At 47.6% G+C, this 72,089-nt stretch overlaps 1 protein-coding gene and 1 non-coding gene across 2 annotated transcripts; both read left to right on the top strand.

Moving 5' to 3' along the window:
- The first annotated feature begins 31,485 nt into the window (after positions 1–31,485).
- On the top strand, positions 31,486–57,882 carry SNRNP70 (small nuclear ribonucleoprotein U1 subunit 70). Its single transcript, XM_063942444.1, has 10 exons — positions 31,486–31,622; positions 35,770–35,925; positions 36,020–36,082; positions 49,163–49,217; positions 49,352–49,416; positions 49,569–49,631; positions 49,853–49,934; positions 55,757–55,858; positions 56,053–56,140; positions 56,803–57,882. The coding sequence occupies exons 2-10, from the start codon at positions 35,779–35,781 to the stop codon at positions 57,536–57,538; spliced, it is 1,401 nt and encodes a 466-aa protein (XP_063798514.1). The 5' UTR covers positions 31,486–31,622; positions 35,770–35,778; the 3' UTR covers positions 57,539–57,882.
- Positions 57,883–62,500: 4,618 nt separating this feature from the next.
- On the top strand, positions 62,501–62,619 carry LOC134967037 (5S ribosomal RNA). Its single transcript, XR_010188771.1, has one exon. It is a non-coding gene; the product is annotated as a 5S ribosomal RNA (ribosomal RNA).
- The last annotated feature ends 9,470 nt before the right edge of the window (positions 62,620–72,089 follow it).

Below are 72,089 nucleotides of genomic sequence, written 5' to 3'. Positions count from 1 at the left end.
TCATGCCCTTCGGATTGAGCAACGCTCCAGCAGTCTTCCAGCACTTCGTGAATGAGATCTTCAGGGACATCTTGTACCGCCATGTCGTGGTTTATCTAGACGACATCCTCATCTTTGCTAATAATCTCGAAGATCGTTTCTGGGTAAAAGAGGTTCTTTCCCGTCTCCGTGTCAATCACCTCTATTGTAAATTGGAGAAGTGTGTGTTTGAAGTTAAAACCATTCCGTTTCTAGGTTACATTGTGTCCGGTTCCGGACTAGAGATGGATCCTGAGAAACTCCAAGCAATCCAGAATTGGCCTATACCCTTTAGCCTCAAAGGGGTCCAGAGGTTCTTAGGGTTCGCCAATTATTATAGAAAATTTATACGAGACTTTTCCACCATTGTGGCGCCTATCACTGCATTAACCAAGAAAGGTGCTAATCCGTCCAAGTGGTCCGTGGAAGCTACACAGGCCTTTCACCTTCTGAAGCAACGGTTCATCTCTGCACCAGTTCTGAAACAGCCTGACACCGACTCTCCTTTTATCTTAGAGGTAGATGCCTCCTCCGTTGGAGTAGGAGCAGTGTTATCCCAGAGGGCCAAAGATGGACATCTACATCCTTGCAGTTTCTTCTCCCGGAAGTTCTCCCCAGCTGAGCGCAACTATGCCATTGGCGATCAGGAGTTGCTAGCCATCAAGCTCGCTCTGGAGGAGTGGAGATACCTGTTGGAGGGAGCTTCCCACTCAATCACCATACTTACCGACCACAAAAATCTTTTATATCTCAAAGGCGCACAATGTCTCAACCCTCGTCAGGCCAGATGGGCACTTTTCTTTTCCAGATTTGACTTTAAACTCCAGTTCTGTCCGGGTTCTCAGAATCGTAAGGCCGATGCCCTTTCCCGCTCATGGGAGCAAGAAAATGAGTCCGAGTCTGCAGACAAGCATCCTATTATTAATCCGTTGGCATTCTCCACGGTAGGGATGGACTCTACGCCTCCACCAGGGAAAAGTTTTGTTAAGCCAGTTCTAAGGAAGAAGCTCATGCATTGGGCCCATGCTTCCCGTTTTGCTGGACATACAGGCATTCAGAAAACCCTTGAATTTATTTCTAGGTCCTACTGGTGGCCAACTCTGAAAAAGGACGTTATGGAATTTATTGCCTCCTGCCCAAAGTGTGCCCAACACAAAGTCTCCCGCCAGTCGCCTGCGGGGCAACTGGTTCCATTATCTGTTCCCCGTCGACCATGGACCCATTTGTCGATGGACTTTGTTTCCGATCTACCTATCTGCAACAAGTTTAATACCATCTGGGTGGTAGTTGACCGGTTCACCAAGATGGCACATTTCATCCCTCTCACCGGTCTTCCGTCAGCTTCCAAGTTGGCTCAAGTGTTTATACAAGAGATCTTCCGACTTCACGGTCTTCCTGAAGAGATCATCTCGGATCGTGGAGTACAATTTGTAGCCAAATTTTGGCGAAGTTTGTGTCAAGCCCTCCAAGTCAAGTTAAAGTTTTCCACGGCTTACCATCCTCAGACCAATGGTCAAACCGAGAGGGTGAATCAGGACTTGGAGGCCTTCCTCCGTATATATGTGTCTTCCTCTCAAGATGACTGGGTTCAACTCCTTCCTTGGGCCGAGTTCAGCCACAACAATCAATACCATTCCTCATCTTCTTCTACACCATTCTTCATTAATTATGGATTCCACCCTAAAGTCCCAGAATTCCAACCGCTTCCCGCAACTTCTGTTCCAGCAGTGGATGTCACCTTGCGTCAGTTTTCAAATAACTGGAAGAACGTCCGCGCAGCCCTGCTTAAAGCCTCATTCAGGTATAAAAAGTTTGCCGATAGGAAGCGTAGAGCGGTTCCTGCTCTCAAGGTGGGTGATCGTGTGTGGTTGTCCACGAAGAATTTGAGGTTGAGAGTTCCCAGCATGAAATTTGCACCTCGCTACATCGGACCCTTCAAGATTGAACAAGTCATTAATCCTGTTGCCTACAGGTTACAGTTACCATCCTTCTTGAAAATACCCAGGACATTTCATGTTTCTTTGTTGAAACCGCTGATCCTGAATCGGTTTCATTCCGCACTTCCTCCAGCTCCCAAAGTTCAGACTCAACGGGGAGTCGAGTACGAGGTGGCCAAGATTTTGGACTCACGTTTCCGTTACGGTCAGTTACAATACCTCATTGACTGGAAGGGCTATGGTCCTGAAGAACGCTCTTGGACCAATGCCTCAGACGTCCATGCTCCTGCCTTGGTCCGAAATTTCCACGCAAAGTTTCCTTTAAAGCCTAAGAAGTGTCCTGGGGCCACTCCTAAAGGGGGGGGTGCTGTCACGATCCGGGTATCTGGACGCCATTACTTACCCTTCAGATGCCTCCTAAGGCTGGCTCAGCATTCCAGGACCGGATCCCGCTGTTTCTGAGTTTCCACATGCAGAATGTCAGAGTGGTGATTTCATCAGCCGCGGCCTCCGCTGTGCCCGCGTGGTTAAATGTGCGCTTGTCAGTCTGGCGTCTCCTGTGGCCGGCGTCGCCATTACTGTTTCAATTCTCACATGGATTACAAACCAAACTTCCCTCCAAGTGTCTGCATGGGCGCAGCCATCTTGGTTTTTGTCATCTGATCATTTCCACCAATCTGCTGTCTGTATTGTTGATTTGCATAATTGCCTAGCCAACCCCTTCCTTGCTGCAGGTATAAGTAAGCTGTGCCTGAACAAGGAAGGCGTCAGTGCTTTGGTTGTCTAACCTAGTTCCAGTTTGTCTCTCTCCTGTGGTTGTCTTCCAGGTTCCAGCTCCTGTCTCCAGACTTCTGCTATAGAGACCCGCACCAGCATTCCATCTGCGGTGTAGCCTGACTCTCCGATCCATTCTGGACTCACCTGTTTCCAGCTACAGCAATCACCTGCTTCCAGCCGAGCTTCCAGCAGTGTACAACTTCTCTTAAAGGGCCGGTGTCCTTTCTGCAGTTTACCACTCTCCACCGGTATTATTATTTCATCGCTCTCAAGTCAATCACCTGCTTCCAGCCCAGCTTCCAGCAGTGTACAGCTTCCCTTAAAGGGCCGGTGTCCTTTCTGCAGTTTACCACTCTCCACCGGTATTATTATTTCATCGCTCTCAAGTTCGTTTATTATTTAACTGGTTCCAGCCAGTATCCACTCTGTACCAACAACAGTCTGGTTCCAGCCAGTATCCACAGCAGCCGTTTTACCTTCAGCAGCCCAGCCTTTCCTGGAACACCAGCTGGTACGATCCTGGGTTCTCTCCATTGCTACAGTCAGGCCTGGTAAGGACTTTCCAACTAGAAGATTATTAGAACTGTCTCACACTACCAGTGCCTGTGGCCCTTGCCACCCTGTAGTACCCAGGAACTGTATTATTGCCCTGCTGACTTTTATGTTTTCTTATTTTCTGCTGTGTTACGGAGTTTGTCATAATAAACATCATTGACTTTTATCCTGGTTGTCGTGGTCACGCCTTCGGGCAGTTATTCTACATGTTACTTACATGTCTAGGGGTCTGATACAACCTCCCAGGTTCCGTTACATCTCAGCCCCTACAACTGAGGTTGCCTCCCGTCAACTCAGGCCCTCAGTTGTGACAATACAATAGCGACCCCTCTAGACTTGGAAGAGTAAGAGGCCTGCATACAATCCAGGGAGCACGTAAAGTAGAGTCATCACCCAGTCTCCAATGAGTTTCCTGCAAAAGGCTATAGAGGGGCGTCTCCTGCGGAGGTGGGTGAGGATTTTTTTCCTTTTAATCGGGGTGTTCAGTCCCCCCATGTTCCAGGACAGTATGGAACAATGGGAGTTATCCCTCACACTAGGGATGTCATTGGAGTCATCCACCATCAGTAAAGGAAATAGGAGAGAAATAGTACCGACCCAACCCCCATCCCGTGGTCACAAGGAAGATCTTCCCCACTTCCAGGAAGGGTATCGGACGGGCCCTAAATAGAATGAGACTCGAGCCCCAGCCTCCTCCTCCCGCCACACATCTCTGTGTCCCTGTCACACAAACGAAGCAGGTCAGTTCAGTTTGAAATTGAAGCAATACATTAACATTTTGTATAGAAACAGTTGAATCCGGGCCAACCAACAGACCCAAAACAAATAACTGAGGATCCCCAACTTCATCGGAGGGGATGCTCCATTTTGTCAAAAACCATAACACAAATAACAAGAACCCTATCAATGCTTTGCACAACTGACAAAGTATCATCATATTAAGGTAAAGAAAAACAAAAGAAACCAAACAGAAAAAATAAACAGTCAAGGTCATGTATTGTGATTTAGCAGTATAAGAAGATTCATTAACAGGGGTCTGGTGGCACAGTCGGACACCTCCCCGGGACCCCTCTATTAAACACATCAGTATCATTGCTGGTGATAAAGGTGAGGGTGGGCCTCCCGGAGTAGGAGGTCAAAAGGCACCCAGACCCTTCACTTTGCAACATTTCCGTATGTCAAGGAAAACCCATGAAATTAATTTTCATCACTAGCGTTAGAGCGGGCTGGTGAAGGAGGGTTATTTCTTAAGAAATGTGATTTCGCCTGGCGAGGGTCAGTAAATAGCTGAGTACGGCCATTTTCAGTAACCCTCAATTTGGCCGGGTAAAGCAGCACAAATTTTATCTTTTTGTTTACCAAGAACTTACAGACCTCCGAAAAGGCCTTGCATTTTTGAGAGACCATAACTGAAAAGGCCTGGAACACCAAAATTTTTTGGCCCTCCACCCTAAGTTCGGGGGCAGCGCGATATGCCTGTAATAATTTCTCTTTGTCTCTATAATCGAGGAATTTGGCAACAGACGGCCTGGGTTGGGCACCTCTGTCTCTGCGTTGTGCACCTAACCTGTGTGCCCTCTCCACCGGCAGTGGGATATCGGTATCTGGGAATCCCAGTGCCACCGGAATAAGAGTGCTGATATAGGCCTGCAATTGTGTGTCCGAAACTGACTCAGGTATGCCTATAAAGCGCAAATTACATCTTCTATTTCTATTTTCTAAATCATCAAGTTTCTCCATCATGGCGTTGATGGTTTGAGACTTAGCTGCGAGTTCCTATTGCAAAACATGAACTGAGTCTTCGGCGTCACTGGTTCTCTGTTCCAAAGTGTCAAGTCTAGCTGTGTTTGATTCTATCTTAGCTAATGATGTATCCAGCCTAGCATGCAAGTCCTCAAACTTCTTGTCTATGATAGTCATTAACATATTAATGACTTCTTTGGCATTTTCAGCAGGTGACGGAAATGTTATATTGCGGGGATATGACTGGGAAGCAGACTCCTCCCCTCCAGATGTCGGAGACGGAGGGGTTAGGGGATGTGACGCATTCACCTTTTGAGCAGTTTGCCGTTTATAAGTTGATTTCGCATTAGAAGTAGGCATGTCTGCTGAGGAATTCTGATGTTTTTCCAAAAATCTGTCCATAACACTATGGACCAATATATAGAAGAGGGGTAGGACAAGCACACATGCGCCAACAATTAGGTGACCTCCTGAAAATGTTATAGTCTTACTAAAGTGCAGATTGGACCTTGAAGTTTATCTCAACCTCTACATTTCACATGAAATATCTGAGAGAAATAAAAGAGAAAAAAAAAAAAAGGTATACTTCAATCTGGAACACGTAGCCGCGTGCAGGTAGGAGGAGGAGCCTCATCTCTCAAGGCAAAGAGTAACTACGAGAAGAAATGCAGGACAAGTACACATATACAATTAACTGGATGACCCCCTGAAAATACGTCATAGTCTTGTTGAAGCGTGCACTAAGAAAGAAAATATAGTTGGAAAGCCAATATATATATATATATATATATATATATATATAAAAAACACGAAAAGAAAAAACAAACAAACACAGCTACACCGCCTCCTAGGGATTGTAAACCTCAGGGTCGGAATACTATCCAGCAATGCTTACAATAGGTATTTGTATCAAGAGGAGATCAGTCGGTAGCTAAATAAAATGCTAACAAAAAATGAGTACCAATCTGACCACAAGGTGGCAGTACCGTCACTGGAGACAATGGGGTAAATTTACTAAGATTCATAATTTTCCGTTTGTGGTCAAAGTACCATCACGAATGACATCGAAAGTGTAAAGGTGCAACTTTTTGAATTTAGTATGACTAATTTACTAAGCTGTCGTATTTGTATTTTTATTTTGTTCCGATGTCGATGTCATTCGTGGTTTTGTAAGGTAGAATGCGGCCGATTTTGTGGTTTGTCGGCTGTGTTCTGAGCTTTTTGTTACGACTGCGTCACATGTCGGTTACGGCAGTGTTTGTCCGTTCCCGGCAGCATTTTTTTCCTAAGTTTCGTTTTTGTCACTCGTTTGTGATTGGTTGTATTCGTGATGGAGGAGTGTCTGTGCACATTACTATAAAAACGCCCCAAACTGTCCGCACCTCGTGGGTTTAGCTAGTGGAGAGGAGAGAGGAAGGTGTATTAGGAGTTGGTGAGTTTGGTGGAGTTTTTGGTGGATTTTGTGCGGATTATTGCGATTGTTGAGTGCTGTACTGTGTGTGTAAGTAGTCTTGTCATACTTGTTGTGTAGTTTTTTCAAAGTTTGTATATTTTTTTGTCCTTGTTTTTTTTTTCAAAGTCTATTGTCATTGTTTGTGAGTGTGTGCGTGTGTGTGTGTGTGTGTGTGTGTGTGTGTGTGTGTGTGTGTGTGTGTGTGTGACTGTGTGTGTGTGTGTGTGTGTGTGTGTGTGTGTGTGTGTGCGTGCGTGTGTGTGTGTGTGTGTGTGTGTGTGTTGGGTGTGTGGTGTGTAGTGGTAGTGGAGGAGTGTGTTTTCTGTTTTTTTTTCTCTGTGTTATTTGTCGTTTGTTTGGATTATGTCTCAGTCAGAGGTCAGTGTTGTGGAGGAGGTGAGTGAGAGGGAGGAGGTGAGTGAGGTGGAGGAGGTTAGTGAGAGGGAGGAGGTGAGTGAGGTGGAGGGGGTTAGTGAGAGGGAGGAGGTGAGTGAGGTGGAGGAGGTTAGTGAGGAGGAGGGGCTGCCTGTTGCGTTTTTCAGTGATAGTGATGGTGTTGTGGCTCCGCAGCCACGCACCACTACCAAGACTGGGCGCAATGTGAAGTTCAGCTATGCTGAAAACATGGCTCTGGTGCGGGAGCTGATGAGGCATCATCGGCAATTGTTTGGGCAGGATGCTGCCAAGGTGTCCACACGTAGTAAGTCTGTGCTGTGGGATAAAGTGATTGCGGCAGTTAATAGTGAGGGTGTGGTGAGGCGGACTGAGGACACATGTCGCAAGCGCTTTTATGACATAAAGCGCTGTGTCAAGGCCAAGATGGCCAAGGAGGCCAAATCAGCCCGCCAAACCGGGGGTGGACACCCCTTCCGTGCTTCTTATCGGGATTGGGAGGAGCCTGTGCGTTCCCTTATTCCACCCGAAGTGGTTAGTGCCACTCATGTGCGGCATTCTGACCGGCCAAGGCAGGATGGTGAGTTTTTTTTTTACATTTTTTTTTTTGTTTTGTTATTTTAAATTACATTTAATCCTGCTAATTGTGATTGTCATTTTTTAAATTGTTACATTGTGTTGGTGATGTCGTGCAGGCCTGTGCAACCTGTAGCTCTAAAGGTGTTGCCAAACTACAAGTCCCATCATGCATTGCCTCAGTTTTGTAAATAGTGAATGCTACATCTGTTGCAGTGCATGCTGGTATGTGTAGTTCTAATACATAATCATACTTCCTGCTTGTCCATAACTGTATTTTTTGTGAATGTTTTTTTTTTTTTAAATGCTATTTTTTAAAACAAAATTAAAACACAATATTGTGCTGATTTTGGGTTTGAATATGGATTATTTAGTGCAATACAATCTTATTTTAATAATACACACCCAATTAAGTAATCCAGAATAACTTAAACATAAAATAGTTTACTTATCATTATGTTCCAGATGTTTACATCACAATAAGGATTTTCAGATAACAATGAGTATTCAAAGTATGTTCATTTGGTTTTGTCACATTTTTCAACAGTACGCCAGAGAAGCACCACAGCCAGGCCCCAGCCAACACTGCCAAGTGATGCAGATGCTGGCGAAGCAGGTAAGAAGTCACTGTAATCACATATTCAGCAAACACATAGAAGTTCCAAATATTAATGTTTCTCTTTTCACATAGGTTCTTCTTCTGCAAGCCGCCCTCCATTAAGGCGCCCATCACAGGGCTCGGTGAGTGTGCCTAGGAGGCCAAGCAAGACACGTCTCGTTGAGCCAGAGTCTGCGGCTCCATCCTCACCACCCCGGCGACGCATCTCCGCAGTGTTGCCCCAGCCACCACAGGCAATTTTGGCAAGTCCGCAAAGTGATGAGCCACAATCACCTCAGCTGTCTGGTGAGTATACAAAATGTAAAAAAAAAATATAAGTTTTACAGTGTGGTCTATGAATGAACCTGGATAAGGCATAATGATTTTGAAATACAATTATATGTGCAAGGTGTTATATGCATAAAATGAATAATATTAATCTTTAGAAATGTAAAACGTCTCTGTTTGTCTTGTGCCTTTATCACCTTGCACATATGATTGTCTTTTCAAAACCTTAGGTCTTCTCCTGGTTATTTCTGCTGCACCACTGTTTGTGTAGTGTCAATACAATTATATTTGAGTAATTTATTATTCCTGCCCATAATGTCAAACAACAAGCACATGTTTTTTTAAAAATAAATTTGGGAAACCATTTTCAGATGTGAAGTTGGCCATAGAAACCATTTTGTGCTTTAAAAATGAAATCCACAAGAAATAAAAAATATGTAATGTTTAATACAAATGTTTGCCATGGCCAACATCTCCATTTAGAAACATAGGCCACCTTAAGACATTTGCATGATTCTTGAAGATTACTAAATTAAAATATTGTTTACTAATATTTTATAAAAAACACTTACTGGCTTAATCAATTAATGAGTGTGTAACAAACCACATTTAATGCATTGTGTGTGTTTCTCAAAAGGAAGGGGCATACACAATCTTGAAATGCATTAATGTAAAATGGCGAAAGAAATTCGTGTTTCCCATATCATTATGGCTTAGAGTCTGTGAACAAACAAATTTTAAAAAAAAATCAGTTTTGAAATTTAGAAGGCACACACAGGCGTGCACAGAAACTGAATTGCGGGAACCGCACAGGACTTCCCCCCCCTCCATGGCATTATAGTGTTATCTCACCTCCCCTGTCCTGGATAAAGACTGCTCACCTGGTCCGCACCTCTGGCCCGTCCAGGTGAGCAGTCTATATCCAGGAAGGGGGAGGTGAGAGAACACTATAATGCTGTGGAGGGGGGGAAGTTCGGAGCGGAACCCGCCAGTCAGTCTCTGCGCACGCCTGTGAATGCACATATGTGTTTCTATTGGAAAGATTCCTAGTTAATTTGAACACACAAAATCGGACACATTTTCAACATGAGTATTATTAAGTAAGCCATGATTAGGACAAGCAAAAAACTGTTACTTATACTAAATAGTGGCTGCTCTCAACCCCATACAGAACCACCCATCATGGTCGAGGACGCCCAGCAGGAACCTGACCAACAGCCTACCTTCACACTACACCTGCAGCCCGTTGATCCTACCCAGCCAACCCTGCAGCAGGATATACCACAAGCATCCGTTAGCCCCCAATTAATACCAACTCCACCCCAGCAACAAATGTCCCCTGACTTTTGGAACAGTTGGGCCACACAACAAGTACAAAATTCTGCCTACCTGAACACACACACACAACACCTTGCCAGTCTGCCCCATCATCTTCCTCGCATTAGTCGGAACTCGGGCAGACTGATTGTTCAGGTTGGCCGAATAGCAACTTCAATGGAGCAGATCAGGGCGGACAACACTCAAATGCTTACAAATTTGACAAGAATAATCGATGTGCAACAGCGGCAGCAACAAACCCTAATACAAGTAATACAGCATAACCAAGTGGTGAACGAAAGTTTGTCGCGAATTATTGCCAGCCACACTGCCACAAATATCCAACTTAATGCGAGTATACACAACCTCAGCCAAAGTATTACTGTGATGTCAGCCCAACAAGTCAGCTCAAGCTCCGAAACGACTACCCCAAGCCAGACCCCAGTTACCTCCCCTGTTCGTCGCTCAAGCAGAACACGGGCCAACGACCCTGGTCAAACCTCTGCACCCAGCACACACAAAAAAAAATAAGGAAGGCTGCATGAAAAGTTTGGAACACAATAAATTTTAAGCAATTGTATTCCCAGAAATCCCTGTGTCCGTGCAAATCATTTTAAAAGACGCAATGTATGGTTTAATGGGGTAATGAGTGACACTGTAAGTAATTCAAATTACAGTATAAATGTGCAGACCAGTATAAAGAACAAACAGTAACGCAACAAAAAAAACATTCACAAATACAATACATTTAATAAAAGTGGTTAGTCAAGGTTAGTTATAAAAAAAAAAAAACTTACCGGAAAAATAACGCAAAATAACTTCTTGCCTTATTTGCCTCCCTACATCTGTACTCACACTGTCACCAGATGTTTCTAACTCCTCTGCTTGCTGGCTGTTTTCTTCAGCAACATGTGGAAGATGTTGGTTCAAACACAGATTATAAAGAAAACAGCAGCAGAACACAATCCTAGTCACCTTTGAGGGACTATACAACAAAAGCCCAGCAGATTTATCCAGACACCGAAACCTAGATTTCAGCACCCCAAAACATCTTTCTATCACATTCCGCGTAGACTTATGTGCATGATTGTAACTGTGTTCAGCAGGAGAATCAGGTTGGGACAATGGAGTAAGGAGCCAAGAGTAGCAGCCATAACCACCATCACCTGAAATACAGATATAGGCAACATTAGTACATGTGTATGATGATTAATTACCTAAATAAAAAACAGGAGTTTGAAGTTAACACACATACACACAACACACTTGGAACATACCCAGCAGCCAGCCATCAGGCATTTGTCCGTCTTCAAATTTATCAAAGAGGGATGACTGACTGAGGATGAAGGAGTCATGGCAGCCGCCAGGGTAACCTGCAACCACACTCATAATTTTTAGATTTGCATCACAAACCACCTGGACATTAGTGGATTGGCCCATATGTCTATTTGTATAAATATATTGCCTGCCCCTAGGTGGTCTCAGCTCAACGTGTGTGCAATCTATGGCACCCAGCACATTGGGCATGCCAGCAAGCTCATAGAAAGCTACCCTGACTGCATGCCACTCCGACTCCTGGGTAGGGAAGCAGATAGAGGCATCTATATGGGGTTCCAAGACATCCAAAACCTGAGTGGACATTAATAAATATAAGGTGAGTGTCATGATCTGTAATCAATACAATACTGTGTTGTAAGACCTAACAGAAGCAACACTTAGACATAGACGTGTATGTATATTTCAAATCACCTGAGTCAAATATTTGGAAAAGGTGGGCTGGGAGATACCAATGACGTCGCCTGTCACAGCCTGGAAGCTCCCAGTAGCCATAAAGTGCAACACAGCCAGGATTTTGTGCAGGCCTGAGACAGAGCGAGAGCGTGCTGTCTCAGGGTCTAGGCCCAGTTTGACAAGGTCATACAGACGGAAAATGTTGTTTCTATTTAGCCGAAACATCTGTATGACCATATCGTCAGACAATGCGTTTAAGTTTAAACGCCCCCTAAAAAAACGTGGCTGGCGCAGCCTCCGCGGCACCTGCTCAACCTGCTGACCATGTTGACTTACCTGGCCCAGATTACTTGAAGACTCATGGAGCAGTCTCAGGTATCCACCAGCAACCAGAAAATCTGTAGCACACACAACAGCAGCCATTTCAGAGTGAGAGATTTTCAAAATGTGCCTGGGACTGTTTTATAGGGCCAAACATTCAGGTGTGACTAATGGATAATTGAATACACATGTAAACACGTTTATCAAAAGCAGGTCTACTTTTTTTTTAGCACTTTTTTACGAATTGTAATTTTTCACGACCGCAAAGGCATTTTCACGGTACAAAATACAAATACGAATGGTTAGTAAATGACCGAGATTCATACCTAAACAGCCGCGTTTGACCGATGGTGTATTTATTCGTATTTTTTTACTTGAACTTCCAAAAAAATACGAATGACCTCATCACTACCGTAATTTGTGCTTAGTAAATGCCCGAGATGACACTTTGAAGAAAAAACGGCATCTCGGTCAAAATCGGGAGCTTAGTAAATATACCCCAATATCTCTTGGTTTCTAAATAAAGGAAAACATAGATTGAGAAACCACTAAGAAAAGTTGCTGTAAAGTGAGTAAGTTCCGTGGAAAAAGGAGACTCAGTAGTTGTCCAACTTAAAGGAACACGTAAACTGCCCCCAATGTTCCGAGCGTTCTGTCCGTGTGGTAGATGTGCCTGGGGGAGAGTGTGAATAGAGGCAGGGATAGGACGGTTGAGGCAGTTGAGAGGAGGATTGCAGGGATGCGGTGTGTCAAGATTAGTGACAGCGCTTCAGGCACCCCGTCCCCACTGCCTCTCCTGATGGTCACCGAGTCAGGGGACGTCCTTTCTGCGGGGGCCAGAGTCCTCCAAGCGGCCACTCGGTCTTTCAGCCGCTCCGTAGCACCTCCAGGTCGCCGCGGTCTCCGGATTCCTTGAAGCGGTCTGGGCTGGGCCAGGCGGGTAAGCGGATGCTCGTTCGTCGGAGGGGACTCGCAGTATCTTACTTTATGGGCAGTGCACAGCCCCCGGCACCCGCAGGCCTGCGAGCATGGTCCCGTACAACAGCGGTCAGGTTGCCGTCACTCCAGCAAGGCCGTCCCCAGTCAGGTGTGTGGCGCCCGGTTGGACTAGCTGTAGTCTTCCGCTGCCGTCCCGATATCATTAGTCGCCGCTTATAGCAGGGTCTCGTCCCAGGGTGGCAGGGGCTATACGATAGGAGGGCTCTGTCTCCAGGCAATGACAGGCAGCCCTCGGCGTCCCCAGGTCGGAGATGTCCCGTCTCACAGCCGTCCTCCAATTCGCGCCAACGCCATGTTGGCGGTCATGCTGGCCATCACAGCCGATGGCCTGACTCCGGGGCAATCAGCACTCCACCCCCACAATAGCAATATTTTAGCGTTCCCTACGATGCAGGCAGCAAGGCTATGTTATATTAGTGCCAAAATATTCGTTTAAAGCAGAGGATTGCGGAGGATCATATATCAGCTCTGAGAGCTGTATTAAAAAACAGCCTTGCTTGTTGGCTCCGCCCCCGGAAGTCCTGCACTCATATTTTAATTCTTACCTTTACAGAGTCCCGTGAAGGGTGCTGCAGCCGATGCAAAAATCACACCCAAAATGGACACAGTGCATACGCAGTAGTTAAATTGGTCTCCAGAACATGGCGGGTGCCATGTTTCTGAAAACCTGCACATGTGCAGTAGACTCTGTTACAATACTGGAGACTACTGCGTTGTACAGAGGAGGAGGCCTACCCGGAGACTGCACAGGGGCAGTGTCGGACTGGGGCATGAAGGGCCTACCGGGGGAATGCAGTGGTAGGGCCCTATGCATAGGGGTGTGGCCAGCCATCTATTGGTTTACCTAACGATTAGAGTAGGGGTAGGCAAAATGCGGCCCGCAAACCGATCCTGCCCGGCCCACTGCCTCCCACCAGCGAGCAATGACAAGCGGCCCGACCGGCTGAGATGCTTGTCATTGCTCTGCACTGCAGTACCTCCAAGCTGCCAGCGGCGCCTCTCTCCCCTGCTGCTCCGTTGTAGCAGCCTCCTCCAGAGTCCCCAGTGACAACGGCTGTGTTCAACCGAGAAGAAGGCGGGGTTACGTGCCGATGAGGGGTCGAGGCTACACGGGACCTCAGGGGGCGGAGCTACACGGGACAAGAGCCAGACTGCTACAGATCCATCCTTCCTGCCACTGCTAGCCAGATCAGTAAGTTAATGGGAAAAGTGAAAGAAAGTGTGTGTGTGTGTGTGTGTGTGTGTGTGTGTGTGTGTGTGTGTGTGTGATAGTGTGCATATATTTGTGTGTGCGGGCAGTGGCGTCAGACTGTTTTTAGGTTTGGGGGAGAGATCTTTAGCTCTCGCTGTACCAACCCCTCCCGTGTTCTGTCACCATGTCACCCCCATGTTCTGTCACTATGTCACCCCCCCCCCGTGTTCTGTCACTGTGTCACCCCCCGTGTTCTGTCACTGTCACCCCCCCGTGTTCTGTCACTGTGTCACACCCCCCGTGTTCTGTCACTGTCACCCCCCCCGTGTTCTGTCACTATGTCACCCCCCCGTGTTCTGTCACTGTGTCACCCCCACCGTTTTCTGTCACTGTGTCACACACCCGTGTTCTGTTACTGTCACCCCCCCCTCCCCATGTTCTGTCACCACGTCACCCCCACCGTGTTCTGTCACCGTGTCACACACCCGTGTTCTGTCACTGTCACCTCCCCTCCCCGTGTTCTGTCACCGTGTCACACCCCCCATGTTCTGTCACCGTGTCACCCCCACCGTGTTCTGTCACTGTGTCACACCCCCCGTGTTCTGTCACCCCCACCGTGTTCTGTCACCGTGTCACCCCCACCGTGTTCTGTCACTGTGTCACCCCCACCGTGTTCTGTCACCGTGTCACACCTTTCCCCAGGGGCCATAAGACACTGGATAATTTGCTTGCTGCACAATAATTATCCTAAATAAAATGTTAATGTGTAAAAAGGCTCTCTACCTGCCGTAATGTGTGTAAAAGGGGCTCTACCTGGTGTAATGTGTGTAAGTGGCGCTGTGTGGCGCAATTTGAATAATGGAGACTATTGTACAGCCTAATATGAATCTGTATTATTTTTTGCCCACACCCCTTCCACATGAAGCCACGTCCCTATATTTTTGGCAAGTGGGGCGAGCTGCTATTTTGTATGTGGCCCTCGGATACTGACAGGAAATGTCAAGTGGCCCCTCAGCTGAAATAATTGCCCACCTCTGCATTAGAGACTGCATGGGCTGGGGCCCTTGATATATATACAGTCAATATTGCCAGTGCATGCATGATAATGTAGCAGATTAATAACAGCAATGTATGATAAAAAAAAATACACCATAGTCATGTGCATTATAATGGAACATATGCATAATGTATAATTCAAGTGCACAGTCTGGAACCTCTTCCCTAAAGGAGGAGGTGGTGCCCCACCAGGCAGTAGGGCCCACGGTGGTTTCCCCTGTACCCCTGTGGGCCAGTCCAACCCTGCACAGGGGTCCCCTCCTCTGTTAAAATGTCCCTAACTGTACTGTCTGTGGTACCACAGGAACCCCCATGGGTTACTTCGCTAAAAGTTGTTTTCTTGTTTTCCCTCGGTATTGGCATGGTTCCTCTTACCGATGCGACGTGGATGCAGACATGTCGTCAGCTGCTGCTTTCTGCTGGAGATGTGGGATCCAGTGGCCTGGAAGAGGTTCCCGCAGGGATATGGGGAGCGCCTGTGGGAGCGCCCTTTTGGGAGCTATAGTTACATTCGTCTCCTATGTGCCTTAACATGACTTGTTGTTACACGTGTCGGAACAGAGGAAGCGCTGACACACTATGTGGTACAGCATGATAGTGGCAGCTGCACCTGATAAGACCCGACCGCAGCAGCAGCCAGCGCAGTGTAAAAGGAGGAAACCGCATACAGAGACATCCTTCAGTGTTTTACTAGAATAATTCAGTGGCGCCCTCCAGATGCTGGCGCCCCTAGGCAGCCGCCTAAAGCTGCCTAATGGTAGAGCTGGCCCTGCTCTGCGGTTCTGACCACCTTTTGAAGCCTGCATCCGTCCCTCGCGCTGGCTGAGACATACCATACCAGTATCGAGGAGCATAATACCGACTCCACAATCGCGGAGTAGAAGAGGAGCAGAAGCTTCTGTGGGATGTTGAACTTCCTTAGTTGCCTGAGGAAGAACAACCTCTGCTGCGCTATCCCGAGAGTAGCGTCAGTGTTGGACCTCCATTTAAGGTCCCGGGAGATTGTGGTCACCAGGAACTTGAAGGAGTCCACTAGCGATACCACACTGTCAGCAATCATTAGCGGAGGTAAGTAAGGTACACAGTAAGGTGTTGGTTGCCCTTGGCAAATAATCAGGATCTAGCTATCAGTAATCTAGTACATATTAGAGTATGATAGCTAGAATCTGATTGGTTGCCACGAGGAACACCCCCACTTGTTTGGTCTTTGTAAGGTTAGATAAATATCCCCCTTAGCTCCAGAACTGGAAGACCAGGCAGGGTTTTATTTTCCTTGCGCTGACCAGAAGTTCACACCAAGAGCCAGCAGAATAGATCGTCGCTTTGTGACACACCCATATTTTTCTATGGCGCTTGGTGGGAAGGAGTGTTATCCTCCTACCTATCTGGGCCCCTTGAATTCTGCTGGGGCCCAGCTTAGAAGGAGCACCAAAGGCATGCTCCTGCCAGTACATGGGATGTTCTCTTTCTCGTTAATATTGTCAACAAATTATAAATGATAACAAAATGTATTAACCACATTACTTGCTAAGTGTTTACAAATCTCCTCCAGGAGGGCCCTGGGGGCAACCATGTTGGAGGTACACATGCGCCAACTGTGCCAATTTTGCTGGGACTTTCCCACTTTTCAGACACTGTCCCACCTGCAGGCAGTAGCGTCCTGTAGGGAGAGGGTTAGGAGGAAACTCTGCCAGCTGTTGGCCTGTAGAGCATGCATCTAAACCCTGCTGAGAGAGCCTGGGGTCAGCCCAGCAGCAGTTTGAGATCAGGGAAGCATGAAGAGAGAAGGAGGCCAATGTGCAGTCTCTGTCTGGGCCCCCTCCTCTCTAGCCAGCAGAGCAATAGACTCTGGGCACTAGGGTCACTAGGAGACTATAGCGTTGTCCCAGAGCATAGTGCGCATGCAGTCAGGCCCGGCGCCACCCGCTCAGCAAAGGGATGCAAAGCAGGTAGGTGCCAGGCAGGAGAGGCGCTTTCCCTGCTTTGCATCCCCGCTGCTGTGCTTGTCGCCCCTGCTGCTGCTGCCGGCTGATTCACCTGTCACACTGTGTGCACACAGACACCGGCGGCGGCAGCTGCAAGCCTTTCCAGTACTCCCCCACTTGACAAAGCACAGCAGGTTTTCTCCAATGCTCCTGCGCGGCAGAAAAGGGGATGGAGCTTCATGTCATTTAGAGGGCGGAGCTACATGGACAGGCTGCCAGACCCAAGAGAGGGACAGAAGTGCTGCTTGATGTTGAAGTTGTGAGGTACTGTAAGCGGGAGAGGAGGGAACAGATGTGTTTTGTTCAGTACTGTATGTGACTCTAATTGTGTGTGTGTGTGTGTGTGTGTGTGTGTGTGTGTGTGTGTGTGTGTGTGTGTGTGTGTGTGTTTATGAGGGGGGGAAGTAGTGTGACACAGAACCTTCCCCTTCTCTCTGATGCCATTCTTACCCCCCACCTACTGCTGCTAACCACCAGTCACCCAGCACCCACACCCTACCAGAGAGAGAGACAGAGAGAAAGGAGGTCATTGGGAGGGGGGGAGATCCTGCAGCTTATTGCAGCTTATTAACATCCCTGTCTGGGACCTAAAGGTGCGTACACACTGGCCGATATATCGGCTGTTCTCTTGAACGGCCGATATATCGCGGGTCCGTCGGTCAGTGTGTACAAGTGATATGTCTGTGAACTCCGTCGTTCACAGACATACTGAGTCGGCCCTGCTGCACAGCCGACGGCCAATATATTGTTAGATATATTGGCACGTTGGTGTGTGTGTGTGTATATCGCCCGTACACAAGCTGCAGCAGCCGGCGGTGCCTGACAGCTGACCTGGGCGGGTGGGTGTACATGCCCGCCCAGTTCGTGACGTTAGTCCCTGATGGATCGGGCTGTGTGTATGCACAGCACACTGCCTGAACCGGCTTTAGACATATCTGCAGATTAATTGATCTGCAGAGATATTTGGAGGTGTGTACCCAGCATAAGGATAAAATCCATGGCTGCCAGTCAATGCACAGGGCAGAGAAATCAGCACTTGCTGCTGGATGCAGGGAGGGTTACACTTGTGTGTAGCCTCTTCCATATTTGCTGCCATCCTGCTATAGACAACACTCAGGCTATGCCTGTTCTATACCACCCTGGTTACCTCTGTAGTGATACTACTGGCCCTTCTCAGCCTGTCCCTGGTCACCCCATTCAGCATGATGCAGTCAAGATGCCGACTGTAGGGATCCCGGCAGTCGAAATACCAACGCAGGGACCCCGACACCCTTCAGAATCCCCACGCCGGAACTTCAAAAGGGAGGAGACCAACACCTGAATCCCGGCAGGCGGCATCCCGACCCTAAGTATACACGGCAGGTTAGGTTTAGGGCTGGGAGAGGGGAGGTTGGGTTTAGACAACAGGCAGGGGGGTTAGTATTAGGCACCCCCGGGGAGGGTTGGGGTCAGGCTGTGGGGGAGGGTTATTTAGGTTTAGGTAGCAGGGACGGAGAGTTAGGATTAGGCAACTCTGGGGAGTGGTTAGCGTTAGGCACTAAGGGGGGAGGTTAGGGTTAATGTGGGCACAGTGGTGCAAGTTCAATCTAGGTGGCCGGAGGCAAAATAGATGATGTGCTGCCCCCCCCCCCCCCCCCCGTTCGCACACGCCCACATGAGCACATAGCCACAAACACATAGCCACATATTCATACACATCCACACACACACAATCTGATATACACAGACAGCCACACATGCACACATACAGACGCATATACAGTGCACAGTCACATATACACGGACAGCCAGATACAGTAAACACACATATACACCAGGGACGTTCAATGAGGTAAATGGCTCAGGAGGCACTGGTTAGTACCAGATTTCCACACAATATATGAGGCTCAGCCTTACCTGGCCGCATGTCACTGCATCCAATAGTGCACAATGTTATAGCCTGTGTGTGTGACTCTGTGTGTGCAGTGTGTGTTGTGTGAGTAGTAGGGAGGCAGTGTGTGTGTAGGGAGGCAGTGTGTGTAGTAGGGAGGCAGTGTGTGTGTGTGAGTAGTAGGGAGGCAGTGTGTGTGTGAGCACTGACATGTGATAGGGCAGTAAGTTGTGATGGAGTAGTAAGCTGGGGAGCCAGTAAGGTGTGAACGGGGCAGTGTGACCTGTGGGGGCAGTAAGGTGTGAGGAGAGCACATTGAGCTGTGGAAGTGGGGAGGGAAGTGAGATATGAAGGGTACTGACAAGAAGAGAGCTAAGAAAAAGATGTATTAATAACACTATGGAGTGGCAATCAGGGAGGTGAGAGTAAGAGACGTTGTTTTATTAGAGGGGGTGGGGGCAAAAATGTTATTCCTGAGGGACCCCTAAATCTGCCTCTGACTGTGGACATTATGTGTATAATAATTAATAATAAGTGTATAATACTACTGGGTGCAGTATGTGTATAAAGCAGCACCACTACATGCGAGGTAATGTGAATATTATTGTACTACTTTGTGGTGTAATTTGAAATGGTACTATTGTGTGGCCACGCCCCTACCTTGTGAGACCACATCCCCTTTTCAACGCACGTTGTCCCTTTGTAAAATATGAGAGGGTGCAAATTTATAGTTTGCAGGGGGGCACTGAACATCCTAGCACCGGCCCTGCATGTGTAAGAGGGTGGCGGTGCGGTGTAGTGCCTGCTGCCATGCAGGTGTAGGTTCTAGAGATGAGCGCCTGAAATTTTTCGGGTTTTGTGTTTTGGTTTTGGGTTCGGTTCCGCGGCCGTGTTTTGGGTTCGACCGCGTTTTGGCAAAACCTCACCGAATTTTTTTTGTCGGATTCGGGTGTGTTTTGGATTCGGGTGTTTTTTTCAAAAAACCCTAAAAAACAGCTTAAATCATAGAATTTGGGGGTCATTTTGAACCCAAAGTATTATTAACCTCAAAAACCATAATTTCCACTCATTTTCAGTCTATTCTGAATACCTCACACCTCACAATATTATTTTTAGTCCTAAAATTTGCACCGAGGTCGCTGTGTGAGTAAGATAAGCGACCCTAGTGGCCGACACAAACACCGGGCCCATCTAGGAGTGGCACTGCAGTGTCACGCAGGATGTCCCTTCCAAAAAACCCTCCCCAAACAGCACATGACGCAAAGAAAAAAAGAGGCGCAATTAGGTAGCTGTGTGAGTAAGATTAGCGACCCTAGTGGCCGACACAAACACCGGGCCCATCTAGGAGTGTCACTGCAGTGTCACGCAGGATGTCCCTTCCAAAAAACCCTCCCCAAACAGCACATGACGCAAAGAAAAAAAGAGGCGCAATGAGGTAGCTGACTGTGTGAGTAAGATAAGCGACCCTAGTGGCCGACACAAACACCGGGCCCATCTAGGAGTGTCACTGCAGTGTCACGCAGGATGTCCCTTCCAAAAAACCCTCCCCAAACAGCACATGACGCAAAGAAAAAGAAAAGAAAAAAGAGGTGCAAGATGGAATTGTCCTTGGTCCCTCCCACCCACCCTTATTCTGTATAAACAGGACATGCACATTTTAACCAACCCATCATTTCAGTGACAGGGTCTGCCACACGACTGTGACTGATATGACGGGTTGGTTTGGACCCCCCCCCAAAAAGAAGCAATTAATCTCTCCTTGCACAAACTGGCTCTACAGAGGCAAGATGTCCACCTCATCATCATCCTCCGATATATCACCGTGTACATCCCCCTCCTCACAGATTATCAATTCGTCCCCACTGGAATCCACCATCTCAGCTCCCTGTGTACTTTGTGGAGGCAATTGCTGCTGGTCAATGTCTCCGCGGAGGAATTGATTATAATTCATTTTAATGAACATCATCTTCTCCACATTTTCTGGATGTAACCTCGTACGCCGATTGCTGACAAGGTGAGCGGCGGCACTAAACACTCTTTCGGAGTACACACTTGTGGGAGGGCAACTTAGGTAGAATAAAGCCAGTTTGTGCAAGGGCCTCCAAATTGCCTCTTTTTCCTGCCAGTATAAGTACGGACTGTGTGACGTGCCTACTTGGATGCGGTCACTCATATAATCCTCCACCATTCTTTCAATGTTGAGAGAATCATATGCAGTGACAGTAGACGACATGTCCGTAATCGTTGTCAGGTCCTTCAGTCCGGACCAGATGTCAGCATCAGCAGTCGCTCCAGACTGCCCTGCATCACCGCCAGCGGGTGGGCTCGGAATTCTGAGCCTTTTCCTCGCACCCCCAGTTGCGGGAGAATGTGAAGGAGGAGATGTTGACAGGTCGCGTTCCGCTTGACTTGACAATTTTCTCACCAGCAGGTCTTTCAACCCCAGCAGACTTGTGTCTGCCGGAAAGAGAGATCCAAGGTAGGCTTTAAATCTAGGATCGAGCACGGTGGCCAAAATGTAGTGCTCTGATTTCAACAGATTGACCACCCGTGAATCCTTGTTAAGCGAATTAAGGGCTCCATCCACAAGTCCCACATGCCTAGCGGAATCGCTCCGTGTTAGCTCCTCCTTCAATGTCTCCAGCTTCTTCTGCAAAAGCCTGATGAGGGGAATGACCTGACTCAGGCTGGCAGTGTCTGAACTGACTTCACGTGTGGCAAGTTCAAAGGGCATCAGAACCTTGCACAACGTTGAAATCATTCTCCACTGCGCTTGAGACAGGTGCATTCCACCTCCTATATCGTGCTCAATTGTATAGGCTTGAATGGCCTTTTGCTGCTCCTCCAACCTCTGAAGCATATAGAGGGTTGAATTCCACCTCGTTACCACTTCTTGCTTCAGATGATGGCAGGGCAGGTTCAGTAGTTTTTGGTGGTGCTCCAGTCTTCTGTACGTGGTGCCTGTACGCCGAAAGCGTCCCGCAATTCTTCTGGCCACCGACAGCATCTCTTGCACGCCCCTGTCGTTTTTTAAAAAATTCTGCACCACCAAATTCAAGGTATGTGCAAAACATGGGACGTGCTGGAATTTGCCCATATTTAATGCACACACAATATTGCTGGCGTTGTCCGATGCCACAAATCCACAGGAGAGTCCAATTGGGGTAAGCCATTCCGCGATGATCTTCCTCAGTTGCCGTAAGAGGTTTTCAGCTGTGTGCGTATTCTGGAAAGCGGTGATACAAAGCGTAGCCTGCCTAGGAAAGAGTTGGCATTTGCGAGATGCTGCTACTGGTGCCGCCGCTGCTGTTCTTGCGGCGGGAGTCCATACATCTACCCAGTGGGCTGTCACAGTCATATAGTCCTGACCCTGCCCTGCTCCACTTGTCCACATGTCCGTGGTTAAGTGGACATTGGGTCCAGCTGCATTTTTTAGGACACTGGTGAGTCTTTTTCTGAGGTCCGTGTACATTTTCGGTATCGCCTGCCTAGAGAAGTGGAACCTAGATGGTATTTGGTAACGGGGGCACACTGCCTCAATAAATTGTCTAGTTCCCTGTGAACTAACGGCGGATACCGGACGCACGTCTAACACCAACATAGTTGTCAAGGCCTCAGTTATCCGCTTTGCAGCAGGATGACTGCTGTGATATTTCATCTTCCTCGCAAAGGACTGTTGAACAGTCAATTGCTTACTGGAAGTAGTACAAGTGGGCTTACGACTTCCCCTCTGGGATGACCATCGACTCCCAGCAGCAACAACAGCAGCGCCAGCAGCAGTAGGCGTTACACGCAAGGATGCATCGGAGGAATCCCAGGCAGGAGAGGACTCGTCAGAATTGCCAGTGACATGGCCTGCAGGACTATTGGCATTCCTGGGGAAGGAGGAAATTGACACTGAGGGAGTTGGTGGGGTGGTTTGCGTGAGCTTGGTTACAAGAGGAAGGGATTTACTGGTCAGTGGACTGCTTCCGCTGTCACCCAAAGTTTTTGAACTTGTCACTGACTTATTATGAATGCGCTGCAGGTGACGTATAAGGGAGGATGTTCCGAGGTGGTTAACGTCCTTACCCCTACTTATTACAGCTTGACAAAGGGAACACACGGCTTGACACCTGTTGTCCGCATTTCTGTTGAAATAGTTCCACACCGAAGAGCTGATTTTTTTGGTATTTTCACCAGGCATGTCAACGGCCATATTCCTCCCACGGACAACAGGTGTCTCCCCGGGTGCCTGACTTAAACAAACCACCTCACCATCAGAATCCTCCTGGTCAATTTCCTCCCCAGCGCCAGCAACACCCATATCCTCCTCATCCTGGTGTACTTCAACACTGACATCTTCAATCTGACTATCAGGAACTGGACTGCGGGTGCTCCTTCCAGCACTTGCAGGGGGCGTGCAAATGGTGGAAGGCGCATGCTCTTCACGTCAAGTGTTGGGAAGGTCAGGCATCGCAACCGACACAATTGGACTCTCCTTGTGGATTTGGGATTTCGAAGAACGCACAGTTCTTTGCGGTGCTTTTGCCAGCTTGAGTCTTTTCAGTTTTCTAGCGAGAGGCTGAGTGCTTCCATCCTCATGTGAAGCTGAACCACTAGCCATGAACATAGGCCAGGGCCTCAGCCGTTCCTTGCCACTCCGTGTGGTAAATGGCATATTGGCAAGTTTACGCTTCTCCTCCGACAATTTTATTTTAGGTTTTGGAGTCCTTTTTTTACTGATATTTGGTGTTTTGGATTTGACATGCTCTGTACTATGACATTGGGCATCGGCCTTGGCAGACGACGTTGCTGGCATTTCATCGTCTCGGCCATGACTAGTGGCAGCAGCTTCAGCACGAGGTGGAAGTGGATCTTGATCTTTCCCTAATTTTGGAACCTCAACATTTTTGTTCTCCATATTTTAATAGGCACAACTAAAAGGCACCTCAGGTAAACAATGGAGATGGATGGATACTAGTATACAATTATGAATGGACTGCCGAGTGCCGACACAGAGGTAGCTACAGCCGTGGACTACCGTACTGTACTGTGTCTGCTGCTAATATAGACTGGATGATAATGAGATGTAGTATGTATAAAGAAGAAAGAAAAAAAAAACACGGGTAGGTGGTATACAATTATGGATGGACTGCCGAGTGCCGACACAGAGGTAGCTACAGCCGTGGACTACCGTACTGTACTGTGTCTGCTGCTAATATAGACTGGTTGATAATGAGATGTAGTATGTATGTATAAAGAAGAAAGAAAAAAAAACCACGGGTAGGTGGTATACAATTATGGATGGACTGCCGAGTGCCGACACAGAGGTAGCTACAGCCATGGACTACCGTACTGTACTGTGTCTGCTGCTAATATAGACTGGATGATAATGAGATGTAGTATGTATAAAGAAGAAAGAAAAAAAAAACCACGGGTAGGTGGTATACAATTATGGATGGACTGCCGAGTGCCGACACAGAGGTAGCTACAGCCGTGGACTACCGTACTGTACTGTGTCTGCTGCTAATATAGACTGGATGATAATGAGATGTCGCATGTATGTATAAAGAAGAAAGAAAAAAAAACCACGGGTAGGTGGTATACAATTATGGATGGACTGCCGAGTGCCGACACAGAGGTAGCTACAGCCGTGGACTACCGTACTGTACTGTGTCTGCTGCTAATATAGACTGGTTGATAATGAGATGTAGTATGTATAAAGAAGAAAGAAAAAAAAACCACGGGTAGGTGGTATACAATTATGGATGGACTGCCAAGTGCCGACACAGAGGTAGCTACAGCCGTGGACTACCGTACTGTACTGTGTCTGCTGCTAATATAGACTGGTTGATAATGAGATGTAGTATGTATAAAGAAGAAAGAAAAAAAAACCACGGGTAGGTGGTATACAATTATGGATGGACTGCCAAGTGCCGACACAGAGGTAGCTACAGCCGTGGACTACCGTACTGTACTGTGTCTGCTGCTAATATAGACTGGATGATGAGATGTAGTATGTATGTATAAAGAAGAAAGAAAAAAAAACCACGGGTAGGTGGTATACAATTATGGACGGACTGCCGAGTGCCGACACAGAGGTAGCTACAGCCGTGGACTACCGTACTGTACTGTGTCTGCTGCTAATATAGACTGGATGATAATGAGATGTAGTATGTATAAAGAAGAAAGAAAAAAAAACCACGGGTAGGTGGTATACAATTATGGATGGACTGCCGAGTGCCGACACAGAGGTAGCTACAGCCGTGGACTACCGTACTGTACTGTGTCTGCTGCTAATATAGACTGGTTGATAATGAGATGTAGTATGTATGTATAAAGAAGAAAGAAAAAAAAACCACGGGTAGGTGGTATACAATTATGGACGGACTGCCGAGTGCCGACACAGAGGTAGCTACAGCCGTGGACTACCGTACTGTACTGTGTCTGCTGCTAATATAGACTGGATGATAATGAGATGTAGTATGTATAAAGAAGAAAGAAAAAAAAAACCACGGGTAGGTGGTATACAATTATGGATGGACTGCCGAGTGCCGACACAGAGGTAGCTACAGCCGTGAACTACCGTACTGTGTCTGCTGCGACTGGATGATAAATAATGATATAAAAAATATATATATATCACTATTGCAGCCGGACAGGTATATATTATATAATGACGGACCTGCTGGACACTGTCTGTCAGCAGAATTAGTTTTTTATAGAATAAAAAAAAAAACACCACACAAGTCACACGACGAGTGTTTAACTTTTTCAGGCAATCACAATATAGTATACTATACTGGTGGTCAGTGTGGTCAGGTCACTGGTCAGTCACACTGGCAGTGGCACTCCTGCCTGCAGCAAAAGTGTGCACTGTTTAATTTTAATATTATGTATGTACTCCTGGCTCCTGCTATAACCTATAACTGCTCCCCAGTCTCCCCCACAATTAAGCTGTGTGAGCACAGTCAGATATTATACATAGATGATGCAGCACACTGGGCTGAGCACAGATATGGTATGTGACTGAGTCACTGTGTATCGTTTTTTTCAGGCAGAGAACGGATTATATTAAATAAAACTGCACTGGTGGTCACTGGTCAGTGGTCAGTCACTAGTAAACTCTGCACTCTCTAGTACTCCTAAGCTCCAGTAAATCAAGTGTCTCTGTCTCAATCTCACTCTCTCTCTTCTAATCTAAATGGAGAGGACGCCAGCCACGTCCTCTCCCTATCAATCTCAATGCACGTGTGAAAATGGCGGCGACGCGCGGCTCCTTATATAGAATCCGAGTCTCGCGATAGAATCCGAGCCTCGCGAGAATCCGTCAGCGTCATGATGACGTTCGGGCGCGCTCGGGTTAACCGAGCAAGGCGGGAAGATCCGAGTCGCTCGGACCCGTGTAAAAAAACATGAAGTTCGGGCGGGTTCGGATTCCGAGGAACCGAACCCGCTCATCTCTAGTAGGTTCACCACTTACTAGGCGCCGCACTCTCTCACCTTCAGGGACCGGAACCTTCAACGGACCTGGAAATCTTCAGTCGGACCCGGACACGGCGATCCCCTCTCGGAACTGACGAATGAACGAACTGAGTAGAAAATAAACTAACTTAAGGGGGGTATCAACCCTTCTTCCACCGGAAAAGGGGATACCCCAGGGGTGGCGGCGACCTTCACCGGTTTGGTGTAAGGTCATCACTGGCACAAAGCCTCAGCCACCCAAATTTCACACACTCGCACTCTCGCGCGTAGTGTGATGAAGGGGTTCTCACGTCCGTGAGCAAACCCCTATTCCGGCGCTCGGGGACAGACAAAGGGACAAACGTACACAGATGCTACTCACCGCCGTCAGTCTTGCGCTGCAATCTTCCTCTCCACTTACAGGTCCTTGTAAGGAGGCAAACAAACAAACAAACAGCCGTGCAGGGCCTAACTCTACCCTGGTGTAACACCCCTATACCAACTATAACAACAGAGCCCTCAACTAACTCTGTGGGTGTGGTGCAACAAAACTAGACACAAACTTTACAAACTAACACTTTGCCCTGCCCGGTAACAACATACATCACAATACACGGTGCGAGTATCAACCACGGTACTGTCCCTTTAATTACCTGAATCAGAACACCAGGGAGTGGGCGCCGTACAGCTCACCCACCTCCCATACACTATCTTTCCAGGGGCTCAGGCCAAGCGGGCCTGCCTACTTATCCACCTCGTGGTGGCCTGGGCCTAGTGCCCAGTGCCACCTTTATTCACTCTGGGGGGGAGCACGTATTTACTGGGCCTAGCGCCCCTAACTGCACACAGGCCAGAGGCCTGACATCACCCACGGGCCTAGCGCCCGCCTCACTTGACGCCCGTTGGGTGACCTGGGCCTAGTGCCCAGGGTCACCTTATATACACGTAATATGCCAAAATGCACTAGGGCCTAATGCCTTCTAATGCCCCACAGGCCTATTGCCTGAACTGCCCTCGGGTCTAATGCCCGCCTACTGTACTAATAACATGGCTTGGGTCTAACGCCCAAACCACCAAACCAAGTGCAGCCAAACTTCTAGCTGCGCCACAGGCCTAGTGCCTGAACCGTGCCCCAGGCCTAATGCCCATCCCTGATGGTCTAGGGAGGAAAGGGGAGGGGGTGAGAGTAGCCTCACTGAGGCCTCACCTGCTCCAGGGGTCTCCGGCGCCCTCTTCTGCCGCTGACCCGTCCTGGCCCGCAGCGCCGCCTCCGCTCTTCAGCGTCCAGCCGCCGCTGGACATCTTCCCTCTGCAACCCGACGTCTTCTGGCCTCTTCAGCGGCCACCGGATCTCTTCCTCCAACGGCAGCCGTCTTCTCCTCGCGGCCCCCTCTTCAGCGCTCTTCCGCGCGCTCCTTCGACCTCGGCACTCCTCAGCGGCGGCTTCTTTCTTCTTCTCCCACCCGGCGTCTTCTGCGCTCCTGCACGCGGTCCTGACCTTCGGCTCCCGCCCGGCGTCTGGCGTCAGACGCCGGGGCCTATGACGCGGCAAGCGCCGATTGGCTCGCCGCGCCCCTCTCCGATCGGCCGGCACCCCGCGAGCCACGATTGGCTCGCGGGAGGTGCCGGATTTTAAATCCCGCGAACAGCGCTTTTAATTGGCGGCCAGAATGGCACCAAGTTTAAAGCGCTGCTGCCGCGGTGCTGCCCGACGCCGCTGACAGTCTGGTGCAGGGAAACATCTGATCCCTGCACCAGACACCCGCCGCTGCCGCACACTGACAGGCGCTGGGAACAGACACACTGTCCCAGCGCTGTCAAACACGTTCCCCTGCAGGGGACACAGATCCCCTGCGTGCTGCTGCTGAGATGTGTCCTAGGGTACAGGGCACATCTCCACACTTGCAATGGCCATTTTCCCAGTGATATTCCTACTGCGCATGCGCGAAACAACTGGAAAATGGCCACCACGCCATTTCCCCAGCGGTTTCTGTAGTGCTGCTGACATGGGACTCTGAAGGGTAAGTATTGAAAATATGGGTACAGGGTGTGCGGTGTGTGCCCCTTGGACCCAGGCACTGGCGTGCGCAGCACATTTTATTAGGGGGTGCACCGTCGGAGGGGTGTGTCTAGCACCGCCTTTTGGGCGTGTCTAGCACCATCTATTGATGGTCAACGCATATAAAATATCCACCTTTGTACCAATCCTAATAAAGCAGATACATTGTCAGATGTTGTGGTGTGCTCCAAACAAACACCCCTGATGGCACTCACTGCAATTACACTGCTCCTCCTCAGCCTGGTCTGGCTCCCCCTCTCTTTCCCCTGCAAGCTGCAGCAGCTTACTTACAAGTCAGTAACTAAACTGACAGTCGCAGACTAGTATTGCTGCCGCTGCTGGAAAAACGAGTGACGTGTCAATTCTACTGCCATCCGCCTGCCAGTATTGAATTTGTCTTCCTAAGAGGAATGCTGGCTGCATGCTGATCCTCATCAGTGGCTGGCATTGGCATAGAATAGAAGGAGAGAGGTGTGTATGTGGTGGGTGTGACGGGTGGGCGTGCGAGCAGCATGACGTAATCACATCACATCACGCTGTTTTTGTACATGGTGGTGGAGCTGGGAATTTGAAAGACGGTGGCAGTGGCACTCTCGATTAACCTAGGCGCCCGGTCAGTAATGCAGTCCTGACAGGGTGCAGCGCAGAGGAGACAGTAATCAGCCTGCTCTGCGATCGCTGCATCAGGCATCTGAGATCGGGGTGTCGGACATTAGGGGGTGCCTGTGCGCACCAGGCACCCCCCCAGCGCACACCTATGGACCCAGGGGGCCGGCGTGTACCGTACACACTGCACCCATTGTACATACGCCAGTGGGCGTTATTCAAGGCCACTCGCCTGACTACCGCTGTGGAGATGTGTCCTGTTCCCCAGGACACATCCCAGTTACAGCACGCAGGGGATCTGTGTCCCCTGCGGGAGGGCCTCTCTGACAGCGCTGGGACAGTGTGTCTGTCCCTAGCGCCTGTCAGTAAGCAACAGCGGCGGGTGTCCGGTGCAGGGATTAGACTTTTCCCTGCACTGGATTTACAGCAGCTGCGAGATTTGAAATCCGGCGCCGTCCGCGAGCCAATCGCGGCCCGTCGGGCGCCGGCCAATCAGAAATGGGCGCGGCGAGCCAATTGGCGCTCGCCGCGTCACAGGCCCCGCCCCCGGCGTCTGACGTCAGACGCCAGGCGGGAAGAGGAGAGGAGAAGCGCGCGGAAGAGCGCGGAAGAAGAAGCTGCCGGGACCCGGAGAAGGAAGTCGGCGCGGGAGAGAAGACGTCGGCCGCAGGAAGAAGAGCTCCGGTGGCCGTTGAAGGGGCCAGAAGACGTGGAGCTCCAGAGGAAAGAAGATGTCCAGCGGCGGCTGGACGCTGAGGAGCGGAGGCGGCGCCGCTGGCCAGGACGGGTCAGCGGCAGAAGAGGGCGCCGGAGACCCCCGGATCAGGTGAGGCCTCAGTGAGGCTACTCTCACCCCCTCCCCTCTTTCCTCCCTAGACCACCGGGTGTTCGGGCATTAGGCCCGTGGGCAAAGTCAGGCCCTTCCGGCCTGTGGGCAGTCAGTCGGGCCCTCCCGGCCCGTGGGTGCATTTAATCGGGCCCTCTGGGTCCGAGGCCACGTGCAGTCGGGATTAGGTGGTTTGGGGGTTAGGCCCAAGCCACCTCGGCATCGCGGTAGGCGGGCACTAGGCCCGGGGGCACAGTTCAGGCACTAGGCCTGTGGCACAGATAGGAGTTTCAGTCACCCCCTGACTCAGTGGCTTGGGCATTAGGCCCAAGCCACGGTAACTGGCATTTTAGGCGGGCATTAGGCCCGAAGGCGTATAGTGGGCATTAGGCCCAGTTAATAGGTGCGGCCCCCCAGATGAATAAGGGTGGTACTGGGCGCTAGGCCCAGGCCACCCCAACGTGCGCAGAGTAGGCAGGCCGGTAAGCCTGAGCCCCACTCCATAAGGTGGCCCTGGGCATTAGGCCCAGGTCACCCAACGGGCACCAAGATAGGCGGGCGCTAGGCCCGAGGGTAAAGTCAAGCCTCTGGCCTGTGTGCAGATAGGGGGCAGTAGGCCCAAGTAGGAGTACGGGAGGTGGGTGAGCTGTACAGCGCCCACTCCCTGGCGTTCTGATTCAGGTGGATAAAAGGGACAGCACCGTGGTAAGAGCTTGCACTGTGATTGTGATTGCATATGTGTGTTACCGTGCAGGGCGAATTGTAAGCTTGTTAAGTCTGTGTTTAGTTTTGTGCACCACACCCACAGAGCTAGTTTGAGGGCTATGCCGTTGTAGTTAGTATAGGGGTGTGACACTAGGTTAGAGTTAGGACCTGCACGGCTGTTTGTTGGTTTGTTTGCCTCCTTACAGGGACCTGTAAGAGGAGAAGACGTTCGCAGTGCGGAACTGACGGTGAGTAGCATCTGTGTACGTTTGTCCCTTTGTCTGTCCCCGAGCGCCGGAATAGGAGTTTGCTCATGGACGTGAGAACCCCTTCATCACACTACGCGCGAGAGTGCGAGTGTGTGACTTCTGGGTGGCTGAGGCTTTGTGCCAGTGATGATCTTTCACCCAACCGGTGAAGGTCGCCGTCACCCCTGGGGTATCCCCTTTTCCGGTGGAAGAAGGGTTGATACCCCCCTTAAGGTAGACTATTTTCTCCTCAGCTCGTTCGTCTGTCAGCTCCGAGAGGGAATCGCCGTGTCCGGATCCGACTGAAGATTGCCAGGTCCGTTGAAGGTTCCGGTACCTGAAGGTGAGAGAGAGCGGCACCTGGTGAGTACCGAAACTACACCTGCACGGCAGCAGGCACCACCACACGCACCGCCGCCCTCTTACACCGCCTCTCAAATGTTGGGTGATATGGGGGTGTTATTGTGGCATCGCCCCCGTTATTCCAAACAGCGATTCGTAACGTTGTACGTTGGACGCAGTGACGTGATGATGCGATTTTATACAACCATCAATCCAGACATTTTGATATAGCATTATAATGTATTCACCATATCATTATAGTTATAATGTGTGTTACTGTATACAGTATTGCTTGGCTCAGAGGCTTACTGTCAGCAGCAAGGTGTCCCTGGAAATCATCCAGTAACACATCATGTTGACATTAGGGAACAGGAACTTTTTTCTTGTTGACGTCACGGGAAGCGGCAGCGCACTGTTATGTGACTTGATATAGGCGAGGCTTCGCAGTGTCCGGCCGTTGTGTTGGCGGAGGGATCTGTGTACGCGCTGACTGAGGCCTGGTCACACGCCGCGCGGCCTCGCAGTACTGCCAGACGGGAGGAGAGCGGAGCTGCAGCGCTCGGTCAGCGGACACTGGCTCGGTAAGAGCGGGAGGAGGGCAGGGGGGTGGTCAGGGAAGGACTGGGGCGGCTCGCGTTGGTGACCCGGCGCCGCTCACGCACGTGGGCACACTCGGTCGGTGTGCGGCAGCTAGGCTGGGCGGGAGGGGACGCCGGGTTTCCCCCCCACCCCCGTCACGGTATAAGGGACACGATCTCCCGCCACGGGGTGCTTGGTGTGCGCTGCACAGAGAGGCTCCGCAGCCGCTGCGTCCTTTGTGCTGTACCGGGTGAGATGGCCTGAGGAGGGGGCGCTGGGACTTGTAGTTCACCAGCTCATGGAGCGGCTTGGCAATAGACAGGGCCCAGTAGCCCTTCACACTCGTCAGCAGCCCGCAGGCGTAATCAGGCGCGAGGACCGGTACCTACCCGGTGTGGCCTGCCTGTGCGCGCGCGGCGGGAACCAGGATCTCATTGTCTGCAGAGCCCGCCCGGTGCCATGTGTGAGCCGAGGCCCCTGTGCACCAGAGTGCAGCAGCCGGGGAACAGGATGGTCACTGTGAACAAGACCATGTGTGTGTGTGTGTATATGTATGTGTATATATATATATATATATATATATATATATATATATATTACATATACACACACACACTCTCACACACACACTGTCTATAGTGGGGATGGCCATGTACAGTATGTTGCGCACAATCCTTATTCACCCCCCCCCCCTTACACTGTTATTATGGTTATCAGTATCTCTGGCCGTGGTGGTGGACTGCTTAGGTCAATCGGTGCTACCCATCTGACCGTCCTGGTGAGCTCTGGCACAGATCAGGGTTTACGTGGAACAAAGACGTGGCAGCCTCCCGCTGCTTCTTCCCCAGCCATCTGAGGGACACTGGTTGTGTACAGCATGGGTCTTCAACCTGCGGCCCTCCAGCTGCTTAGGAACTACACATCCCAGCATGCTCTGCCACAGTTTTGCTGTTAAGGTATGCTGAAACTGGGGCAGGGCATGCTGAGATGTGTAGTTCCACAGCAGCTGGAAGGCCACAGGTTAAAGACCCATGGTGTACAGAGTCAGACTACTGTTTTAGGGTCATGCATTCACCTTGCCATACAAGAGTGATGTGTGGAACAATGGCGGTTATACTGAGATATCTGGTACCATATGGGAAAAGGTGACCTAGGCCTTCTGCAGCCACTGTCCTCGCTATTTATACAGCAAGGTTAATATACAGTGGGGGCTGCAAACAATTGTCTGAGTACTGTTTATTGTACTTTAGATATAGCATCTGGTTCAAAGCAAACAAGGGTGGGATTCAAAGGGCGGTATTCAATCCTTTTCACACCCGTTCTATTTCTGCTCTTGGGGGCTTGGTATCATTATTTCAGCTCGCTACCCCTGGATGGGTGTAGTATGGTATGCCGGCAGCCGGACTCCCGGCGCCGGGAGCCCGGCCGCCCGCATAACGACAGCGTGGCGAGCGCAAATAAGCCCCTTGGGCTGCGCTGGCCACGGTGGCGCACCACACTATTTATTTTCCCCTCCAGGGGGGTTGTGGACCCCCACGAGGGAGAATATCTGTCGGTATTCCGGCACTGGGATCCTGACAGTCTGCAACCTGAAGACCACCCCCCTGGAGTAGCAAGGCACCCAAAGCTTTACAGAGCTAAACCTGATTACTATGGGCACGATAACGGGGATCATTTTAGAAAGGAGATTGGGCGTGATATAGCATTTGAATACCACCCATAGAATGAGGGTGTACGTGCTTTTCTCGTGCATTCAGTGTTACAGGTAAAATAAATTGGAGAAACAAGCAGCTGCCAGGTACTTTGGGGACTTTACTGATTTGTTCAATAATGTATATGACATTAGAGTACATTTATAGGGTAACAATACAAACACATTGAATTACGAGCATATACGTAATGTCTGAGTTACCTGAGTAGTAAGGGGGAAGATAGAAGTGCTGGTGAGGTACAAAAGAAGGCTAAAATCAAAGTGAATGCACTGATTATGGGGTATCCAGTCGCCATACCAGCGATCATGATGTCAGAATCCCGACCGTAAGTATGCTGAGCCAGGTTAGGGTCAGGACGTGGGGGGTTAGGTTTAGGCTGGTTAGGGTTCGGCTGTGCAGTGGGTAAAGGTTAGGGTTAGGCTATGGGGGGGCTTACCTACAGTGTTTGTGCTAATTCAGAGGCAGATCTCTGGCCATTTCTAGATTGCATATGTGTAATACCCACTGGTAATAACTATGGGTTAAATGTTAGTACATGTTGAGTATCCCATATCCGAAATGCTTGGGACCAGAAGAATTTTGTAGATCGGATTTTTCCGTATTTTGGAATAATTGCATATTATGAGATATCGTGGCGATGGGACCTAAATCTAAGCATAGAATACATTTATGTTTCATATACACCTTATACACACAGCCTGAAGGCAATTTTAGCCAATATGTTTAATAACTTTCTGCATAAAAAAAATTGTGTACATTCACACAATTCATTTGTTTCATATACACCTTATACACAGCCTGAAGGTCTTATAATACAATATGTTTAATAACTTTGTCTATTAAACATAGTTTGTGTACATTGAGCCATCAGAAAACAAAGATTTCACTATCTCAGTCTCGCAAAAAAATCTGTATTTCGGAATATTTGGATATGGGATACTCAACCTGTAATACCCCTTTCACACCAAGCTTCTGACCTGGAATATTGCCAGGGTAACCCGTGTCTTGGCTTGGTGTGAAAGGGTCTGTCTGGGTTGCATTACTCGGGTATCCGACCCTGGTCGAATGTGGTATGAATGGTGCGACCCGGGTCACGCTAAAAAGACCAGAGTGTTGGCTCAACGGCGCTTGGTGATATCATAATCTTCAAAGGCCGGATGCAGTGACGCAGAGGTACGAGATGCCAACCGGTCCCAGATGGGGTTTTTTAAAGGGCCAATCACTTACAAGGCAAACCTTGCCTTGTAAGTAATAGCCCCTTTAAAAATAAATGTCAGAAATCGACCGGCAGCTCGCACCTCTGGTGATCTCGGGCGTGGGTTCACTACGGCTGGCCGGCGGTCGGGCTCCCGGCGACCAGCATACCGGCGCCGGGAGCCCGACCGCCGGCTTACCGTCAGTGAGGCGAGCGCAAATGAGCCCCTTGCGGGCTCGCTGCGCTCGCCACGCTAACGCGCTACGCGCGCCACACTATTTTATTCTCCCTCTATGGGGGTCGTGGACCCCCACGAGGGAAAATAAGTGTCGGTATGCCGGCTGTCGGGCTCCCGGCGTCGGTATACTGAGCGCCGGGAGCCCGACCGCCGGTATACAGAAGACCACCCCTCGGGCGTCATTACATTTTGCCCCAAGGGTTGGAAGTTCAGGCAGACTGCGCACGAGTGCAGCCTGAAAGGGTTTTTTCCTGCCGAGTCCCAGCTCCAGCACGTGGTGTGAATGGGGAGGTTTCAGCTGCTGTGACAACGCTTGAAATGGTGTTCAGTAACCCAGGATGGAACAGTATTTTGGTTTGAAAGGGGTATAAGTAAACTTGCAAATAGTTATGTGGGTTGAACATGTTGGTTTACATTATGTATTGCTTAAGGCGCATACACACTGGGTGATTTTGAGCTGAAAGCAGGTCACTTTTGGTGTGTTGAGCTGAGAGCAGCTCAAAGCTGCCCAGTGTGTATGGCCAAACATTGAGCGGTGAGCGCTGATGCGCGCTCCCGCTTCATCACTGTCATTCGCCGTTCATCTACTGGTATTACCAGTAGATGAACGGCGTGGTGAGCGGCTTGCCATAGCGTCCTGCTATGGAATGCCGCTCACCCCCGCTGACATCGCTGGGCAGGGGGGAAAAGCGCTCAGTGTGTATGGACCTTTGGAAGGGTAATTAAGAGACCATATTTAAATAAAAATCTGAGCGAGCAGTAAAGGGACTACTCTGAAACATGTATCCAATGACTGTAACCAAAATGACATTCTGCGTGAGTTGTTGGTAACTATAACTTATGTGCATTGGTGCTATTATAATCTCACAGGTGACATTGATTAAGAAGGAAAGTTGTGTGTGGAGAGGGTGCGTTGTACTTTATATTGTTGTGCACAGTGCATTTGTGTTGGTTCTGTTCTTACCATAGCAACTTCATACATGTGTGTATTTTTTTTACTACAGTTCTTCAAAATGACGCAGTTTTTGCCCCCCAACCTGTTGGCTCTGTTTGCGCCCAGAGATCCAGTTCCATACCTGCCACCTTTGGAGAAGCTACCTCATGAAAAACACCACAACCAGCCATACTGTGGTATTGCTCCTTACATTAGGGAGTTTGAGGTGAGAACATTCTTTCTTTACTGATAAAGTATCTCAATTTGAATTACTTGTTGTTTTCATTGCTGAATTGTATTTAATTTCTTCCTGTGTGCAGGACCCTCGTGATGCCCCGCCACCAACCAGAGCAGAGACCCGGGATGAACGGATGGAAAGGAAGGTAAGACCTGCTTGTTGAGATAACCGAAACCCACACAGGCTGAATGTAATGGAAACCAGAGTGTTATTTGCAGTGCGAAGTGTCATTACACATACTTTGAACGCTGTGTGCCAAATAGAATAGGCTACAGGATTTTGTAAACTGCTGAGATTTTCGCTAGTTAGCAGTCATATTTAAAGTGTTAATGTTTAGTGCATCGCTAATTTTGCTGGCTTCGTTAAGTGAGGCCATCTTTTCCGACAGTTATCATGCATTTATGGCGCTATTTAGGGTTTCCAAATTTCTTAAGATTACGTCACAGAGAAATAGTTGATAAATAATCGGGTGTTTGATACATATGTGGAAAGAATTCTTGCCCCAAGGATCTTTTAGAATGTTATCAGGTATTTTAGAAAGCAGTCAGCCCTGATTTAGTGCACATATAAAAATGGATTATAAGTCCTTGTGAAAGCACGGGGTCACTTAGGATTTCTTCGTCATACACTAGGGGTCACTGGAGTACTTTTGGAATATGGATGGGGCTTTAGCAGGGACAGGCACATTTAAATATTTAAATTAGTAACCCTCCTCATCCTCCATACTCTGAAGATGCCTCAGTGTTTTTTATTTTTGCGCCTTCACAGGGAAGGGCACATTTTGGAAGACTCCAGACTTTTTTCTTTTCTAAAACTTTTTTCTGTGTGCTGCTGAGTGCAGCAAAGGCTTGTCGGCGCTCATACAGAGGGGCCCCGCCATAGCGTTGGCTGATTTCAGCCTTGATTGCAAACAGAGCTGTACAGTGCTCATGAGAAGCCCAGTTGGAGCCTCCACAGCTGGGGAGTGCGTAGCTCCCGCTGCCACCGCTCCACTGGGGCTGTTTTGTTGATGTGGAGCTGCCCGCCGTGTGTGGGGAAGCTATGTTTATATGTTTGCTCCCCGGCGCCTAGTCGCGAACAGCTCACTCTACTGCTGCTGGGCGCTGTCACCGCTCCACAGCTCTCAGCCGTATTGCGCCCTCTCCTTGGATTTCGGTCACGGTGAGCTGGTTCCCCGGCTCTCAGACGCACTGCACCGTCCGCTCCACTGATTTCAGCAGCGGTCAGCTTCCCCTGCTACCGCTGGCCACCGCCCGCGCTCACAGATGCTAGCAAGGGGGAGACAGCTAGCCGGGGCTTACACACACAGCGCGCGGCTCACTGCAGAGAGCGGCGGGGGGAGTTTTTAATGGTGGTCCTTAAGATTCCCCTCATTATAAGGGGGAAACTTGGATATTAATAAGGGTTTATGTATTACGTATGTGTTTAACCTAATGTTTATATGTTCAAAAGCACATGGTGATGCCATTTTAAAATGACTACCTGTTTCCTGTTGTCAGTCCTACAATACGTGGCCACTGGTGGAGGCAAGGTTGTTAGTAGGAGTTTCAGTACAGAACTTAGTGTGTACCAAGGGCCTAATTCGGAGTTGATCGCAGCAGCAAATTAGTTAGCAGTTGGGCAAAACCGTGTGCACTGCAGGGGGGGGCAGATATAACACGTACAGAGAGAGATTAGATTTGGGTGGGGTGTATTCAAACTGAAATTTAAATTGCAGTGTAAAAATAAAGCATCCAGTATTTACCCTGCACAGAAACCGTATAACCCACCCAAATCCAACTCTCTCTGCACATGTTATATCTGCGCCCCCCCCCCCCCCCCCCCCCCCCTGCAGTGCAGCATGGTTTTGCCCAACTGCTAACAAATTTGCTGCTGCGATCAACTCTGAATTTGTGCACTCTGTTTTATATGCACTTCATTTAATTTTTTTTACTGAGTGCGAACTTGTGTTTCACTGTTGTACTGTCTGTGTGCATGATGAGTAAAGCTAATACAAAATGGAAGAAGCAGCATGTCTGCAATGTCTGTGATAGTGTGTTACGTGATGAATTTTCCACTTGCCCAGTGTCTTGTTAATTCGGGTCCAAATGGGGGATTTTGGGTGGTTATGGCAGGTGTGATGGCTGATTTAAGGTCAGAATTGTCCGCTGCACCGAAAGACTTGTGAGGCAGCTAGGTCTGACTCAAGGAGAATGCCATCTGAGCAGCCAGAATAGGCTCAGGATATTTCTAGAATTTTACAGGGTTTACAAAAGTCCATGAATAGTTCTATTCCTAAGAGTAGTCATCGTTTGTCTTATGCTTTACCGGCTTCCTCTGTGTTACATTCTGATGATTCAATGCCAGACCTTATATCTCAGGAAAAAGAAGAGGAAGGTGAATTGGACCAGGAGTCAGATAGTGAGGATACTGATAGCCCGGGCATTGATGATCTTATCAGGGCAGTATGCCAGGTGCTAGATTTCACTGAGACATGGAGCCTCAGTCAAAAGATGAGGTTTTATTTGCTAAGAGACAAAGGGTGACTGTATGTTTTCCTTATTCAGAGTCTCTTAACCACTTAACTGACTATTTTCCCCCCAAAAAAACCGCTCCGAAATTGTTGGGGGTTTTTCGAGTGAATTAGGTGAGGAACACGAATTTAACCTTATCCAACATGATTTTAGTTAATTTAAAAAATATATATATTTTTCTTTAAAAAAAAAATCACTTTTCCGGAACATCGGTCGGGAATATCGATAACATCGCGACCATTGCAATGATACATTTTACCCCTAAGACAGCTGCCAGGTACACAGGGGTGCGTTTGGGGGGGGGGGGGGGGGAGTTTAGATTACCCTTTCCCAGCGGCTGCCATTGTCTGCAGCCGTTGGGTTGGGGGTCCTGCCGTGCTGGCTGATCAGCAGTGATTTGGCTTCTATGGATGTCGGACAAGTTAGTTCTCAGCTTTCCGCTTCCCTAATAGCGGCCCGGCGGGTGCTTTAATTACGTCTTTGGCAGGCAGAGTCAAAACAAGGAATAGAGGCATTGCCTTACACTGGCCATATGTTATTGGCCCAGAGTTGGACAAATGGATTTCTCAGGCTACTGGGGGAAAGTCTGTTTTCCTACCGTTGCCCGCACCAGTGCCTAAAAGGAAATATGGACCAGTGTTCAAATCTTTTAGACCTCGGACCTTTCGAGGCCGTGCTCGAGGAACAACTGTTTAGAGTAGACGTGGTTTAAAACAAACCACTAACAGTCGTCAAGACTCAGACTGCTGACAAACCAGTGGCATGACTGGCTTTCAGCCCATCTTGGATCTTCAGTTGTGGGAGGCCGCCTTCAAACGTTTCACCTGGTGTGGTTTCAGACTTCCACAGATGGGTGGATCCGCAATCTAGCGTTCAAAGGTTACAAAATAGAGCTGAATTGTCTACCACCGATGTGGTTTTTGAAGACACGTGTGCCTCTGTCAGCAGACAAGAATGCAGTTCTGCAGACGGCTATCCAGTCTCTCGTAGATTCAGAAGTTTTAGTTCAGGTACCAGTACACCAACAAGGTCAAGGGTTTTGTTCCAATCTTTTTGTAGTACCAAAGCCGGACGGCTCAGTCAGACCGATATTGAACCTAAAAGGGTTCAATCTGTATGTCACTTACTACACATTCAAGGTGGAATGCCTGCGGTCAGTGATTGCAGGTTTGGAACCACAGGAATTCATGATTTTGCTGGATCTCAAGTATGCGTACTTACACATTCCAATTTGGTCACTGCATCAGGCGTACTTAAGGTTTGCAGTATAACAAAACCATTATCAATTTCAGGCACTACCGTCTGGCCTCTCATCAGCGCCTCGGGTATTCACAAAAGTGATGTCTGTGATGATTGCTCATCTCAGATGTCTGGGATTGATAAGAATTCCGTCCTTAGACGACCTTCTCATCAAGGCTTCGTGTTAACAAATTCTCCTTCAAAATGCCTTACTAATGTACTAGTTCAGCACGGTTGGATTGTCAATTTAAAAAAAATAAAGCCTGGTCCCTCTCAAAGAATTTAGTTTCTAGGACTGATTCTGGATACGGTGGATCAATGAATTTATCTGCCAGAAGAGAGCACAAAGTATTGGTCATCTGGTACAGTTAGTGCTCAAACCATGGACAGTCTCGGTGCATTTGTCTGTTGGGAAGATGGTGGTGTCTTTCAAAGCACTCCATTTCAGAAGATTTCACTTGCGTCCTTTTCAGCTAGATCTTCTCGCGCAGTGATCAGGTTTCATCTACAAATTCATCAAATTGTGTGGTTGTCTCCAAGGGCCAGAGTATCACTACTCTGGCTCCAGATAAAAAATAAATCTCACAGCGGGAACAAGTTTCGGAGTCTGGAATTGGAAAACTCTGACGATAGACACAAGTCTCAGAGGTTGGGGAGCAGTGGTCCTACATTGTCAGCTTCAGGGTCTATGGTCAGAGTGAGAAAGATTACTGTCAATGTTCTGGAACTCAGGGCAGTTTAAAGCACTCTGCAATAGGCAGTTCACATCCTCCAGTCTCAGACTGTTCAGGTTCAGTCAGACAACCCGACAGCAGGCGCATACATCAACAAACAAGGAGGGACTCAAAGTCATATGGCCATGCGAGAAGTTGCTTGAATCCTGAATTGGGCCGAGCACCACCAAGTGATATTGTCGGCAGTGTTCATTCCAGGAGTGAACTGGGAAGCAGGTTATCTCAGTCGTTAGGATTTGCATCCAGGAGAATGGGCTTTACATCCAGAAGTGTTCCAGATGTTAGTCCAGCGGTGGGGTTACCCACAGGTGGATCTAATGGCATCTCGCCAAAATCATCAGACACCAAGAGATCCAAAGGCAGTGGATGCTCTCACGATAGCGTGGCCGTACAGCTTTGTGTATCTATTTCCACCATTTCCGTTGCTTTCTCGGTTGCTAAAGCGGATCAAGAGAATCCATGACCGTCATACTAGTGGCGCCTCATTGGCCTCGGAGAGCGTGGTTCTCGGATCTCTGCGGTCTACTTGCAGACAGTCCATGGCCGCTTCCGGTACATCCAGACCACCTGCAACAGGGTCCGTTTCTTCACCCCAATTTAGCACAGCTGCGTTTGACAGGGTGGCTGTTGAAACTGCTCTCAAGACGAGAGGGCATTCCAGAGTCTGTTATACCAACCATGTTACGTTCTAGGAAGCCAATTACAGCAGCTCATTATCACAGGATTTGGCGAGCTTATATTGGTTGGTGTGAAGCTCGGAAGTTTCCAACATCTTTCACATTATCCTGTCTTTTGCTATTTTTACAGACGGGCTTAGATGGAGGACTACGTTTAGCTACACTAAAGGTGCAGGTCTCTGCTCTGTCAATTTTCTTTCAGCGCCGTTTAGCTCTTTTCCCAACAGTGCATATGTTCCTGCAAGGTGTCCTTAGATATCAACCTCCATTTATACCACCTACAGTACCATGGGACTTGAATCTAATTTTATACCCTTTGCAGTCCTCAACTTTTGAACCCTTACAACAAGTGGATGTTAAGTTTCTAACTTGGAAAACTGCTTTTCTCTGACGTCCTAAGTGGATGCTGGGGACTCCGTCAGGACCATGGGGATTAGCGGCTCCGCAGGAGACAGGGCACAAAAGTAAAAGCTTTAGGATCAGGTGGTGTGCACTGGCTCCTCCCCCTATGACCCTCCTCCAAGCCTCAGTTAGTTAGATTTTTGTGCCCGGCCGAGAAGGGTGCAATCTAGGTGGCTCTCCTAAAGAGCTGCTTAGAGTAAAAGTTTGTTAGGTTTTTTATTTTCAGTGAGTCCTGCTGGCAACAGGCTCACTGCTACGAGGGACTTAGGGGAGAGAAGTGAACTCACCTGCGTGCAGGATGGATTGGCTTCTTAGGCTACTGGACACCATTAGCTCCAGAGGGAGTCGGAACACAGGTCTCACCCTGGGGTTCGTCCCGGAGCCGCGCCGCCGACCCCCCTTGCAGATGCCGAAAAGTGAAGGTCCAGAAACGGCGGCAGAAGACTCTTCAGTCTTCATAAGGTAGCGCACAGCACTGCAGCTGTGCGCCATTGTTGTCAGCACACTTCATAGCAGCGGTCACTGAGGGTGCAGGGCGCTGGGGGGGGGGGGGGGCGCCCTGGGCAGCAATGATAGTACCTTATTCTGGCTAAAAATACATCACATATAGCCCCTGGGGGCTATATGGATGTATTTAACCCCTGCCAGGTCTCAGAAAAACGGGAGAAGAAGCCCGCCGAAAAGGGGGCGGGGCCTATTCTCCTCAGCACACAGCGCCATTTTCCCTCACAGAAATGCTGGTGGGAAGGCTCCCAGGCTCTCCCCTGCACTGCACTACAGAAACAGGGTTAAAACAGAGAGGAGGGGGCACTTATTTGGCGATATGTATATATATATTAAAATGCTATAAGGGAAAAACACTTATATAAAGGTTGTCCCTGTATAATTATAGCGTTTTTGGTGTGTGCTGGCAAACTCTCCCTCTGTCTCCCCAAAGGGCTAGTGGGGTCCTGTCCTCTATCAGAGCATTCCCTGTGTGTGTGCTGTGTCGGTACGTGTGTGTCGACATGTATGAGGACGATGTTGGTGAGGAGGCGGAGCAATTGCCTGAAATGGTGATGTCACTCTCTAGGGAGTCGACACCGGAATGGATGGCTTATTTAAGGAATTACGTGATAATGTCAACACGCTGCAAGGTCGGTTGACGACATGAGACGGCCGGCAAACAAATTAGTACCTGTCCAGGCGTCTCAAACACCGTCAGGGGCTGTAAAACGCTCATTTACCTCAGTCGGTCGACACAGACACGGACACTGACTCCAGTGTCGACGGTGAAGAAACAAACGCATTTTCCTTTAGGGCCACACGTTACATGTTAAGGGCAATGAAGGAGGTGTTACATATTTCTGATACTACAAATACCACAAGAAGGGTATTATGTGGGGTGTGAAAAAACTACCTGTAGTTTTTCCTGAATCAGATAAATTAAATGAAGTGTGTGATGATGCGTGGGTTTCCCCCGATAGAAAATTATTGGCGGTATACCCTTTCCCGCCAGAAGTTAGGGCGCGTTGGGAAACACCCTTTAGGGTGGATAAGGCGCTCACACGCTTATCAAAACAAGTGGCGGTACCGTCTCCAGATAGGGCCGCCCTCAAGGAGCCAGCTGAGAGGCTGGAAAATATCCTAAAAAGGTATATACACACATACTGGTGTTATACTGCGACCAGCGATCGCCTCAGCCTGGATGTGCAGCGCTGGGGTGGCTTGGTCGGATTCCCTGACTGAAAATATTGATACCCTTGACAGGGACAGTATTTTATTGACTATAGAGCATTTAAAGGATGCATTTCTATATATGCGAGATGCACAGAGGGATATTTGCACTCTGGCATCAAGAGTAAGTGCGATGTCCATATCTGCCAGAAGATGTTTATGGACACGACAGTGGTCAGGTGATGCAGATTCCAAACGGCACATGGAAGTATTGCCGTATAAAGGGGAGGAGTTATTTGGGGTCGGTCCATCGGACCTGGTGGCCTCGGCAACAGCTGGAAAATCCACCTTTTTTACCCCAAATCACATCTCAGCAGAAAAAGACACCGTCTTTTCAGCCTCAGTCCTTTCGTCCCCATAAGGGCAAGCGGGCAAAAGGCCAGTCATATCTGCCCAGGGATAGAGGAAAGGGAAGAAGACTGCAGCAGGCAGCCCATTCCCAGGAACAGAAGCCCTCCACAGCTTCTGCCAAGTCCTCAGCATGACGCTGGGGCCGTACAAGCGGACTCAAGTGCGGTGGGGGGGTCGTCTCAAGAGTTTCAGCGCGTAGTGGGCTCACTCGCAAGTGGACCCCTGGATCCTACAAGTAGTATCCCAGGGGTACAGACTGGAGATTCGAGACGTCTCCCCCTCGCAGGCTCCTGATGTCTGCTTTACCAACGTCTTCCTCCGACAGGGAGGCAGTATTGGAAACAATTCACAAGCTGTATTCCCAGCAGGTGATAATCAAAGTACCCTTCCTACAACAAGGAAAGGGGTATTATTCCACACTATATTGTGGTACTGAAGCCAGACGGCTCGGTGAGACCTATTCTAAATGGGAAATCTTTGAACACTTACATACAAAGGTTCAAATCAAGATGGAGTCACTCAGAGCAGTGATAGCGAACCAGGTAGAAGGGGACTATATGGTGTCCCTGGACATCAAGGATGCTTACCTCCATGTCCCAAATTGCCCTTCTCACCAAGGGTACCTCAGGTTCGTGGTACGGAACTGTCACTATCAGTTTCAGACGCTGCCGTTTGGATTGTCCACGGCACCCCGGGTCTTTACCAAAGTAATGGCCGAAATGATGATTCTTCTTCAAAGAAAAGGCGTCTTAATTATCCCTTACTTGGGCGATCTCCTGATAAGGGCAAGGTTCAGAGAACAGTTGGAAGTCGGAGTAGCACTATCTCAAGTAGTTCTACGACAGCACGGGTGGATTCTAAATATCCAAAATCGCAGCCGTTTCCGACGACACGTCTGCTGTTCCTAGGGATGGTTCTGGACACAGTCCAGAAAAAGGTGTTTCTCCCGGAGGAGAAAGCCAGGGAGTTATCCGAGCTAGTCAGGAACCTCCTAAAACCAGGAAAAGTGTCAGTGCATCATTGCACAAGAGTCCTGGGAAAAATGGTGGCTTATTACGAAGCGATTCCATTCGGCAGATTCCACGCAAGAACTTTTCAGTGGGATCTGCTGGACAAATGGTCCGGATCGCATTTTCAGATGCATCAGCGGATAACCCTATCTCCAAGGACAAGGGTGTCTCTCCTGTGGTGGTTACAGAGTGCTCATCTTCTAGAGGGCCGCAGATTCGGCATTCAGGATTGGATGCTGGTGACCACGGAGGCCAGCCTGAGAGGCTGGGGAGCAGTCACACAGGGAAAAAATTTCCAGGGAGTGTGATCAAGTCTGGAGATTTTTCTCCACATAAATATACTGGAGCTAAGGGCAATTTACAATGCTCTAAGCTTAGCAAGACCTCTGCTTCAAGGTCAGCCGGTATTGATCCAGTGGGACAACATCACGGCAGTCGCCCATGTAAACAGACAGGGCGGCACAAGAAGCAGGAGGGCAATGGCAGAAACTGCAAGTATTTTTCGCTGGGCGGAAAATCATGTGATAGCACTGTCAGCCGTGTTCATTCCGGGAGTGGACAACTGGGAAGCAGACTTCCTCAGCAGGCACAACCTCCACCCGGGAGAGTGGGGACTTCATCGGGAAGTCTTCCACATGATTGTGAACCGTTGGAAAAGACCAAAGGTGGACATGATGGCGTCCCGCCTGAACAAAAAACTGGACAAGTATTGCGCCAGGTCAAAAGACCCTCAGGCAATAGCTGTGGACGTTCTGGTAACACCGTGGGTGTACCAGTCGGTGTATGTCTTCCCTCCTCTGCTTCTCATACCCAAGGTATTGAAAATTATAAGACGTAGAGGAGTAAGAACTATACTCGTGGCTCCGGATTGGCCAAGAAGGACTTGGTACCCGGAACTTCAAGAGATGCTCACAGAGGACTCATGGCCTCTGCCGCTAAGAAGGGACTTGCTTCAGCAAGTACCATGTCTGTTCCAAGACTTACCGCGGCTGCGTTTGACGGCATGGCGGTTGAACGCCGGATCCTAAGGGAAAAAGGCATTCCGGAAGAGGTCATTCCTACCCTGGGCAAAGCCAGGAAGGAGGTGACCGCACAACATTATCACCACATGTGGCGAAAATATGTTGCGTGGTGTGAGGCCAGGAAGGCCCCATGAAGAAATTTCAACTCTGTCGTTTCCTGCATTTCCTGCAAACAGGAGTGTCTATGGGCCTCAAATTGGGGTCCATTAAGGTTCAAATTTCGGCCCTGTCAATTTTCTTCCAGAAAGAATTGGCTTCAGTTCCTGAAGTCCAGAAGTTTGTCAAGGGAGTACTGCATATACAACCCCCTTTTGTGCCTCCAGTGGCACTGTGGGATCTCAACGTAGTTCTGGGATTCCTAAAATCACATTGGTTTAAACCGCTCAAATCTGTGGATTTGAAATATCTCACAGGGAAAGTGACCATGCTGTTGGCCCTGGCCTCGGCCAGGCGAGTGTCAGAATTGGCGGCGTTTGTCTCAAAAAAGCCCATATCTGATTGTCCATTCGGACAGGGCAGAGCTGCGGACTCATCCCCAGTTTCTCCCTAAGGTGGTGTCAGTGTTTCACCCGAACCAGCTTATTGTGGTACCTGCGGCTACTAGGGACTTGGAGGACTCCAAGTTGCTAGATGTTGTCAGGGCCCTGAAAATATAGTTTCCAGGACGGCTGGAGTCAGGAAAACTGACTTGCTGTTATCCTGTATGCACCCAACAAACTGGGTGCTCTTGCTTCTAAGCAGACGATTGCTAGTTGGATGTGTAGTACAATTCAGCTTGCACATTCTGTGGCAGGCCTGCCACAGCCAAAATATGTAAATGCCCATTCCACAAGGAAGGTGGGCTCATCTTGGGCGGCTGCCCGAGGGGTCTCGGCTTTACAACTTTGCCGAGCTGATACTTGGTCAGGGGCACACCCTGACTGAGGAGGACCTGGAGTTCTCTCATTCGGTGCTGCAGAGTCATCCGCACTCTCCCGCCCGTTTGGGAGCTTTGGTATAATCCCCATGGTCCTGACGGAGTCCCCAGCATCCACTTAGGACGTCAGAGAAAATAAGAATTTACTTACCGATAATTCTATTTCTCGTAGTCCGTAGTGGATGCTGGGCGCCCATCCCAAGTGCGGATTGTCTGCAATACTTGTACATAGTTATTGTTACAAAAATCGGGTTATTATTGTTGTGAGCCATCTTTTCAGATGCTCCGCTGTTATCATGCTGTTAACTGGGTTCAGATCACAGGTTGTACAGTGTGATTGGTGTGGCTGGTATGAGTCTTACCCGGGATTCAAAATCCTTCCTTATTGTGTACGCTCGTCCGGGCACAGTATCCTAACTGAGGCTTGGAGGAGGGTCATAGGGGGAGGAGCCAGTGCACACCACCTGATCCTAAAGCTTTTACTTTTGTGCCCTGTCTCCTGCGGAGCCGCTAATCCCCATGGTCCTGACGGAGTCCCCAGCATCCACTACGGACTACGAGAAATAGAATTATCGGTAAGTAAATTCTTATTTTCTCCTAGCCTTAGTGTGGAACTTCGGACGAATCCCGCTGTTCTACCAAAGGTGGTAGTCTCTCTTCACCTAAATCATCCATTCGTAGTTCCTGTTTTCTCAGAAAGTTAAGGAACTCCAGCTACTTTGAATGTGGTTTGTGCGCTTCGCGTTTATGTAGCCCGAACATCAAAAGTATGTAAAACAGATACATTGTTTGTTCTCTCATGCAGTCGAGGTAGGTTGGCCAGCTTCCAAACAGACCTTGGTTAGATGAATTAAGCTGACCATTTGTCAGGCTTACTTTCATGCTAGTTTACAACCACCTGCATCTATTTCAGCACATTAGCCACGCGTTCTGTGGGAACGTCATGGGCAGCAAGTCGTGGGGCTTCCACGACACAACTTGGCCGTGCAGCTACATGGTCATCAGTGCACACGTTTGTGCGCTTTTAAAAGTTTGATACTTTTGCGCCATCAGCATCTAGCTTTGGCTGTCTAGTGTTACAGGTGCAAACCATTTCTCCCGCCCAAGGGGGAAACTTTGGTACGTCTTAAGAGTACTCCAGTGACCCCTAGTGGATGAAGAAGAAAAGTGGATTTTGGTACCAGGTAAATCCTTTTCTTTAAATCCATAGGGGTCATTGGACGCCCACCCAGAGCAGTTTCACCTGTCTTGTGGTAAGTTCAGTATAGCTTATGGTAACATATTATCACCGGCTTGTTTCAATGTTGCGGTGATTATCTGTTGTGTTAACTTTCTAGTTGTCTGTTATGTTAAAATGTTATATGTAATTCATCCTCTTTTGTTCCTGTTTGGCTCGGTAAAAAGCACTGAGGCATCTTGGGAGTATGGAGTGGGAGGAGGGTTACTAATTTAAATATTTTAATTTACCTGTCCCTGCTAACGCCCCGTCCATATTCCAAGAGTACACCAGTGCTCCCTATGGATTCAAAGAAAAGGATTTAACTGGTAAGTACCAAAATCCACTTTTTGTATACGGGTCCAACCTGGGTGCGACCCCTTTCAGAATGGTGGCTGTACCGGCTTATTACATGGTCGGTGACATTATTGCACACTGGACCAGTGCTGGTGTTTGGACATGAGATAATCTAATCTAGCGCCGGCTCTCCTTATTCTGTGTATGGGTGCTGGTTCGCATCGACCGGCTTGCCCATTTACACTGCACTGTGACGCAGGTCCTTCCCGAAACCAACCCTGCAAGCTAGCCAGGTTGAATTCCCTGGTCACTGGACCCCCTTTTCACTGAGCTGGTACATTGCAGTTACCGATAGTCACTTCATATTAACTGATAACAAACCACGCAGTTTAGTCAAAAGGTTTTCCAGTCAAATGCGCATTCATTGTAGCTCAGAGGATGGTGGAGCATGCGAATACCAGTCATCTTCTAGCTGGCCTGGTTTGCAGAAAGGGAAGCACAAAAATCCAGTGCATCTGTTGTGTGAAATCTTTTCATGGCTTCTTTTGTTGATCAGTAAAGTAAAATCATAGATTCGCTCACATTGACCACCATGTTTAGATGCGCCACAGTTAGGATGCATTGTAGAGCTTATATGGTTACTCCTGGTTTCACATTGGCTGACGGTCAATAGGTTCCTTGCTAAATACATGGGCTTAACCTCTCCTAACAATCACTGTCTGGTTGGAAATGGAAGTAGCAGTGCTATCCTCCTAATTTCTTTATGGTTATATGACAAATTTATCTTGGTGTTATTGTAACTGGATCTGTTTATATTTTTCCTTAACCAATCGGCATACAGTAGACCAGGCCTGGCCAACCTGTGGCTCTCCAGATGTTGTGAAACTATACATCCCAGCATGCCTTGCCACAGTTTTAGCATTCCCTAATAGCAAAACTGGCAAAGCATGATGGGACTTGTAGTTTTACAACAGCTGGAGAGCCACAGGTTGGCCAGGCCTGCAGTAGACTAAGAAAGCACAGGCCTGCCTGAGGAGTTTGTACTCATGTTTGAGCTTTTACAGTTTTGTTCAGTGTGTGTCTGAGGTGTGTTTGCAGGGTCAGTAATTTTATTTTAATTACATTTTTGCAGAGACGAGAGAAGATCGAGAGAAGACAGCAAGATGTGGAAAATGAACTGAAAATCTGTAAGTCCCTTGTTTAACGTGGACTCACCTGTGTGAGGCTCATTATGCCTGTGCTGTTTGCCTAACGTGTGAAATACCTGTATAATCTGCAATGCAGGCTGTGACCGGACATCTAATTTTTCTTTTCCAATTAGGGGATCCGCACAATGATCAAAATGCCCAAGGAGATGCCTTCAAGACACTATTTGTTGCCAGAGTGGTAGGTTTCCTGCATTTACTTACTGAGCCTATATTATATGATTGCAGTAGAAACGTTTGTTTGTTTGTTTGTTTGTTTTTTTGTAGAATCCAAAGTTTAATTTGCTATTTGAATCATCCAATTTAATATTTTTCCCAAATTGCGTATTTCAGAACTACGACACAACGGAATCAAAGCTGAGAAGAGAATTTGAAGTGTATGGGCCTATTAAACGGGTATGTATTGGCCTGCTTACGGGCGGCTTCTCTAGAAATTTGATTGGTCTGCCCACTTCCCGTGCTGCAAAGTTATAATTCAGTTCTGCGGTTTTTGCACACAAGTGGATGTAATAAGTGAAGTCTTCTTACAATTTAGACTATTTCTGCAGCTCCTTTTATAATTACATCTGTTAGGAGTAGTTGAGAATTTTAAATATGTATTTTTTTCAAACCTTCAGATCCACATGGTATATAGCAAGCGCTCTTCAAAACCTCGTGGATATGCCTTCATAGAGTATGAGCATGAACGTGACATGCACTGTAAGTTTCTTTTTATTTACCTTCATTTCATTTGTAGCATTTGTATTTATTAAACGTTAATACACTGTAAATGAGTGTAATGCCCTTTAACTTAAAGGGCTGTTTCCAGAAGGTAAGTTATCAGTTGTTGATGTGGGTACCCGAATTCCATTAATCCCATTGCCACACTCAACACATAGGGGGAGCAAACGGTTTATTGCTGTAGGAGGTAGTAGGTGCCAACTATAGGTTCTCCGCTATCCAGCAAAGCATGCTGGGGCTTGCGGTTCACAACATCTGTAGGGCTATAGGTTGCCCGAGCCTTTGTAAAAAGATCACATTAATGGGTTAGTTTGTCAGTAATAGATTTTTATTTTCCGGTTTAATTCCGTTTATTGGGTTATTAAATTGCGTTCTGTAGATGACGGGCTCTTGTGCTCTGATATGAAAGTGATTACCTCCATCATTCGCCAGCTGCGGTGCAACAGTTTCTATAGGAATTCTGTATTCTAGCCGTTGCACATTGTAGACTAGTTTGTGCACTGTAGTGATGCGCTTTTCCATTACAAGCGCTGGTGTCTGAAGGGCACACCACACGCTCCCTGCCACAGCTCCCAGATTGGGACCACAATAGATGTAGTTATTGTTGGTAAATAATCTGGGATTACTGTAATGCGGGTCCTACTATATGTGGGCAGATGTTGATGGGCAACAATGTTTTAGTTATGCCATGAGTTAAATGTAACATTCTGAAGCTGTAACCCCCGCAGAGTAACGTGCTTTATGCATCCAGTTACACATGGCATTAATCTTACATACTGAGGGCCACTTTCCATGTTTGGTTCCCATAATGCAGCAGTCCCGCTTGTGCTCAGTACACTAGATGTATGCCCTTTCTCAGTAGATAACTGTTGCCCATCTTAGTACTGTAAAATGTTTTCTACAAAAAAAAAACTATCTGTACAAAGTGCAATGTGAGGGGGGTGTATTAATTTTGTGTTCTTATTGCCACTGCAGCCACCTTTGTGATGGCAATTGCCACTGCTGGCTTGCAGCTGACGCTAATGCTCCCCTTTACAACATCTCATTGTATGGTTGGTATAAGGGTTTGTATGATGGGTAAGACTTTGCAGCACTTACACACAAGACACAGGGAGGCAGACTAAGCAGCAGCCCAGCCATTAGTTATACTGGACAGTCTGAGACATACATTACACAGGCATCAGCCTGCCTAGTGAGGCAAGCAGAAGGGGTACGATATTTCCTCACATTCTGTGTAATAAGCTAAGAAAATGTTACTTCTGACTTGATCTCTACCTACATCCCCTAATTTACCACATGACAACACTTGGGTAATTAATCAGGGAGACGTGAAGCTTAGGGGAATTGTATTCCATTGTGTAAGTGTAGTATTTCCAATGAACACATACTCGGCCTGTAATTAGTGTGTGTGGCTGAGAGACAGTGTAGGTAAGCTTTAGCTAGCTTCCTCCATGGCTGGACTTCTCCTCTAGCAGCAGTTAACCGCTTGGACACATACTAGAAAGGGGGGCATGGGGGGTTTGTACGTAAATCTGCATTCACAACATGTACGGCTTCAGACATTATAACAACTTACTGGTGGGGCAGTCAACATTTCTTAGGCCTTACACTATTTGTAAAGAAACCACAGATTATGATCTGAAATGGACTTCATTACATTCAGACGTATTGATATTCATATTTCGGTTAATAGAAACTGGAGAAGGCCCATCTGGTCTTTTTAACACGTGTTCAAAATATTTTCTTTCCAAGTCTCATTTTTATTTAGTGATGAGCGGATTCGGTTTTACTCAGTTTACTCGGTTCTCAAAACGGCATCTTATTGGCTATCCAAAACACGTGACATCCGTGAGCCAATAAGATGCCGTTTTGAGAACAGAGTAAAACCGAATCCGCTCATCACTATTTTTATTACACACAAGTTAGTTTTGTTTTTTTACTAAACAATGCCGTACAACACTTTTTCTATTTTTTTTTTTTGTTTGTTTTTTTTGTTTCCTTGAGACTTTTTCTAATTTCCTTAAGAATCCAGTAAATTTGGCCACAATTCTTCCACTTAATTTTTTGGGTCAATCTCCTGACCTGCATAAACTGGACATTTTTGTCCCTCAATCCTTATCAAAAATAAACCTCCATCTGCTTGGAAAGGTAAGGTTTTTAAGTAAAACGATTTCTTTGCTGTGTAACTTTTTATAAGTTACATTTTATGCCAAAAGGCTTGCTTAAAGGGGGAGCCGACCTCCAGGGAATTTGATCTGCCAAGCAGATTTGCTAGCTGTTAAGGGGGCCTACACACTGGGCGATATCTTGAAAGACCCTATGAACGATATCGTTCATATCTTTCAGTGTGGATGCATCAGGGGTGAGCGATGTGCGTGCCTGCAATTGTTCATCATTGATACATGCCAGTCAATTTGGAGGCTATATATCTCATATTGTCCTAATTGACCATCGATATAGTCTAGTGTGTAGGTAATATCGACCTTTGAATTCATCGCCCAGTGTGTAGGCCCCTTTAGTGCATCTTGTTATACCCAAACATTAGTTCAGTTCTGAACATTGACTATAATTCTTTTTGCACACATCTGTTTGCTGCATCTTAGGCTTTGTCCAACACTGGGTGCCCTATTAGCAGCAGTACTTGACCGCTGTGTACTATCCTATTAACCCCGATGCCTGCATCCTTTTCCCCCCAATGCTGCCATTTATCTGGGATTATGTGGCACCCGAAGCACAATCTGCGATAAGGAGCCGCGATATCACATGGGATCGGGGACTTGTACCCAATCCCATGTGTGTTTTTATGCGATCACAGGTCCAAAACAGCCTCTAATTGGATACAGCAATAATGACCATCAGTTGCGATATCTGGCCTGTTGATTGGTTTAAATCTCATTGGGGCTAATAGGATACCGCCTTTAGTGAGTACATAGCCAAGGTGCATCAAAACGAAGTCTGCCTGGCAGATTGAGTTGTCAGAAGGGCGAGTTTCCCTTTAGGTTTCTATATGGGCTGCTTTGCAGAAGTAGTGGTGGGGTTTGTTTAGATATATTTTTTTAATTGGTGAGAGAGGATGAAGTTTACATGTGATACGCTTCTGCAGTCACAATTTCATGGGCCAAACGGTGCTTCCATTATGTTGGCACTATCACAAATAAGCCACTGATCCTGTAGGTTTATCTTTAATTTAGTGACCTCATTCCACCGGCTTTTTGTGTCCTACTTAGGACATGATAGAAGCCTCTGCTGTTTAAATGGGTTTCCAAACAGCATGCTTGCAAAAGGCAAATAATTTTTTAAGTTTATGGAACCATAAATGTCTGCAAATGTTAGTCTAGTTAAGCGCTTATTTTTGGGTGGGGTTTTTTCTGGGGGTTATTTAGAAACATGGAATCTTAGTTTAGGGAAACGTAGAAGCAGGATTACCTGACTCGTGACTGCTCATTAGAAGCACTCACAGTATGTAAAACCTACTAGCTTGTTCAAGGTGAGATGGTAGGGCCCAGGTAAGCCACAGCAAGTGGAGACATCCTCTCGCCTTCTCATTGGCGCATGATGCTTCAATCAAATAGAGGCAATTAAAGAATCGCCAGCCAACCAGCAATGGTAAATCTTCGCTTTTTTAAGGATGAAGCTGAAGACGGGTAGGTGTGGGAAAGTAGGTTTGTGTAAGTGAAACGGCCATGTTGCAGTTGTTTCTGATTTGTTGAAGGTACGACCACCTGATCGGGTTTCTGGTACGCAAAATTCATGATCCTTGTCCCTAGTCTTGGCCTTTATCCCATCTGTGTCTTTGGATATTCTACTTCAAGTGCACACTTGCTGTTTCTCTCCCCTTTCCACCTTTTATTCCCCTGACCCCTTTCTTCCAAACTGCCGGCATGAGAAGCCATCTCGTTAGTGTCTTTTTGATCCATTGGTCAGTTCATGGTTTAAGGTTATTTATTCCCTTAGTGGACATCTGGCATATTAAGGTAAGGTCCGAGCTGTCCTGGTTTGTGTCTCAGGAGCTCCTGTTTAGTCCTTCTTCAGGACAAGTGTGTGTTTGAAAACTTATCATTTAACAAGATGACTGCAGTTCCTGGGTTACAAACTAGGCCAGTTCCTTGCAGACTGAGCAACCCTCATCATTGGCTAGACACCTGTCAATGCCCCTTTAATGCAGTTGTCTGTCTCTTCTTCTTAACTGTCTTGTTCATAAAGCTTACTAACCTCCAAAGTGTCAATTACCTGCCATTGCAAATGTTAGTTTGGCATCTTTCTAAGCTTGCATAGTAAAGAGTTGAAAAAATGAACAAGTTTAGAATCTTGATCATACAATGTAGAATTATTGATCTAAAAACTCTAAAGTGGTACGCAGGGAAGGGATTTCTTCAGCAGTGACGTGCTCCCTATCTGCCGAGCAGGTAAGCTTGGTGGAAAACCAGTAAGATGTTTCTCTATCTCGACTTCTGACTTTACGAGAACATTGTAGGGTAGTAAATCTACATGCATTTTTTTGTAATTTCAAGCATAGAGTTGGCCTTTTTGTGTGGAATTATTTATTTAAATATAATTTATTTGTGGTCAGTTTGGAATCGACAGCAGTTTCCATTTCCTGCCGTGTATAATTCTTACAACAGAAACTGCTCGCTGTACTATTTGGCCTGAGTAATACAAAGGAAAGACTTTATACTGTGAGAGGGCAGATAATGCCAGTTAAGCAGAGAAGTGATGCAAGGCCATAAAGACTCAAAAGGAGCCTGTGCGACTTTTAGCCACAATCAGCAGTCATTGGTATTCTGCAGCCGTCAACTGTTATCCGTGCGCAGTAAATTAAATGCTTGCAATGGATTAAACTAGAGCAGCTGAGACAGGTAAGCGTTTCTCAGCTGTAAGAAATGTCCTACTTTCCAAAAAAAGCAAAATAAAAAGGACCCTCCAAGATTCAAACATCCTTTCCCAAGATATCGTCATGAAATTCGTTGAATTTGAGGCGGTAATTTGAAAGTTTTTGTAAGTAGTTTCATCAGGTAACTTTTTTTTATTATTTTAGTGGTTCTGTTTAGTGCTTCTTGCTGTATTTAACTGTAGCTTTTGACTACCCGTGTTTTGTACTTTCAAAGGGGTCTGTATACACTTTGAACACACCTCTAGCTGGCATACAATTCAACATCAGGGGATTTTCCTTTTTGTTTTATTTTTATTTTATTATTTTTTTGTTTCCATATGCTAGATAGCCAGTGAGCAGAAAGAAGTGACGTCTGTTTAATTGTGATTTAGCTTAGTTTATGTAGTTGGAGTGCATACTGCACCTAGAAATCACATTGTGGTTAGTGCACACAGATTTGGAAAAATCCTGAAATGATTTTCTATAACATGCATTTTTCTCCCTTTCAGCTGGGTACAAACAAGTGGGAAACATTTGGCTATGGGAGAATGATTTGGGGGTGAGGGTGTTAAGTCTCTTTAAATGCTCTTTTCTGGTCAATGGAGATATTATTTTAACCCCATTTGACCAGAAAAATGTATTACTAAATAGATGCATCCGCCTGCTTCACCGCAGATTTGTGACTTCTAGTTAGGTCATTTTATACCACCACACGATCTAATCAAAGGTGCTGCGGTTTTATTCCTTTGATCAACATGGAGAATTTAATTGCTTGAATGATCTACTTTTTAGTATGCAGTTAATTTTTTCTCTGTATCTTTTTTTTTTTTTTTACCTCCTTTTTTAAAGAATATAATGGGAGGGGGGAGATACGCAGGGCACCTTAGCTAACGGCTGCTTCTTTTGCCCTTCTGGGGATGGTGTGTTACAGCGGCGTACAAGCACGCAGACGGGAAGAAAATTGATGGAAGGCGTGTGTTGGTTGATGTTGAAAGAGGACGTACTGTGAAAGGCTGGCGCCCACGCAGGCTTGGTAAGAATATTGTTGTCAGTCACTACCTGGTCCAGTGAAGGAACCGCAGTTTAACAGATGACGTCAGTTGTGTTCTAAAATATATAGCAAGTTTAATCCTGTTTTGATGTCTTGCGCAATGCAACAATGCTTTTAACCGTCTCTGATTTCATTAACACTGATCTGTTTCATTGACGTATGGTTATTTATCTTAGGCGGTGGTCTTGGAGGCACAAGACGTGGTGGAGCAGATGTTAATATACGGCACTCTGGTAGAGATGATACATCTAGATATGATGAAAGGTGAGTTATTAGTTTATATGCCACCATGTAGTGTGTGTTTAATATACAAAATGGTTTCTAAGATGCAAGATAAAAGGGTCATCATTAGTCCTTACACAGTGTACAACCACTACTGTTATTATAATCTGTCTTTAGAATATAGTGTAAAGGTGTAGGCATTTTCTATATAACTTACATATGACTTAAAGTGTGTATGAAGACATACACAGGGAAACTTTTTCTGCATTTAATTCTGTGGTCTACAAGTGGCAAACAACTTTAAGCACCATCATTACTTCTGGTTTTATGGTTGCTAAAATTTCTTTCATTGACCATTCTCCTTTTGTGCTTTAGCTTCTTATCCAAGCTTTCTAGGTCAGCCAAAAGAATTGTCCATATATAGAGCCTGAAAACAGCCAATGTATAACAATTATTTGCCCCCAACATACTGAAAAGATGGGCACTTTCTAAAGTAAAACATTTTTAAAACTGTTTTACTTTAGAAAGTGCCCATCTATTGCAGGCCCCCTCTTTGTACGACGATGCCAACCAAAAACTTACATTTCTTTATACCAGAGTTACGATTCTAAGCAAGATATTTTAGAAAGTATTATGTATATCTCTGACTTTATGCACTGTTTTAAGAAGAATTGCTCACTATTTATTGTGTTTGCATTAATTAGGGATCGTGAAAGGGAAAGAGATCGCCGTGGGGAAAGGAGCCATGAGCGGGATAAGGAGCAGCGAGAGAGGCGTAGGACTCGTTCCAGGGAGCGCCGGAGGAGGACACGAAGCCGTGAAAAGGATGAAAGGAAACGTAGTAGAGAAAAGAGTAGGGACAAAGATAAGGATAAGGATAAAGAGAAGGATAAAGACAAGGACAGAGAACGCAAGCGCAGGAGTCGTAGTAGAGATCGCAAGCGTGATAGAGACCGCGATAGGGAAAAGAAAGACGATCGTGTTGAGGGGGAAATTCCAGATTCCGTAGAAGTAACTAACGAGGACTTGCCAGCAGATGATGTAGCAATCGATGGCATTGAGTTGAAGACTGAGCCAGAAGAAAAAAGTAGAGAACGTGATAGAGACAGGGACAGAGAAAAGGACAGGGATAAAGAGAGAGACCGCGATCGGGACAGGAGACGTAGCCATAGAGATAGGGATAGAGATAAGGACCGGGAAAGAGGAGATAGAGATAGGAGACGTGATAGAGACAGAGATAGGGATCGAGAACACAAGCGGGATAGAGATCGAGGTGACCGCAGTGAGAAGAGAGAGGAGAGGGTCCCAGATAATGGTATGATTCCAGAACCAGTTGAAGAGACTAGCCAAGATATGTACTTAGACCAAGAATCGATGCAGTCTGGAGACGGATATTTATCCACAGAGAATGGCTATATCATGGAGCCTCCCATGGAGTGATCTTATTTATTCTCGTGTAAACTCCATCCTCAAAGGAACTTTTTTTCCGTAGCCAGATTTCTGTGCATTCAAGAGCCACAGCCACGATTTCACTTGTGCATACAACTTGGATCCCCCATCTCCCCCAAACATGATTTAAATGTGGAGTTACTAATGCTATTCAACATTAATTTCACACAACTGCAGTGGGGATTGTTTTTATTATTTTTTTTTTTTTTTTGTAGGTGGGTATGTTTTACAGGTTTATGTAACCGTCATCCCTGAACTTGTGTAAAGTGGCATACATTACATTTGTTTTTTTTGTTTTTTACATCCTTTCAAAAAATAAAATAATTTTAATGTTGCATTGAGTGATTTTTCAGTTATGTTGGTTTCTGGTGGAGGTGAGGCTGCATAAACAGGGTGGAATTGACCTCATTGAAAAAGATAAGTTATTGTTTAAAATTGGCCATTTGTTACCTCATTTTGTCATATCTAATAATTTAAGTTGCAACAGACATAGGTCTTAGGGATTAGGTTTTCAACCTATTGCGCTAGATGTCCACAAATACCACTGCCAGCAGCACATTCTGTGTCAACTTAACCATTTTGCTCTAAAGTTGCATTTTATATTTGCGTAGCTTGATAGGCAAGCAAATCTATGTAGCATTAGTTTTGATTTTTCTCTGATTTACCTCTTATTTTTTCTGGCACTTGTGTCTTGTTCTAACCACCCTATCAACAAAATGTCCTCCAAGTGTGGCTATATCTTGATCCTCAATGTTTTTCTAATACCATCGCCAGAACTTTGTAAGGGTTCTAGGAGACCTTGCCAGGTCAAAAAACAGACTGGTACTTTAGAATTATAGGGCCTAATTCAGATCTGATCGCAGCAGCAAATATGTTAACTAATGGGCAAAGCCATGTGCACTGCAGGTGGGGCAGATGTAACGTGCAGAGAAAGTTAGATTTGGGTGTGGTGTGTTAAAACAGAAATCTAAATTGCAGTGTAAAAATAAAGCACAGATACTAAATAAACCACCCAAATCTAACTCTCCTTGCAGATGTTATCTGCCCCCCTACAGTGCACATGGGTTTGCCCATTAGCTAACAAATTTGCTGCTGCGATCAGATCTGAATTAGGCCCATAGTTGTGTGATCCAAAACCTGAAGAACTTCCTTTGTAGTACTGCCTCGGAATAAGAAAATAAGTGTCTTGGAGGTCTATGGTTAAGAATATCAGTGCTGATGGCTAAGAGGATTGGCACAGTATAGATCAAATAGAGCAGGGGTAGCACATTATTATAATAACCTCAAATATCAGCATCAATTTTAAAAAATGAATCTTGAGATCCAGGAGTTTGTTTTGTTTTTTTTAAACAATTATTTTTATTGGGATTTTAACAGTACATAGAAAACATCATTTTACAAACAGAGAAACTAAGCAAGTAAGGAGAAGAAAAGAAAAAAAACACACAGAAACATAAGGAAAAGGGAATTACCAGACTAGCTAGCAGAAAACAATCAGGACCTACTGATAGTCACATACCCAAAAAACAAATGGAATTAGACATAGAAAAGCAATGAGGGAATATCTGCTTAGGAATCTGAGCTAGGGGAAATTAGCACATGAAGATCTATTGGTGCACTGTAGATGGTAGAATGCCCCATACGCTCCCTGAACTCTCCCCATTTCTCTAACGTCCTAGTGGATGCTGGGGACTCCGTCAGGACCATGGGGGACAGCGGCTCCGCAGGAGACAGGGCACAAAAAGTAAGCTTTTAGGATCACATGGTGTGCACTGGCTCCTCCCCCCATGACCCCCCTCCAAGCCTCAGTTAGGTTTTTGTGCCCGTCCGAGCAGGGTGCAATCTAGGTGGCTCTCATAAAGAGCTGCTTAGAAAAAGTTTTTTAGGTTTCTTATTTTCAGTGAGTCCTGCTGGCAACAGGCTCACTGCTACGAGGGACTTAGGGGAGAGAAGTGAACTCACCTGCGTGCAGGATGGATTTGCTTCTTAGGCTACTGGACACCATTAGCTCCAGAGGGATCGAACACAGGCCCAGCCATGGAGTCCGGTCCCGGAGCCGTGCCGCCGACCCCCCTTGCAGATGCCGAAGTTGAAGAGGTCCGGAAACGGGCGGCAGAAGACTTTAAGTCTTCATAAGGTAGCGCACAGCACTGCAGCTGTGCGCCATTGTTGTCGGCACACTTCACACCAGCGGTCACTGAGGGTGCAGGGCGCTGGGGGGGGCGCCCTGGGCAGCAATGTATAATACCTTTTTCTATGGCTAAAATACATCACATATAGCCCTTGAGGCTATATGGATGTATTTAACCCCTGCCATATATCGCAAACTCCGGGAGAAGAGCCTGCCGTTTTAGGGGGCGGGGCCTATTCTCCTCAGCACACAGCGCCATTTTCCTGCTCAGCTCCGCTGTGAGGAAGGCTCCCAGGACTCTCCCCTGCACTGCACTACAGAAACAGGGTAAAACAGAGAAGGGGGGCATATTTTGGCGATATTTTTATATATTAAGCGCATATAACAGAAACAACACCTTTTAGGGTTGTTTATATACATTTTTATAGCGCTTTGGTGTGTGCTGGCAAACTCTCCCTCTGTCTCCCCAAAGGGCTAGTGGGGTCCTGTCTTCGATAAGAGCATTCCCTGTGTGTCTGCTGTGTGTCGGTACGTGTGTGTCGACATGTATGAGGACGATGTTGGTGTGGAGGCGGAGCAATTGCCGGTAATGGTGATGTCACCCCCTAGGGAGTCGACACCGGAATGGATGGCTTTAATTATGGAATTACGTGATAATGTTAGCACGCTGCAAAAGTCAGTTGACGACATGAGACGGCCGGAAAACCAGTTAGTACCTGTCCAGGCGTCTCAGGCACCGTCAGGGGCTGTAAAACGTCCCTTAGCTCAGTCAGTCGACACAGGTACCGACACAGATGAATCTAGTGTCGACGGTGAAGAAAGAAACGTATTTTCCAATAGGGCCACACGTTATATGATCACGGCAATGAAGGAGGCTTTGCATATCTCTGATACTGCAGGTACCTCAAAGGGGGGGTATTATGTGGGGTGTGAAAAAACTACCTGTAGCTTTTCTAGAATCAGAGGAATTGAATGACGTGTGTGATGAAGCGTGGGTTAACCCCGATAGAAAACTGCTAATTTCAAAGAAGTTTTCTCCTTCATCCACTAGGGGCCACTGGAGTGTAGTTACAATGGGGAGATAGTAGGTGGTATTGGTAGCTGGCACTTTAAAAATTCTCACACTGTGGCTAGCTCCTCCCCTACTATCTCCCCTCCAAGCCAGTCTTAGTTAAGTGCCCGAGGTAGCTGGTTCACTTGGGTTTAGCTGAAGAATTTTCTTCTTTTTTCTTTATTATTTTATTTTTCTTACACACACTCACAGACTGGCAGCTCTGCCACTGCCAGTCTGCACCGCGGGAGCTGCCGGCGGGGTCCCATCGCAGCTGCGTGCGGCTAGGGATGGGCCCCGGCTGAGGGAGACACTGAGCTCTCCTGAGTTGGCGGACACCGCTGCGTGCGGCGCGTGTCGCGGCCACTCCATCCAGCAGAAGATTCCGGCAGCATGGCAGCGGTGAGTATCAAAAATGGTCGGACACCGCTGCGTGCGGCTTGTGTCGGGACCACCCCACCACAGAAGATTCCGGCTGGACGCCGCTGCGTGCGGCGTGTGTCGGGGCCGATCCACCAAGAACACAGTGGTGAGTGAAGTATACTTTATTTGTGGTGGCTATGTATGTTTTTAGAGCAATGCACTGTTTATTGTTGTACAACCCACTCCAGAAGGGCTCTCTGGGGCTGTAATGTACTTTATTGTATCCTTACCTGTCCTCCTCATGGAGAAACAGACAGGATGATTGGGGGAGGCTGAGTATGTGTTTATACAACCCTGACTGAAAAACGTGTGTGTGTCATTCTGATAACCCTCTGCTCCCCCAGCTCCCCGCACCCCCCGCACAGATCCCCACTCGGCGCGACTCACAGAGCCGGCACAGGGATCCCGCTCGAGCGCAAAGCAATGTTTAAATTTGGCGCCTTGTACGGAGGGGGCGGAGCTAAGTCCCGCTCTGTAGAGCGAGCTCAGCGCTCCCTGCTCCCAGGCGGCGACTCGCGCTCTGTTCAGCGCAACACTCCCCGGCGGCGGCTAGCAGATACAGGGCTCTACTAGCGCTGTATAGCGGGCTCAGCGCTCCCCGGCGGTGACTCGCAGGCCCAGCGGAGGGTACAGCTCGCTTCCCGCTTAGTTTTGCAATAAGGCGCCATAGCCGGGGGGCGGAGCTAACTCCTGCTCTGTACAGCGGGCTCAGCATTCTCCGCTCCCCGGCCACTGTTATAGTGTAATAGGCATTTATGTGAGTTTAATGCACATGGTGCTGAGGAGAATGTGATATAGTCAGAGTGGCTCAGCACTAATCCAGTTATCCACTATATAGATTTTATCGCATAGCCCAGAGGAGTTTCACTCTGGCGGCCATTTCCTCCCTGCACAGACCTGGCTTCATATTTGCAGTGTCTCCTATAGCCCAGTGGGCTAATCTTGCATACTCAGAGACAAATACAAATAAAGTCCCAGGTATATTAACAGTTAACCCGCTTTACTCAGCGGGCTCCCAGGTCTCCCCGTCGCTAGGCAACAGCTCTGGGATTTGTAACTTTTCGATACTTCAGGCTGCTGAAATATAGATACATTCCTCCTGCAGTAGACTCCTCTACCCAGCATTTTCCTACTTGCAAATCAGGGAACCTGCTCTATTACAGTAGCTGGGACTCAGCTCAATAATAATTAAAAGGATCTACTGTGCAGTATTTATTTACCTACGGTGTGTGTGTATATATACATATATAGTTATGTTTGTGCATGTATATATATAGATATATATATTTAAGTGCGTGTAGGTATGTATATAGATAAATCCATAAAATACCAGATATAGGGGATAAAAGCCTACGGCCACACCACCCTGAACACGCCCGATCTCGTCTGATCTCGGAAACTAAGCAGGGTCAGGCCCGGTTAGTACTTGGATGGGAGACCGCCTGGGAATACCAGGTGCTGTAGGCTACTTCCGCAATGTTTTCTAATAACAACATCTTGCACATAACATTTTCCCCCATTTTTCTCACAGGCTGGTCACCATTTTGAAAAGCCAGCGGAACCTCAGAGAAACATCTGGTGCACCTTAATTAGCGGTACACTAAATACAGGGCGGGGTGTTGCCTTCCCTTTATTATTCCTTGTTGTCACTAGTTACTAATGCTATTTGTAATTGTGGAATGCGTGTAAGGCATCAGACAAATAGCGCTGCGGCTCAGTACGCTAGTAGCGGGTATCTGAACAGGGGTTTGAATCCAAACAAAACTTTAAGGAGAACTCCTATAGCCTAGGGCTAAGACTCCTGTCCCACAGCGCAGCGTTGCTGGTTCAGGTCTCCGCTGCTCCAGAAAGTTTATTTTAATCGTATCGGTCACTACACATTATAGTGCAGACCTTACGTAGGGCTCTGTTTATTTAACCCACCTTTTCTCCTTTCGTTTGTCTCTCCTGGGATAGTCGAAGAATTCCCTCTTAGGTGTGAAGTATGCGGCGGAGCCATCTGCTTCGCCCTCCACGCACCTGCACACCCCTGTTTGATCAATGATGCAGGTAATGTCACTATTAACCAGACAATAGCTCATCAGGTAAGCCCTTGGACTTTGGTTTCCAAGGTCACAGGATCAAATCACAGCGGGACCAAACACACCTTTCCAAAAAGAAACTTTGCTAACATTCCATGCATTACTGATGTCTGTTTTCTGTGGATCTGAACCAGTGTCTCAGAATATACAGGTACATAATACAGCAGTTCATCTGATACTGCAGGTAAAGGAGGAGGACACGTCAAGTCCATCAGGGTTCCACGCCATTGACGAAAATGACAGCGACTGGTTCAGTTTCGGATGAGCTGGGCAGGCTCCGGTAGGCGGCCGACAGACACCCGAATACACAATATCAGGTATCAAACAAGGTTTGTTTTCCTATCTTTTCCCCGCAGATGGCAGGAGATGGTATCAGAACCTCTCTAGGGTATACACCTCGGTGTATCGCCGGTCCATCAAGCCGCCGTTTTCCTGAGGCAACCTTGCTCAGGGATCCATCGACATATGCGGCAGCATAGTTCTACCGTATCCGGAGCAGGTAGGTTGGGGAACAATTGTCCTCTAGGTTACAGGATGCTTCGCATCAGGATCAATTGATACTTTGATACAGGTCAGAATCACGATTCTGCTTTATGTTCCTTGGAGGTCTCCATGTCTACAGACTCGGACCCTGCATCTTCGCTTGGGCTGTCTTAACCCGACGACCTCTGGGGCTACGACAGTGACAAGTAAACATGAAATCCTACGGGGCAGATGGTTCTGGGGAAGGAACTTTCTGCAGGATTTCTTGAGCCATTGGAGGTAAGTCCACTTTGATTTCTCCTACTACTGCCCCAGCTCCAAGACAGACCTTTACTGGTCTTCCCTTTAGATTTTTTCGTGCCCTTTCAGGTTTTTGACTCCACACGGGTGATATCTTCGTCGCCAGGGGTTCTCAGGGTAAAAAGGCTGAAGCAGAGGTTCAACATCCTCAGTCCAGTCTGATTTTATGTCATCCTATACACCCATTACACCTGCAGGGTCCCAGGGTAGGCGCAGGTCGATGGGAGAAGGCTTGGGCGGTTACAACCGTCTCAGGAGTCCCTCGGCATGGGTCGGCTGATTTACGATGACAAGAGAGTCATACTGCAGGCTGCGCTCCATAGGTTTCTAACCGCAAAGGGTGTTGATCCCTGTTTTACACATATCATTTGAATTAGGACAGTTCTCAGGCCTTTGTTTTCTTTTCACGTTCCGAAGCCAAGTGGCTCGGACAGGCCTATTCTGGCCTTACAATCCTTTTAGTCTGTGATTGCTAGTTTAAACAAGAAAGGGAGTTTTACGTGTCCCTTGTCTTCAGAGATGCCTGTTTACTGATTTCCGTTGGACAGGCTTTTCTCAGATTCCCCCTTAACAGGATTCTCATTTTCACTGTAAGTCCTTTACTCTTCTCTCTTCCGCTCCCACAGAGTTTAGGAAGATAACAGAATAACTCTTTTTCAAGGGCAGTGGGTGACGTTGGTTCCCTAATGGGACAATTTACTGCTACTATCCCACTCTGTACATTAGGTGGCTTCTGAATATCCGGAGGATCCACGAGCTTCTGATTCGACACAGATCCAATTTATGCTCCGCATAGACGTTTCTCAACACGGTCCGTCAGAGGTTTTTTCATTCCTCGGCACCAGAGACTCTATTTCTTCAGTCAAGTTGCGACGTAATGAGTGGTCGCCTCCATTCCTCTCGGAACGGGGGACAACAATCTTGTTTCCAGATCAAGCCACCAGGTCAGACTCCTGGGTGAGGGAACATGCCCCGGAGTTTTGTCAGCTGGTCCGCTGTGGGCGGAGATTTCGGATCGACCTCAGGGCGTTCTGACTGACTCTTTAACCCTTTATTACTCTCGGACGGCAGTAGCCGTGGAGGCCCTCAGGGCTCCGGGGAGTTTTCTGGTTATTCTATCCTGCCTCCTTTTCTATTTCTACTTCATGTTCAGTAACACAGGAGGGGATTATGCTTGCTAGTCCTCTCGGTGGCGCTGGTTGGGCCACGCATGACTTGAAGATACAGATACGCCTGTTGTCAGTAGAGGAGCCTTGGCTCCTACCTCGACTGGACTGTCTACTTCAACAGGCTCCTTTTTTTTTTTTTTTCTCCTTGTTCAATTTTACACTGGTTTCGGTTACCCGTGTGACTGTTCACGAGACCTCAGAAGGGAGGAGTTCCCTAGTTCGGTTAGGCCTACTGGGCTCCGATTTCAGAAGTCTATTACCTCTTCTCGCTTTTGCCACTTTGGGAAAACTTTATGGAACATAATGAAGATAAAAGGGGGTTTTTCCCCCTTCTTCCAGTTACCATTCATCTTTGGTTTCTCTGGGAGGTTTTTTGCTCCGCTGCGCTTCAAACCACACTGACCGGAATTTTAGGTCTCTGCCTTTTTCGCTTTTCTTCCAAATGAGATTAGCCTAGCGGCCGTAAGTTCGGCCTCTTGTTCAGGGAGTACTCTATTGGCAACTCCCCGGGCTCGGCTTCGGCCTCAGCGGTCGTTTCTTCCAGAGGGGAGGTTCATTTTTCATATAAATCTGACACTAGTGGTTTTCAATCCTCTCTGAATGTTGTCAGGGCTCGTCAACTCTCTCTACAGAGGTCTCAGGCTATTCGATGAAGTGTTTTTTCTTCTTTGCTTTGGACGATGCTCCCGTACTAAATAGCCGGGGCCCCAGCATATGCTGGACAGTTGGATACATCTGATCATCAGACAGTCTTCTTGGCGGTTACTAGGGAACCTCCGTTTTCCAATTCAGCGCGCTTTACGCGCATTGTAAGACCTTCGTGGGCAGCCGCCCGCGGGGTCTCCATGAATATTTTGTCGGGCGGCTACTTGGTCAAACCGACATTCGTTTTGTCAAATTCTACAAGTTTGACACTTTTACGGCCTCTGCATCACTGTTTGGCCGAGCAGTTTTTACAGGACTCTCAGCGCTTTCCCACCCGTTTTTTGGGAGCTCTGGGACGTCCCCATTGTAACTACACTCCAGTGGCCCCTAGTGGATGAAGGAGAAATCAGGATTTTGGTACTTACCGATAAATCCCTTTCTCCGATTCCACAGGGGCCACTGGACGCCCGCCCAGCGCTGTTTCTCCTGATTTTTGTTTGATTAACGATTGCAGATCACCATATGACTGCTTGTTGGGTTCAGGCTAGCCTGGTTTTTTGTCAGGTTCTGTTCCAGGTTTAGTTTGTGTTCGCCTGGTTTACAGGGCGTCGTTAACCTCCTCTACCTTACGGTTTGTTTATTACAGCTCTCCTCGGGCACAGTTTAACGTAGACTGGCTTGGAGGTGAGATAGTAGGGGAGGAGCTAGCCACAGTGTGAGAATTTTTAAAGTGCCAGCTACCAATACCACCTACTATCTCCCCATTGTAACTACACTCCAGTGGCCCCTGTGGAATCGGAGAAAGGGATTTATCGGTAAGTACCAAAATCCTGATATTGGCATTATACCCTTTCCCACCAGAGGTTAGGGCGCGCTGGGAAACACCCCCTAGGGTGGATAAGGCGCTCACACGCTTATCAAAACAAGTGGCGTTACCGTCTCCTGATACGGCCGCCCTCAAGGATCCAGCTGATAGGAGGCTGGAAACTACCCTGAAGAGTATATACACACATACTGGTGTTATACTGCGACCAGCAATAGCCTCAGCCTGGATGTGCAGTGCTGGGGTGGTGTGGTCGGATTCCCTGACTGAAAATATTGATACCCTGGATAGGGACAGTATTTTATTGACTATAGAGCAATTAAAGGATGCTTTTCTTTATATGCGAGATGCTCAGAGGGATATTTGCACTCTGGCATCGAGAGTAAGTGCGATGTCCATATCTGCCAGAAGAAGTTTATGGACGCGACAGTGGTCAGGTGATGCGGATTCCAAACGGCATATGGAAGTATTGCCGTATAAAGGAGAGGAATTATTTGGGGTCGGTCTATCGGATCTGGTGGCCACGGCAACAGCCGGAAAATCCACTTTTTTACCTCAGGTCACCTCCCAACAGAAAAAGACACCGTCTTTTCAGCCGCAGTCCTTTCGTTCCTATAAGAACAAGCGGGCAAAAGGACAGTCATATTTGCCCAGAGGCAAAGGAAGGGGTAAGAGGGTGCAGCAAGCAACTACTTCCCACGAACAGAAGCCCTCCCCGGCTTCTAAAAAGCCCTCAGCATGACGCTGGGGCTGTGCAAGCAAACTCAGGGGCGGTGGGGGGTCGACTAAAGATTTTCAGCACACAGTGGGCGCGCTCACAGGTGGACCCTTGGATCCTGCAGGTAGTATCTCAGGGTTACAAGTTGGAATTCGAAAAGTCTCCCCCTCGCCGGTTCCTAAAGTCTGCTTTACCAACGTCTCCCTCAGAAAGGGCGACGGTATTGGAAGCCATTCACAAGCTGTATTCTCAGCAGGTGATAGTCAAGGTACCCCTTCTACAACAGGGAAAGGGGTATTATTCCACACTATTTGTGGTACCGAAGCCGGACGGTTCGGTAAGACCTATTCTAAATCTGAAATCCTTGAACCTGTACATATAGAAATTCAAGTTCAAGATGGAGTCACTCAGAGCAGTGATAGCGAATCTGGAAGAAGGGGACTTCATGGTGTCCCTGGACATAAAAGATGCTTATCTGCATGTCCCAATTTACCCTTCACACCAAGGGTATCTCAGGTTCGTGATACAAAACTGTCATTATCAGTTTCAAACGCTGCCGTTTGGTTTGTCCACGGCACCTCGGGTCTTTACCAAGGTAATGGCCGAAATGATGGTTCTTCTACGAAGAAAAGGCGTATTAATTATCCCTTACTTGGACGATCTGATAAGGGCAAGGTCCAGAGAACAGCTGGAAGTCGGAGTAGCACTAACCCAAGTAGTGCTTCAACAACACGGGTGGATTCTGAATCTTCCAAAATCTCAATTGACCCCGACGACACGTCTGCTGTTCCTGGGAATGATTCTGGACACTGTTCAGAAAAAGGTGTTTCTCCCGGAGGAGAAAGCAAGGGAGTTATCCGAACTTGTCAGGAACCTCCTAAAACCAGGAAATGTGTCAGTACATCAATGCACAAGAGTCCTGGGAAAGATGGTGGCTTCTTACGAAGCAATTCCATTCAGCAGATTCCACGCACGAATATTTCAGTGGGATCTGCTGGACAAATGGTCCGGATCGCATCTGCACATGCATCAGCGGATAACACTGTCACCAAGAACAAGGGTGTCTCTTCTGTGGTGGTTGCAGAGTGCCCATCTGTTAGAGGGCCGCAGATTCGGCATACAGGACTGGGTCCTGGTGACTACGGATGCCAGCCTACGAGGCTGGGGAGCAGTCACACAGGGAAGAAACTTCCAGGGCGTGTGGTCGAACCTGGAGACGTCTCTTCACATAAATATACTGGAGCTAAGAGCGATTTACAATGCTCTAAGCCTGGCAAAACCGCTGCTTCAGGGTCAGCCGGTGTTGATCCAGTCGGACAACATCACGGCAGTCGCCCACGTAAACAGACAGGGCGGCACGAGAAGCAGAAGAGCAATGACAGAAGCTGCAAGGATTCTTCGCTGGGCGGAAAATCATGTCATAGCACTGTCAGCAGTGTTCATTCCGGGAGTGGACAACTGGGAAGCAGACTTCCTCAGCAGACACGACCTCCACCCGGGAGAGTGGGGACTTCATCCAGAAGTCTTCCACATGATTGTGAACCGTTGGGAAAAATCAAAGGTGGACATGATGGCGTCCCGCCTCAACAAGAAACTGGACAGATATTGCGCCAGGTCAAGAGACCCTCAGGCAATAGCTGTGGACGCTCTGGTAACACCGTGGGTGTACCAGTCCGTGTATGTGTTTCCTCCTCTGCCTCTCATACCAAAGGTACTGAGAATTATACGGCTACGGGGAGTAAGAACAATACTCGTGGCTCCGGATTGGCCGAGAAGGACTTGGTACCCGGAACTTCAAGAGATGCTCACGGAAGAGCCGTGGCCTCTACCGTTAAGAAGGGATCTGCTTCAGCAGGGACCTTGTATGTTCCAAGACTTACCGCGACTGCGTTTGACGGCATGGCGGTTGAACGCCGGATTCTAAAAGAAAAGGGCATTCCAGAGGAAGTTATTCCTACCTTGATTAAAGCCAGGAAGGAAGTGACCGCACAACATTATCACCGCATTTGGAGAAAATATGTTGCGTGGTGTGAGGCCAAGAAGGCCCCAACGGAGGAATTTCAATTGGGTCGATTCCTACATTTCCTGCAGGCAGGATTGTCTATAGGCCTCAAATTGGGGTCTATTAAGGTTCAAATTTCGGCCTTATCGATTTTCTTCCAGAAAGAATTGGCTTCAGTGTCTGAAGTACAAACCTTTGTCAAAGGTGTACTACATATACAGCCCCCGATTGTGCCTCCAGTGGCACCGTGGGATCTCAACGTAGTTTTGGATTTTCTCAAATCCCATTGGTTTGAGCCGCTCAAATCGGTAGATTTGAAGTATCTTACATGGAAAGTAACCATGCTACTGGCCCTGGCTTCAGCCAGGAGAGTATCAGAGTTGGCGGCTTTATCGTACAAAAGCCCATATCTGATTTTCCATTCGGACAGGGCAGAACTGCGGACGCGTCCTCAGTTTCTGCCTAAGGTGGTTTCGGCTTTTCACTTGAACCAGCCTATTGTGGTGCCTGCGGCTACTAGCGACTTGGAGGACTCCAAGTTGCTGGACGTTGTCAGAGCATTGAAAATATATATTTCAAGGACGGCTGGAGTCAGAAAATCTGACTCGCTGTTTATCCTGTATGCACCCAACAAGATGGGTGCTCCTGCGTCTAAGCAGACGATTGCTCGTTGGATCTGTAGCACAATCCAACTTGCACATTCTGTGGCAGGCCTGCCACAGCCTAAATCTGTAAATGCCCACTCCACAAGGAAGGTGGGCTCATCTTGGGTGGCTGCCCGAGGGGTCTCGGCATTACAACTTTGCCGAGCAGCTACGTGGTCAGGGGAGAACACGTTTGTAAAATTTTACAAATTTGATACTCTGGCTAAGGAGGACCTGGAGTTCTCTCATTCGGTGCTGCAGAGTCATCCGCACTCTCCCGCCCGTTTGGGAGCTTTGGTATAATCCCCATGGTCCTGACGGAGTCCCCAGCATCCACTAGGACGTTAGAGAAAATAAGAATTTACTTACCGATAATTCTATTTCTCATAGTCCGTAGTGGATGCTGGGCGCCCATCCCAAGTGCGGATTGTCTGCAATACTTGTACATAGTTATTGTTACAAAAATCGGGTTATTATTGTTGTGAGCCGTCTGTTCAGAGGCTTCTTCGTTGTTATCATACTGTTAACTGGGTTCAAATCACAAGTTGTACGGTGTGATTGGTGTGGCTGGTATGAGTCTTACCCGGGATTCAAGATCCTTCCTTATTGTGTACGCTCGTCCGGGCACAGTACCTAACTGAGGCTTGGAGGGGGGTCATGGGGGGAGGAGCCAGTGCACACCATGTGATCCTAAAAGCTTACTTTTTGTGCCCTGTCTCCTGCGGAGCCGCTGTCCCCCATGGTCCTGACGGAGTCCCCAGCATCCACTACGGACTATGAGAAATAGAATTATCGGTAAGTAAATTCTTATTTTAAACCACTTCATATGACAAGAGGAGGCGGAAGATGAGTAATCTCCGCCGTTTCAAATAAGTAGTGCCGATGAACTTTATACTTGATAGCTGCTATAGTGGTATAAGAGGTGACTTCCACAGCTGGGCAATAGAGGCCTTGGTCGCTATCAAAATGTGTCCCATAAGATACCTATCACCCTGGGACATGCTTCCCGGTTAAAAATGAAACAAAGCCGTTATTGGGTCTGGAGATGCAGCAAATCCTAACACTTCGCCAATCATAGTAAAGACCTCCCTCCAGAGCGGTTGTACTACCGGGCATGCCCCAGAAAATGTGGAAAATATCTCCTACTGAAGCACAGTTTCTCCAACAGAACTGGGAGATTGAGGGACATATTTTATGTTGCTGTTCTGGAGTGAAGTAGGCCCTATGAAGCAGTTTATAGTACATCTCAGAGTGGTGAGCACATTTAGACACCCTAAAACAAGTTTTAAAGATGACGTCCCAATCGTCCTCATGCAGGACTTGAGATAGATCTATCTCCCATTTTACTTGAGGGTAGTTTCCCAGACACCCTTTCTGATAGCATGTACTGATACCACCAGGAGATATTACCTCTCTGCCGAAGAATTAAGTTTGGACAGAAGCAATGGAGGGAATGTCATTATATTTAAGGGGAGCGGGACATAACACTGTAGCCAATGTCTCAATTGTAAATATTTGAAGAAGTCACGGGGAGAAATATTAGCCTGACTGTAGTAAAAAAAAAAGGGAACCATACCATTTGCCTGAAACACATCTTTCAATGAATTCAAGCCCTGTCCAACCCAGGAGTCAAATTGTAGAGACAAGATTAAGGCAGCTATGGCAGTTAGGGAAAGTTCTAAAGAAGGCAACACAATTCCTGTTCCAGAAGCTACAAATTTACACCATACCTGTAATGTCGTGACGACTGCTTTACAAGGACGGGAGCAGGGGCGAGTCACCGTAGTAGGTAGCCATAAAAGATCTGTGAGACTAAATGGTGACAACATAGCACGTTCAATAAGCACCCACGGTTTGAGAGAATCGGTTCGAAACCAGTCTTTATTTTGGCTCAATATGCAGGCGGAGTGGTTATACCTCAACGTCTGGAAAGGCAGCACCTCTGTGTTTCGGAAGGGAAATAGTGGCTCTAGCTATTTCTTTTTCATCCACTAGGGGTCACTGGAGTACTCTTGGGATATGGACGGCTTCCGCAGGAACAGGGCACTGAATATTTACATTTAGAACTCTCC

This window comes from Pseudophryne corroboree, chromosome 10 (genome assembly GCF_028390025.1).
Source record: "Pseudophryne corroboree isolate aPseCor3 chromosome 10, aPseCor3.hap2, whole genome shotgun sequence".
In the NCBI taxonomy this organism is placed as follows: Eukaryota; Metazoa; Chordata; class Amphibia; order Anura; family Myobatrachidae; genus Pseudophryne; species Pseudophryne corroboree.
This window is presented reverse-complemented; position numbering and strand designations above follow the sequence as displayed.

Excerpts from the sequence above, each read along its gene's own strand:
- SNRNP70 (XM_063942444.1), top strand. The coding sequence starts at position 35,779 with ATGACGCAGTTTTTGCCCCCCAACCTGTTGGCTCTGTTTGCGCCCAGA. Across the intron at positions 49,218-49,351 it reads GGAAAATGAACTGAAAATCT|GGGATCCGCACAATGATCAA; the intron begins GTAAGTCCCTTG and ends TTTTCCAATTAG. Across the intron at positions 49,417-49,568 it reads CACTATTTGTTGCCAGAGTG|AACTACGACACAACGGAATC; the intron begins GTAGGTTTCCTG and ends TGCGTATTTCAG.